Source organism: Mirounga leonina, unplaced genomic scaffold (assembly GCF_011800145.1).
Source record: "Mirounga leonina isolate KUSES-001 unplaced genomic scaffold, KU_Mleo_1.0 Mir_93, whole genome shotgun sequence".
Taxonomy (NCBI): domain Eukaryota; kingdom Metazoa; phylum Chordata; class Mammalia; order Carnivora; family Phocidae; genus Mirounga; species Mirounga leonina.
The window spans coordinates 32067622-32139710 of NW_023270854.1; the positions used below are offsets into that span (position 1 = coordinate 32067622).

Consider the following 72089-nt stretch of genomic DNA (forward strand, 5'->3'; position numbering starts at 1 on the left):
AAACAAAATAGTCTTTCCTTTTCTATGGCTTATTTTTGTTTAACTGTTTGCAGAGCGTGCATAGTGTACAACACACACATTTTTCTCAGCTTGGTCCCTTCGTTCAGGGCTTCTTCCAGCTGTACTCAAAACTGTCCTCTGTATATGTAAACCAATCCACAGCTCAGATTCGACAAATATTCATATATTGAAGAAAATAGAAAGTAAACCAGGATAATCCTCAAGTTGAGGATTATTGGAATAGGTTGTCCACAGTGATTCCTTCATGGTAGGTTTAGGTCTGTTGGATAAGGCGCACAGAGGGTGGTGAAGCTCATAATGTGAATGCTTTTATCCTCATGTCTCATAGATCCATTCCCCTTTCATTGTTTTTTGCACATACCTGGTGAGAACGCCAAGTCTACCACTGAAGATTGGTGAGTCTTTGGACAAGTCAACTACTCACTCGGAGTCTCTGTTTCTTCATTTTGAGAATCACAGGACTGCTTCCTAGTTCTTGGACATATGACTACAACTTGGTAGTAGGCAAAATCTGTTATTTTACACATGAGGAAACTGACTTTTAAAGAGGGTATGTGACAAAGTCCTAGAATAATAATTCTCAATGGGGGGCACTTTTACCCTGAGGGGACATTTGGCAATGTCTAGAGACATTTGGGGTTTTCTCAGGTAAGTAGTGGGAAGAGGGGCTGGTTTAGCATCTGGTGGGTAGAGGCCAAGGACGCTATTTAGACATCTTAAAATGATGAGAAGGCCAACAAAGCATCAACCAGCCCAAAATGTCAGTAGTTCTGAAAGTGAGTAGCTGTGACCTAGAACCACAGAATCCAGGATTAGAAACTAGGTCTACTCAATTCGAGTCTGAAGTCAAGCATTATACTAATTTGCTTATCAAAGATAATAGTTTAATTCCTCCAGGAACCTCTGAAAGAGTGAAATGCACCATGAAAGACAAATATGAGGGGATATTAGTTGTCTGACATGTATTTGAGAGCACATTTTAACTTATCTAGGTAAGTGATAGAGAGTTTCACCTATTTGCAATGGCAGTTGTATAATTAGCAATGTAGTTTACCCTTTGAATATGAAAGATCATTTTTATGTTTGCCAGAGAATCCATGCCTATCTTTGAGGGTTGCTTTCAAATCACTCCACATCCTCTGTCTTTCTGTCTATATCTATCTCCATTCTTTGATCTTGAATGATACTTGTCAGCCTGCACTCTCTAATGTAATTTTCCAGAAATCTGCAGGTGAATTAAATCTAAACCGGACACCCGTAAGACAGAAGATCTGAAAGAAGAAGCCTTATATCCCCCAAAGGTCTCATTTGATATTGACTAAATCTTAAAGTCTGGATTCCAGAGCCTCAATAATATAAGTGGGCCGGCCCCAAACAAGCCAAACTGTCAGAGCAAAGTGTCTGTGTTGTATTTGTTATCCAGGGTTTGTAATTGCTGAAGAAGTTAATGGAATTATCAGACCATTGATAAAAGTGGCTCCTGAAGAACAAGAGGCAGATTTAATGAGCAGCTCACCTCTGTCCTCCCAGTGCAATATGCTTGTTAAACCAGGCCTGACACCCCTTTGTTCCAACCTTTTCTAACATGTCTGACTCACCAAAGAGAAAGTGGTCAGTTTTCCCTATAATTGCTTTCAAACTTCGGTCTCTGAGAAGTGCCTTCATTTAGCTTGTTCTACAAATCACCCCTTTAAGGCTCATTCTAAATATGCTTCTTGGAGTACGTACAGTGATTAGATTGAATATGCTGCTCTAGGTGAGGTCTAACAAAACACACTGCATTTTTTTTTAAATAATAATGGAGCTGAATAATCTTTAATATAGGTTTTTATTAAAATAACTCATATCTCTCTTCAGGTCAATATGCTGTAGTACCATCCCATTAAGGAGATATTATGTCCTTTTATTACATTCTACGAGACTCATTATTCTGCATTTATCTGCATTGAATTTTCTGTCTATTAGCCCAGGTATTTAAGTGAGCTAATTCTTTTCCTACCTGAGGATTGTTTTTCAGGGATGACCTTTCCTCCCAATTTAGCATCATCTGCAAACCAGAACACTGGAGTGTAAGTAATGTGCTTGCAGTCAGTTATTTAAGATCCGTAATAGCGGGCTATCCAATATCATTTTTGGACCAAGGTAGCTCTGCCATGAGTAGCTTAGCTGTGATTATATCCTTTATTTCCTATTTCATAACATAAGAAGGCTTGATTGTAATAAAAGCAAGAAAAAATACCTTGACTAAAACAAAACCTCAGTTTAAGTAGAAGTTCCTTCTGCTTGATTTCTTTGTAATGCAGTGTCCTCCAGGATGAATCTGCAGAGCACCTCTAACATCCTGGCAGGTAACTATTCACTTTAAAACCCTGGGTCACCCAGGTAGACATCACTTAGACCCGGAAAATCGGTGCAATTTATTCCAGGCCTCTACTTAAGAAGTCCCTGAACTGGTAACTGTGGGTAAGTGACGCAAGGGGGGGTGGGGTGGGGAAAAGAATGGAACAAAACTCAGCTACTTATCTGCAAGGATTTCCTAAATTAAAACAGGGGGATGCTCCTGCTTGTCCACACACCACGTAGGGAGAAACCATCCATTTGTGAAATATTTTTACCTTCAAGTCTGCATTTAATATCAGCCGATTTTCTCTGAATCAAATGGTAGAGACAACCTGGGTCTTTCAGAATGAATCCTTCCTGCTCTGAAAGCTAACTGTGACCCACACACTCCTGAATGAGAAGGCTGATCTTGGATCATACAATTTTGGAGTGAGAAGAGTTAGCAAACATATGAGTAAATAGATGTATATTATCCATGTAGACAGCATGGTTGTTGCTCCAAAGCATAAAGGTAATGATTGCACTCTACTTTATTAGAGGACTGAGTCGTCCTCTAGTAAATTATCATGTATTTGAAGGCTTAAAACAATGTAGATTTATTATTTTGCAATCCCATAGGTCAAAAATCCACTCACCAGGTTAAAACTGAGTCAATGGCAGTCCTTTGTTCCTTTTTGAAGGCTCTAGAGGCAAATCCATTTCCTTCTCATTCAGGTTGTTGGAAGAATTCGATTACTTGCAATTTTGGACTGAGGTTCCCCAGCTTTGCTAGGTGCTAGTTTAGCAACATTCCCAGCTTCTAGAGACCTCCACATTCCCTGGCTTGCAGTTTCCTTCATCCATCTTCAGTACCAACAGTGGTATGTCAAGTCCCTCCCACGCTTGGAATCTCTCCTGCCTCTTCCTTCATCACCCCTTTAAGGGGTGACTTCAACAGGGAAAAGTTGTCTACTTTTAAGAGCTCATGTGATTAGATTGAGTATACTGGATAATCCAGGATGACCTCCTCATCTCAAAACCTATAACCTTTAATTACATCTGCAAAGTCCCTTTTGCCATATAATGTAATGTTTTCCAGGTCTTAAGAATTGGGACAAAGATATCTTTGGGGGAGGCATTACTCAGTCTTCTACGGGACTTTAATTTTTGGACTAAAATGTAAAGAGTTTTAACCTTATCATTGTCTCATGAGTTAGTCTTTGCTGATTAGTTCATTTTCTTGACCATGTTTGACCTCCCAGCAAGCTGGATTTCTAATTATAGCCACAAATGGCTCTTACAGGTTCCTACTATCTGGACTCCGAATGTTTGTTGCTGTTTTAGGAACATTATCCTTGTATATACAGGATAATGACTTGCTCATTGATTAATTTATATACATTCATCGATTTCCTACTTTATACCATAGATGCCATTATTAGCATCATTGCCAGTCCATCTACCTTGAGTCATCTTGATCAAATTTCCTGTTATGTTTTATGTTTGAGATATACACCCTTTTTACATGCACAGCCCTGGGACAGAGAGCTAGACATTCAATTCCTGTGGTTAGTGTATGTGTTATAGATTGAGAGATGAGTCTAGGAGTCGGAAATCCTAATCTTCCTAGGAATGTTTTAGGAAAGTTTTGGATTAGAGTAATCCTTCTTCCTCATCAGTCTGTCTATCCTGTCTTCAGAGTGAACAATGATTAGAGGTAATAAAGTATTTCTCCAGAATCTCAGTGTCATTGAGTATAAGGTCATCTCAAGGCCATTTTCAGGTTTCTGTGATACCCCTGGGCAAAACTGTGCTAATTCTGCTAAGTCCATTTTCAGAGACCAGTTTCCTCTCTGAGTTGTTTCTGGAGAGACTAGAGGTTTTCCTTATCTGGATGTTTTGGGTATGAGTTATGTGGAAGACAGACTAACGGCCCATCTCCCAAATATCAACATCCTAAGCCCTATATCCTGTGAATATGTTATGTTACATGGCGAAAGGAAATTATGGTTGTAGATGGAATTACTAATCAGTTGAGCTTTAGATTGGGAGATTATCCTGGATTATCCAGGTTGGGTCCTCATAAGTGAAAGAGGGAGATGGGGGTTTCAGTGGCAAAGTGATGAGATGGGAGAAAGATTCAAGTAGCCATTGCTGGCTTTGAAAATGGAAGGTGTTTACTAGCCAAGGAATGTAGGTGGCCTCTAAAAGGTGAAAAGAGAGAAGGAAATGGATTCTACCCTAGAGCCTTGAAGAACATAGCTCTGCCAACGCCTTGATTTTAGCCCGGTGAGACTCATGTCAAACTTCTGATCCCTAGAATTGTGTCAGTGGCCCTCAGGCACACCCTCAGCTTTCTGTATTTCAGACCCCAAGCGAGAGGGTTCAAGGTTCTTCTGCGGAAAGTGGGATATGTGCAACCACATCTCCTTTGTCAGCTGGGGTGGATATGCTGGCCCTGGGGAATGCACAGATTGCAAGGAGCTGCATCTTGTGTACGCTTTCTCTCCTCTTGCTGTAAGTAAACTCAGTACCACTGGAGCCTAGTGTGCATGTTGTCTCTTCTCAGTGACCTTCCCTGCGTGACAGTTAACCACCTTTTAACGTTGGCTATATAGCTTGGCCACTCAGTGAGCAGTGAAACAGAAAGGTTAATTAATAATAAAAATATAGGGGGATGCCTGGGTGGCTCAGTTGGTTGAACATCCAACTCTTGGTTTCAGCTCAGATCATGATCTCAGGGTTGTGAGATGGAGCCGCTCGTGGGACTTTGCACTCATCGGGGAGTTTGCTTCTCTCCCTCTCCCTCTGCCCCTTCCCCTGCTCATGCTGTCTCTTTCTCTCTCAAATAAATAAATAAATCCTTAAAAAAAAATAATATAAAATGTAGATACATTTACTGTTACATTATTCTGTGTGCCTCCGTTTCCTTCCTCACTTATAAAGTTGAGAGGACCAAATTATTTGCTCTCTGGAGTTCCGTCGAGCTAATCAAGAGTCTACAGTTCCATGACAATGCAGCCTTGCTAAAATACAGCTCATTTCTCCTCCCCCACACACCACAATTTATTGCATATTTTCTGTAATAACTATTTCTAAGTATTTCAGTATTCTTCAACTTCTTTGTTAGAGTACTGTGTTCATCTTAGTGATGGGTTTAACATCAGTTAAAATATACCATGTCCTAAAAGTAGTTCCTAAACCTTCCACACAGAGATAAATACCTATGGCTGACGTGAGCTACATCTTTTTCCCCTCTGCACCGTTTGCAATTAGGTCGTACATACAGCCTAGAGGATGGGCTATGGATTCTGAAGTCAGGCTGCCTTCACTGGAGTCCTTTCTCTATAACTCACCAGAAAAGATTTAATATAATTGACTAAATATTCCCCAATTGTAGGGTTGGTGTATGAACTAAATAAAATAAAGCAAGCAAAGCATTTGGAACAGTTCCTGGAACATCATAAGTATGCAATCAGCTTCTTAAACTTTGCAGTGTTTCTGGGCAGTGCATTTTTTAGTGACACATTTAGTACTTTGTCATTATCACTCTTACTATATACAGAGGTCTTTCAGGTGGATTATATCATTATAAAGTAGCTAATTAATACATGAAAATAAAACCACAGGCTCATCTTTTCCCTGTAGACCATGTTAAATTGTTGGGGGTACTATACAAACTGAAAACTAAAACCACTTTCCTCAGTTTATGGTGGCATGCTGAATTCTTCACAACAGCAAGAAGCTTATATATTTATTGGCTTCTCAACTCTGCATTTTTTCAACAGAACACAAAAATTATTGTAATTCTCAGTTGGCCTGAGATTTCTGTGAAGGATTGTTTCCACATTCTTCACCCTCCCCGGGCATCCATGTCTCAAAAATGAGAATATTATTCTTCTATCACGACACTAACACTGGGACTAAGTGAGACCACTGGTTGCTCTTTATTCCATGCCTGGGAAGCAATGGAATGAAAATAGAATGAAAATGTATACAATTCTACGTAAGCCTCCCAGCAACCCTCAAAGAAGCATCCAGTTTACCCTATTTTATAAATGAGAAGACCAGGGCCCAAGGGAGATTGAAATACCTAGTGAGGTCACTCAAATAGAAGGGAGAGCTGGGGTTGGGATCCAAGGATCTCCCTAATAGACACCCAGCTCTCTAGTATCGGGTACATGTTAGGGAGTTGAATATTGGTGACTCTATTCTTTTCAGGCCTGATTCTGAGACCATGTAGAATTTCAAGAATTTCTAACATATTATTATTACATGAGATATTTTTATGAGAGCACTCAGATAATCTGTTTCTTCTCTTATAAAATGAGAATGCTTTTCTATTAACAGAGGATAAGCAGCAGATAAATACCATGTGAAACTTGATATAGGGGTTTTTTTTTAAGACTTTAGCTTATGCAGTTCATTTAGCATCCTTAAATTTATAAAGATTCTTGTGGCTTCTTAACTTCCTTATTAAGTATGGATTCATTCTCCTACTGGTAGCATTCTCTGGAACAACTGTTTTTATAGAGTTTGTGGCTTCCTAAGAAGATGCCACTTTGTTGGTGACTGAAACACCTCTAAATTAATTACAGCCTGAATATATTGACCAGAAAATCAATAGATATGCCATGAATTAGACTTTAGGTACTAGTGTGATGTGTGCAATGTAAGGTTGGCTTTTTGCTAAGTGTTACCATGGCTTACTCTGAGTTTCTTCTGCCTCATTAAGGAAGGACAGCACACAGCTAGTCCCATTCTCAGAAGCACTCACTGTCATTGTCTTTATGTCAGCATGAAGGAATGGGACATCTGTTTGGTCCATACAATTTAGCATCTATGAGGACCTGCTTCAGAGGTATCAGTCCTTCCACAGCGAACAAGCTAAAACTCTGTTTCTTTGGGCACATGCAGCCCATTATAAAGACTTCACCACTACACCTCATTGTTGTCAGTCTGGTTTGATTGCCAAGAAAATGTCATGCTTAACTCTGCTCTTTTGGGAAGGATCCTCCCCTTTCTTCTCCTCTGGGTCTTAGGAGGATGGGAGATGGCACTTAAACTTCCTTGTGTTTTGCTGTTCACATTGTGATTCTGTATCTTTGTCAAAAGCTCACCCATCTTGAAGATGAAGAACTTGTTTCCCTATCTTCCACTGAAACCATGTTGTTAGCCTTTACAAAGATTAACACAGCTCCATGGGGGTTCGATGGTTTCGATCTCTCCTGTGTCATAGACAAATGACCACCCTCACATCTAAGGAGCTACAAAAATCAAAAACTTGCTTACTAGACATAAAAACAACCATTTTTTCCTACTGATGCTGAAACTAGAGTTCTCTTTGCTCACTAACTTTATATGGGGTGCTCTTTGTGCTTCCTCACACTTTGAACTTTTTTCTACTTTTAACTACTGTAGTCTCTCTCTTTTTAGAGAATCATCCAACTTTAAAATTTGGACAAGTTGCGGCAATCCTTATTTCACTCTTCTAAAAAAGTTTTTAATAATGCCCAATCCCCCAAAAGCCATATCCATCTTCGGGGATGTCTAGGGGGGAAAAAGCCACAACCCAGCGTTATTTGGCATTGCAAAGATGAAGTAAATTGAAAACAGAAAGACTGTCTACAATTCACTTGACTTTGTGATATCCACTTATAATATGTCATCCTGACATTTATAACTAGATGAACTGCGGCAAAACAAATAAATAAAAAAGCAATACAATAATGCAGAATAACCTTAGTTACCTGGATCTAATGTTGAAGATTGAAAGTAAGATGGCAGGGAAAAAAAGAATAAGAGGAAGAAAAAAATAATTTGCAGATGGTTCTTCTCTAAAAGCAGAATGAATAAAATCTCTTTTTAGGGTCTTAAATAATTGAAATTCTGCATATATCCCCCTGTAACAGGTTCACACAATTTTCACAACACTGTACATTGTTACTTTTTTTGGCTTTTGCTTTTCTGCACTCCCTGAGGATGTTCTCCAATGATTATTTCTCTCTGTCTTTACTTTCTTTCCTTTTTTTTTTTTTTCCAACCCCCTCCTGTTCCCTGAGGAAGTAGCAGCCATAATACTGAAGCGCTGCTAAATGCAATAAGGCAAAAATCATCACGGCTTGATGGCACCAGAGTGCCCGCGCTTTGGATAAAGAATTATCCCACTAACACAGCATGAACCAGCCGAAAGGAAAAAGAAGAAAACAGTCCACAAACTCATGGCGTATTTATTTTTTATGATCCTAAGAACCTTTACTTAAAAAAGATAAAATGGGAATCATTGGATGAGTATATTTGAAGGCGGGAATCTCAGAGGCAGTTTGGACCAGCTGTGGTTTGTGTGCTGGTCCTTGCCATGGGGTTATTGAGCTAGGAGGCAAATATACACTGTCCACCAACTTCAACCTGAAATAAAATGTATCCTCTTTGATTTGTTCTTTGTAACAAAAGCTATGATTTTATTTTATTTTATTTTTTTAAAGATTTTATTTATTTATTTGACAGAGACAGAGATAGCGAGAGTAGGAACACAAGCAGCGGGAGTGGGAGAGGGAGAAGCAGGCTTCCCCCCAAGGAGGGAGCCCGATGTGGGACTCGATCCCAGGACCCTGGGATCGTGACCCGAGCCGAAGGCAGACGCTCAACGACTGAGCCACCCAGGTGCCCCAAAGCTATGATTTTAAAATAGGTTTCTCTAGTTGGAAATTTTTTTAAAAAATGAGTTGAATGAGTTCTGGGTTTAAAGTATAAGGGAGTAAAAACATGTTTTACTCTTTAAGTCTCAACGTAGGTAATAATAAATATTAAATATTTATGTTATGTGTGCGTGTATATAACACGCTTTCTTTTAGTTAACTTTACACATTAAATAGGAACTTTCCTTGTTCTCCTACTTAGATTACTCTCACCTTCCTCTAAAGCACAAGCATTCGTGCTGGGACTTTGATTAAGTTCTCTTTCTTTCTGTCTTTCTCTCTGCTCAAACTCGGATGTATGATTTAATCATCATGGACTTAGGCTTTCACTATGATGACATGAATAAGTATGCTAGACTGATCCAGTTTAATTTAGCTTGGGCATGATTAAGATTTTCCTTAATTTCATTGTAAAGTAAGTTATCCTGTAGCCAAATCCAAATATTGCTTGTGTTGGTTTTAGGTTGCCAACTAATCTTTATTGGAAATTGTTTTATGTTTGTGTATATAGATGAAGATTTATTGATTTATTTGGAGTTCATCTTCATTCTGTTTTTCCTATTTAATACATTTCTCAACTTTATTTAGATAGCCAGCAAGCAGAATAACGTCTGTTGCAGTAGACAAACAGATCGCCGTTGTTACTTTAGACAATTTTGCAGCAAATTTCAAATTGCAGACCTAATTCCTAGTACTGAGTGCTACATTTCACAACAAATCATGAAGAATTCTGCACATATAAAAGGCCCTGTTCGATTATTTTGCTTCTGAACATTTTGTTTAGCTACTAATAGGATTTTAATGATGATATTACTAACTATGATAGGCAACAAGGCCTGCAAAGCTGCCCTGTTAGGAAATTAACTTTTTTGTTTTATTGCACTGCTCTCTGGATTGCTTCTTCCTGTACTTCTGGTGTTTGATTCCTTTTCTTCTTCTAAAATCCCAGTTAAGGATGGTGCTGTTTGCAAGATGGAATTGCTGAAGAAAAATAAGTAACTTAAACAAAATTTTCTTAAGGGATTTTAAAAATTCAGTGTTTTGTAGTCCTAGATGTCCACAATAGCCAAACTGTGGAAAGAGCCTAGTCCTAGAATTCTTAAACATAAGGGGAGGCTTTGGAGGGCTGTTACTTTGTATGTTATTTTTTCATGACAATGTCATGAGTTAATGGGAGGAAAAGACTAGAAACCAAGTTTGGTTTAGTGTGCTTGCCTATAGACATTCATTTTCTAAGCGGCAAATTCCCAAGCAATGCTTTTTTGGACCATTTTCTATAAATAATTTTGTGACCCGTCGGGTGGCATGGGAATGACATCACTACAGCTCCTTTTAACATACATTTTTGTGGCCTTTGTCCCATGGGTGAGACATCATTCTCTGTTCTCTGAGATTATGGGAGTTCAGAGGAAAGGGGCGTTTTAGAACGGAAGTTTGTAAGGTATGGTGGGGTGTGTGTGTGTGTGTGTGTGTGTGTGTGTGTGTGTTCAAATATATAAATCGACATTCCAGGAAAGGTACTTACTAGTTGTGTCACCTGGAACAAATAATTTTTATTTTACTAAATTTAATTTCCTTTTTTTGTTGTTTGTTAAATTGATGCATTAGGCTAATTGCTATGACAAACGATACCTAAACTCAGTCATTGAAAAAAAAAATATTGCTCACCTACGTTACTTTCTGGTGTGTGTTCTGCTCAGGTGACTTTTTTGGGGTCACTCTTCTCCAAGAACCTATTTAGGACTGAAATTCCAACATCTCACAAGAGCCTTGGAATGCATCACTGTATTCTTCATTTCTATAGCAGATGAAGGTAGAAAGAGAGCCTGGAGTGTCATGAGGGAGGTTTTCTAGAGACCAGGCCTCTAAGTAGCGTAAATCAAATCCACCCATGTTTCTTTGGATAGAATTCAGTCCAGTAGCAGGTGTGGCCCTGCCCAAATATAAGACTAGCTGCAACATTAGGTCAAGTTGGATATCCCGGGAGGAGATTTGAAGAACGCGTAGCCTTATCTCTGCCAAATAGGAAAAATCATAGCAACTATCTCTCAAATCTGTTCTGAGCAAAAAGAGAGATAATACATATACTATCTGGTACTTGATAAACACTTGAATTGTGGGGAAAACAAATAAAACAAAAATAAAAAGTCAAATATTTTATAGGGCTAACATGATAAATGCCAAAGAGAAGTACAGGCAGATTATTAATGGCACAGAGATCGTTGTTCACTGTGAGGATCGATGTGACCATCTTAAATGTGGGATACCCCCCTCTTCTGTCCTCAGTGACTTAACTCTTCACTCCTGTATTTTCCTTTGGTGATCTCTTGTCTCTTCCGATGGCTTCTATTACCATGTATAGAGGACAGTACTGAATCGGCATCTGCCTCTTTGATTCCTCTCTGTATGTATATTTAAATGCTTAATGGAATACTTCAAATTTTATTAGGCTCCAACTGAGTTCATCATGCTTCCTTTTCTGCATTTATTTCAACACTTCCCTTTCCCATAATCCTCTTTGCCCCTTTGTGTTTTTTACACCCTATCATCTCCCTCTCTCTGAACCTTCTTACACAGTCAGCCACTAAGTCTTGACCAGCTTACCCCCCAAATACTGCCCCATTCCTTTCTTCCTATCCCACTTATGCTGCTTGAGGACCAACCATCTCTAATATAGACTACGTGATTTCTCTGCCTTCAGCCTTGCTCTGTCACACTACTGTCTTCACAGCAGCCAAAATGTCCCCTTCCCATGCCCCACCCCCTCACCCTGGGAAATATCTAGTCAGTTGACTCCACTTTCACAAGAATTTTGATTCCCTATTTTTATTAAGTGAGCATAGACTCATCGGCATAGCGTAGAACACCCCCAAATCATATCAACTCTCTGCCATTCTAGCTTTTTCTCTTGCCACTTTTTCTCTCTACAGCAGCCATACTGAACATCTGTCCCTTTTGCTCATGCATAATGGACTCTCTCATCTCTGGAACTTGCCACATGCTAGTCCATCTGCCTGACATAGTTTTTCTTCCTAACCACCTGTGAGATTGTGATTTATAGTAAGAAATATATATTTGGTCTTAGTCCCTGGCGCCTGACTCATAGCTCCCAAAACCCTTGGAATTTCCTGAGCTATAAGAGCAGTAGGAACATCTTTTGTCATAATATTTGGTCTCTTGCCCTCAGTTCCTGAAAATTACTTCAGAGCCATAAAAGGTAGAATGGGTGTCTTGCTATTCATAACAAGCCCCTTTCCACCATAGCTGGGTTTATGTTAACGAGGTGACTTTTGGAAAATGCCTAAGCACCTTCTTACCAGAAGAATCAACCATGTGATTAGAGGTTTGAAACTTTCAGTCCTATTTCTCTTACCTCCTGGCATGGAAGAAGGGCTGAGATTGAGTTCAATCACCAATGGTCCATGATTTAACATTCATGCCTATATACTGAAGACTCCATAAAAAAAACAAAAGGACAAGGTTCAGAGAGCTTCTGGGTTGGTGAACACATGGAGATTGAGGGAGAGTGTCATTATGGGAATGCATGGAAGCTCCATACCCTTTCCCCATACCTTGCCCTATATATCTCTTCCATCTGACTGCTCCTAAGTTATATCTTTTTTTTTTTTTAAATAATAAACCAATAACCTAGTGAGAAAATAGGTTTCCTGGGTTCTGTAAGCTCTCAGAAATCAATCAAACCTAAGGAAAGGGTTGTTGGAACCTCCGGTCTACAGCTGATCAGTCAGAAACAGAGGGACAACCTAGGTTTGTAATTGGCATCTGAAGAGGATGGCAGTCTTGTGGGACTGGCCCTTAACCCTGTGGAATATGATGCTGTCTCTGGGTAGATAGTACCAGAATTTAGCTGAATTGTAGGACACCCAGCTGGTGTTGGAGAATTGCTTGCTGGTATGGGGAAACAACCCCTTCCCCCCCCACACACACACACATGCATTGGAACTGGGTGCTCAGAATCCTTACTTCCCATCTCCTCAGACAATGAAAAAAGAAATCTAGCTCACTCTTGCCTGTTTTTCAGAACTATCTTCTCTATAATTTCTTCCAGGAACCACTGTGATTCACCACCACTCTCTGACTCACCAACACTCCCTGACTCTTGTATAAGTATCAAAGTGCTCCATCTTTACCCTTCTGTATCCACTGATCAAACAAGTTTGTGGTTGCTCTACTTTTGAAACTAATCGTTTTCTACCCCCAGCTGATGGTAAGAACCATGAGACTATGTTTGGGTTGTAATATTTTTCATCTTTTTGTCCTCAGCAACTAGCCTGGTAGAATAAGACGTTGGTGGTATTTTCAGTAATCTCAGACGGCTCCAAGAGGTGTCATTTGACCTGAGTCTTGAAAAATGGAAGATTATGAAAACTAAAGCTAAGGGGTAGACAGTGGCATTCTCCCATGAGAGTAAGGCACAGGCAAAGTCCCGGAGGCAGCTGTGCACAAACTGAGTCCAGTGTGGCCACCTGTGGATCCTGATCAAGGTCGTGAAGGGAGGAAATAACAGTTGCTTTCCTACTGTCACAAATGTATTCTCTTACAGAGGAAAGAGGCTCACTCTAGGAGTTACTCTTTCCGACAAAGCAACATCCATATTTCTAGAGATGCAGCTTCATGTTCAGCTTCTAGCGTTTGGGATATGCCCTGAGGAGGCGACACAGGAGCAGTTGGATTCCACCGGGAATCCACCTAGCTGCTACCCTTTCCTCTGTAACCCACTTGCACAGGCTCCTTGCACCGTCTAGCCCCCACCCCGCCACTCTGCACATAGGCTGTCTCCAGCTAGGAAGGAAAGCAAGTGCCTGGCAGCTGCTGCTGCATGGCTCTCAACTTCCTCCGGCAGCTGAGTGTCATCAGCTTTGCAACAGTATATGGAGACCTCTTCTTGGGGTATTTTGTTGTGGCAGCAGCTGGGAACTTACCAGTCTAGAGAAATTATATTGAAAGGAGGGGAATGGTCAACACAGCTCAGGGGGGCAGATATGTTCTTTGTTTTCCCCTTCTCCCTTTTCCAGTATGGAAGTTCAAAGGAAATGCATTTTACATAATTTATTGTTGTAGAGGAAATGTTTTTGTTCCCAAACCACTAATGTTAGTGATTCCTTAAACAAACCACCTCTACCACATCCTTTAAACTTACAGTATCTCCTTTCCAGAGCTTAACTACATCATGGATTCTCCTAATTTCAAAGTTGTAGTAGGAGTAGCAGAACAGGAACAACGAAACATCCTTTGCTCTATACTTACTTACTGAGTCAGTGTCCTGGTTTCAGCTCTGGGCTCTGTCTGTGATAAAGACACCAGGGAACATTTTTTCCTGAGAAACCTGAAAATGCTTTCCATAATAAAAACAATGAAATTGGGGTTTCTTTTGTGATATAAATCACCAGTTGTTCTCCAGATTCCTACTATTTCTTCTTAAGAATTTGTCATTCATATATTTGTTAAAGTTTTTTGATATTATTTGCATTGCAGATTATTCCAAATCATGTGATTTTAATTCTGTGGAATTCTGAAATTGAATGAATAATCTGTATTCTCTTTTATGACCATATTGGCATGAATTATATGCCTTTTAAGAATTCATTGCAATCCTTATAGATCATTCCACTCATTTAATGTATGCTCATACTCTCCATATTTTGGCCATTTGACTAATTTTTTCTGGCATAACCATAGTACTGGACAATGTGATAAGGCCATGACCCTTTTCCTGTAACTGCTCGAGAGAGAGGGAGGGAGATAAAGTTGTTGAAAGCTTAATAAAATTCTGACCCCCTATTTCTCCTGGGTTGTGTGTGTGTGTGTGTGTGTGTGTGTCCACCCTTTTCTCTTACTGAAAACCCTTTTCCAGTGTCGCTGTTTACTTCCACTCTTCCATTCTCCTACCACTAGAATGTGCCAGTTCTGATCATTTTGCATGAAGCCTTGAGCAGAGCCAAGTTTCTGTCTCCACCAGTGCCTTGCTGGTGTCCTTTAACCTAATAATCTCTTGACCTCTCAAATCTTGCTATCTCCACCTGCACAGGAAACCTAATAAGGTTTTCTAATAAGCCATCTAAGTACCATCATGTTTGTATGGAGAATTTGTAAGGGTAGGCTCAGTGTATGCCACTGTTGCATGTAGTTACATTGGCATCCTCATCTCTATATCCCTTCGAGTGGCTAAGCACAGAAGTACATAGAACATGCTCATTGTGGCTTCTGTGTCCTCTGATGAGGTATGTATATACTCTGGTATGTCCTTGTTCCCTCTCCTGGTAGGTTTGTCCAAAAGAGTAATCATTTATTTTTTTGGAGATTGAATCTTGTTACTCCCTCTACCTTTTCATTTCATCCCTTCCCAAATACTAGCTACAGACCAAGGAAGACAAATGGTCTTGCCCATTACCTGGCCCGTAAAATGATTAAGCATTTATTTATTTATTTTTCTTTCTAGGCATTTTAATTTTTTTTAATTTTTTGAAAACTTTTATTTTACTATGCTATGTTAGTCACCATACATTACATCATGAGTTTTTGATGTAGTGTTCCATGATTCATTGTTTGCGTATAACACCCGGTGCTCCATGCAGTACATGCCCTCTTTAATACCCATCACCAGGCTAATCAATCCCCCCCACCCCCCTCCCCTCTAGAACCCCTCAGTTTGTTTCTCAGAGTCCATGGTCTCTCACGGTTCGTCTCCCCCTCCGACATCCCCCCCTTCATTTTTCCCTTCCTACGAATGATTAAGCATTTATAAGACATCACACCATACTCACTCAAGAAATGCTAATCTCAAGTCAGGTTCTACAACAAAAAGGAGCTGGGGGAGGGGCATGTGGTGAGGGAAGGGATTCAAACTTAAAGGATCTAAGTGAAGGGAAAACATTTGTGATTCTGTAACTTGGGATAATGGCTCTTTTTAGTGGGGAGATGAGGTTGTGGTTGGCATGCCTAATGGCATGGACAGGCTTCTAGAGTGGCTGGGGAAACTGTTTCTTGATTTAGATGGTAGTTACAAGGGATTTTTGTACTTCCTGTGTTTTGGATTAAGAAATGACTTAAAAAATAGTAATAATTTTTAAAAAGTAGACTGTCGGGGTGCCTGGGTGTCACAGTCTGACTCTTGGTTTTAGCTCAGGTTGTGATCTCAGCGTTGTGAGGTCAAGCCTCACATCAGGCTCCACAGGAGCATGGAGTCTGCTTGAGATTCTTTCTCCTGCCCCCTCTGCCTTTCCTGCTCAGGTTCTCTCTCTCTCTCTCTCCCCCTCTAAAATAAATAAATAAATAAAAATAGTAGACTGACGAGAGGTGTCTAAAGAGTTTTAAGGACCATTAAAAGAATGAGACATCACAAAAATTAGGGAAAGAATGAATATCAAGAAAGAGGGCTATTTCACCGTGTAAAATGCTACAGACAAGTCCAGCCTAAGGGACTCCTGCCTGTAATGACGACAGAAATCCTGGCTGACACTAGCATCAGTAGTTTCATTGAAGCAGTTGCAAAAAGTTTGTGAAGAGGAAAGAGGGAGATGTTTTCTGTTAACTAATTTAGTAAATCTCTAATTCTACTCTGTATGCTGCAACAATTTGGTAATTTACATAGCTTCCTCAAGTAACTATTAAGTCTCTGTATACCTTCATCCAACCTGTCCAGCAAAATAAGGTTCAGATGTCCTCTGAGAAACTCTGTGTGAACAGTTCAGCATAAAGTAGTCAGGGGAACTCACTGGCTCTATGGAAATGGAATCAGATTCCACTGAAAATACTAGCAATTTAATCTATGACATGGAAGGTATCTCTCATCTCATATATATTTTTTCCTCCTGTTTGATAATGTACTTTGGTCACATCCTTTTCTCACATTGAATCCATGTAAAACATAGACGATGTAAGAAGTAGAAGAATTAGGCAATATGAAAAATAAACTACTCCAGAAAGCAAAGTGTTTTAGAAACTTGACATCTGTTTGGTCTTTATAATTGGCCGATACACAGGAATTTTGTATTTGCTTTTCCATTGATTAGCCTGCCTTAATCATATATTCTTCATATTTGGATTTTCATATACCTCGGTATTTGTCATTATTTCTTTCAGTCTAATATTTCTAAAGTCTATGTCTAGCCTGGACATTTTTTTTGAGCTCCAAACTTGTGTTTTCAATGATTAGGTGGATATCGTCACCTAGATATACTAAAGGAACCATAAATTTTATTCATTTTCTGTGTCTCTCACTGCCCCCAATACTGACAAAGTCACTATGATATTTGCAATAACAATTAATGGAATTACCATGTACCCAGTAACACAGGCCAGGTCTTTTCCAATCACCCTCACCTGTTACTTTTCACTTACCTTTGCATCCAATTATTTACCAATTATTTGCTTCCTAAATAAATATCTCTTACATCTAGCTCTTTTTTCCATCCCAACTCCCACTGTCCTGATTTGAATTTTTTATCCCTGGACCAGTGAGATAGCTTCTCGAGTAGCTTTCTTGACTGTAGTTTCTACTTGCATCCAATTGCGTTAGCTCTCTAGAGTACAAATATATTTATGCACAATACCCTTCCCCACTAGAGAACAGATGGAATCTAAACATTAGGTACCTCAGGATTTGGTCCATATCACTTTCTAGTCTCTCTTCTCTCCAGTCTTGTTCCCTAGTTTTCCTGCACTCTTCCTCACAAAGATTATGTTCTAGTAATACTTAGTGACTATTAATTTTCCAAGTAGATCATTAGTGTTTCATGCCTCTGAGCTGCTATTTGTGCCGTATATTCTACTTGGATTGTCCTTCCCCCCTAGTTTACTTACAACCCCATTATTTTCCATTTGAAGCCCAAGTAATCCCTCTACTCTAAATTTTTTCTTGTTTTTTAAAGGCAGTTTGGAGAGTTTTGTTCTATATTTTAGTTATTTTGCACATATCTCATTTTGATTCCTTAAATTCTATTGCAGTTATTTTTAAAGTCTCTCTCTAGGTCTATCTCTGTCTCTTCTGGGAGACTAAAATTTCACTGTGGGAAGGGCCAAATATGTTCACCATTTTATTCCCAACATTTAGCATAGTGAGTCCACAAAAATGTTTGCTCAATCACCAAATCAAGAAATGTGTTGGAAAACATGAGTGGGCAGTACGTGTGAGTCATTCTGGAAGAGGAGAAACTTTTGAGAAACTTCACAGCAAAATGTAAAGCATTTCAAAAAGTTAATAAGGCCCAATTCATCTAAAGTAGAGGTTCTGCAATATTCTGTAGGGCAACACATCCCCATTAGTAACAAGGCTGGAATCATAAGTTAAAGTGTTCAGGGTCACTGGGGAAACATTAGGTAATTTCCTTCATTCCTCTTGATTATTTAATAGAATATTTTACCTAGGTCCTCTTTGCATAGTGACCACTACCACATGGATTCTGTACAGTGACCACCACCAGGCATTCCCACCTGTACAAGGCCTAATGAAAAGAATAAATGAATAAACGTTTTGTGTGTGACTTGAAGGTATCTTAGTGTCCAATTTAGTCTGTAGCATTACTGAGCCAATCAGCTGAGCCATAAGGCAGCTGCAAATTTGGATAATGCACAAAATGCTCAATTTGTTGGCCATATGTAGACATAGACTTCATGATGAATAAGCAAACACTAAACCAATCCTTTTTTTATATGAAGAATGCCCATGCATGTTGATGAGCCATAAGATGCATCCTCTGCTGAATAAGGAAAGCAGAAAAGGAAGCCCCCCCAAAATCCATCTTTTAAAAAAGGAAACATACAAACTTCCACTAAGTTTCACTTGCCCAGAGGTTTAATTTATTCATACCTGTTAAGGACACAAAAGCCATTCAGTCTATTGACTTCTAGAAGCAGTAAATTTATTACTAAAGATTTGTACATGGAAAATAGTGGTCAATGGAGACAATTCACTATTGCAGAAGGTCAATGGGACACATTAATGGCCAATTTTCTAAAGCATGAAGGATCATTGTAGGGCTAGCATTACTATTTGTAGTTAAATAGACAGGTAAATGTTAAAAGGGCAAACAAATTTCATTCCCCTAGGCATTAGCTAATGGCCAGAGAAACCAGGAAGTCAGCCTGCATTTCCTACTCATCTGTCCCAGGCCCTTTGACTCCCGTTCTGGGGAACTAAAGTTACTAACTGGTGCCCTCTAGCAGTCTTTGGTCTAGGTGGCCTTAATTCTTGACTGGCTCAGCGCATGCCCGGTGTGCTGTGAACAGCTGTGCCCCAGCTGTGCCATGGCCAGGAAGAGAGTCTCCTTTGCAGATTCTAGGCAGAATTTCAAAATGTGAAAAGTACGTCTTTAATGTCCTTTTAACCTTAATTTTCCCTTCATCTTTTCCTGTTCCTGTCAAGTATCCTAGAATTTCATGGTGCCCCTCTCCATTTGTCATTTGACAGAAAGACTCTGTCACTTCACTATTGAATTTCATCTAAGACAATCCTCCCAAAGTAACACTACGGGCAGGTGACTCTTCTTGCCTCTCTGCATCCACTCTACCTTGTCCTTTGAGCTATTGCCTATGGAATTTTCAGTCAGTAATAATCTGACAGAATATATCAGACCAGTCTGTTTAGCAAGGCCTCTGATTATTTTAATCTGAGGAAGAAATATTTGTGGAAATTTTGGTTGGCATGGCAGGATAGAAATATATTTCAGCAAAGGGGACTTTTGGAGACTGCAAATCATACCACTTTTATGACTGGTAGTTTGGGTCTGAAATTTGCCATTACAAGAGAACAAAACAAAACTAAGTGCCATAGATTTTTTTCCTAACATATCTCAATTCTTACTTTCTCTGGAAAGTGTTCCCTGGATATTTCAGCTCACAGTGATCCTGCCCTAGAGATTGTAAAGAGAAGTAAATGGTAAATAACATACCCCTCGTATTGGAGAGGGGCCTTCACTGGACCTGAGGAGTTATGATGCATTTGCTCACTTATGAAGTTTTCCACCCATTGGGCACTCAGAATATTTTTCATATATATAACTCCTCATAGCTAGGAGCCATTTTTTTTTTTTTTTTTTTTTTTTGCCCTGTGCTCCTGCTTTCGATGGGGTCATTTGAAAAAGGTATAGAAACTGCATTCTAAGCTCCCAAAGGCATCTTGGTTTGCAAAAGGCTAGAGACTGGCTCCAGGGCTTGCAAATGCGAGAGAGGGTGTTTCACCTCAGTGTCCCTGAATCCCAGCCAGCTCGGGTTAATAGTGCCCAAAAGTCATTTTCTGGCCTACTCACATGGTTGGAAGGGGATTGCATGATGGCGGCAATTTCAGACATCCACCTCCCAGATGAGCATGGCCATATGGACTCAGAGCTGGAAGGGAAAGTGTGATGAGTTTGGAGGCAGCAAATATGAATGAGTAAGGAAGCAATTTGAGCCAGGATGCCAGGAAGAGCAGGGCACAAATGAGGAAAAATTGTTCAGAGAAACAGCTTATGGCTGTGGATCAGGATACCTGAGTTTTTCCTGGCTTTACCTCTATTCAGCTAAGTGACCTTGGAGAAACTACTTCTTCTATCTAGGAGATTTCTGCGGGTTTTTTTTTTTTTTTTTTTTCCCTGTATGTATGTGTGTGAGAAACAAGATGAATTTCTTCACCCATACAGTTTCTTCTAGCTCCAGAACTCTGAAAGAGGGATTCTTGAACATTTAGTTACCAAATAGTTACATTATACTTTGTAAATCAGCAAACATACCTACATCTCAGTTTTATTTGTTTATATATGAAATAGGAAGTATCCATAACTGCCTTATAGTTTCCTCAAGACAATCTAATTACTAATTCTGTTACAGTTAGTTATATGTGCATTACGCATGCACTTTTATGTTTGTTCTCATTCCATCTTCCCAAAAGTCCTATGAAGTATGATTATCCCCTTTTTAAAGATGTGGGAACTAAAGGTCATGAGTGTAGCATTTCCCAATGACACACAGCAAATGAGAATCCAGGATTTTTTGACACAAAGTCCGAGCTCTTTCACTGTGATGCACTAACAACAAACTGAATTCCATAATAGATATAAAATGTCCAAATGTCTAAATTCCATAGTAGACATAAAAATGACACAGTCTCTTCTTGTTGGGAGTTTACAAATTATCCATGGAATCAAACACACAGAGAAGATACTATAACATCAACAGGAAAGACATTAAGAATAATATAAACAATAAACACAAAAAGGCTCAATAAAATATAATAATAACAAAATCCATTAAATGGAAAGAATTGGGGAGATAAAAATACTTAATGTTATTGAACACCTACTGTACATGTCTGTTTAATAAGTACTTTGTGATTTTCATTTTAGACCTATCGAACTACATGTTAAATAATTTTCTTTTTCCAAATGATAAACAGTTCAGAAAAATAGGATTTAAATTATCCATAAACTACATAGTCCCTGATCTTTTTATCAAGGGCTGGCTCTATTGGAATACCTTCATAAAGGACTTAGAGGCCTTGATGAGGGAGGGAGGGGAAGCTATCCATGTGAAGCAATAGTAGGAGGAAATGTGTGGAAGACTATCTTCGGGAGAAAACCAGAAATCACTTGCCTTTCAAAAGACTTACTATGTAGGGCAAATGTGAATAATAAAAATAAAAGGGTGATCATTCCAAAGAAAATTGAATTAGTTATAAACTTAAAGAAACATAGACAAGATCTGTATGCCAAAAATTACAAAGAGCTGATAAAGGAGAAAAAAGTCCTAAGTAAATAGAGATGTTGAAATCAGAGAATGGAATACTCGGCATAGAAAAGATGGCAATTCTCCCCAAACTGACCTATAGGTTTAATGCACTTTCTATCAAAACTTCAGCAAGATTTTTTTTGTAGATATAGACAAACTGATTCTAGGTTTTGGTGGAAAGACAGAGGCCCTGGGGAAAAATAATTCTTGATAAAGTGGGACTAATCACTCTTCTTATTCTTGATGCTTACTATAAAATTATAGTAGTAAAGGGAGAATAGTGTTGGTGGAGGGATGAGCACATATATCAGTGGTACAGAATAGAGAACCTAGAAGAAGATTCACACAATTGTGCCCAACTGATGATTGACAAAGGTGCAAAAGTGATTTAGTGGAGGAGGAGGGTTAGCCTTTATGACAAATGACAGGGCCAATTAAAGATCAAAAGGGGATAGATAGATAGGACCTTGACCTGTCACCATTTAACACCACTTAAACACCTAACAGCATTTAACATACTCAAAACAGAGGAGAAAATTTTCAGGATCCAGGATAGGGCAAAGAGTTTTCAGACTTAACACCAAAAAGATCCATATAAGGAAATATAGATAAGCTGGACTTCATCAAAATTAAAATCATTTGCTCTATGAAAGATCCTGTCAAGAGGATGAAAGAGCAAGCTATGGAATAGGACAAAATATTTGCAAACCACATATCCGACAAAGGATCAGTGTCTAGAATATATAAAGAACACTCAAAACTCAAACCAAAAAATCAGTTAGAAAATGGGCAGAAGATAGGACATCTCACTAAAGGGGATATACAGTTGACAAAAGAGCATGAAAAGATATTCAGCATCATTAACCATTAAGAAAATGAAAATTAAAACCATAGTGAGATATTACTAATGCCTATCAGAATGGCTTAAAAAATTAGGGACAACATCAAATGCTGGGGAGGATGTGAATAAACTGGATCATTACACTTTCTCAATGATTCATAAATTACTGGTGGATATGTAAAAATAGTCCAGCCACTCTGGGAAATAGCTTGGCATTTTCTTATAAAACTAAATCTGCCATTACAGTATGACCCAACAATTCCACTGTTAGCCATTCATTCCAGAGAAATTGAAATACAAATTCATAAAAGAAAAAAAAGCCTGTATACAAATATATATAGCAGCTTTATTCATAATAGCTCAAAACTGGAAATAACCCAATACCCTTCATTGAAGGGCATGATGTGAATGATGAAACACATTGGTATGTGCATGTCATGGAATACTACACAGAAATATAAAAGAATGTATTATTGACACAACTTGGATGAATCTCAGGGTAGTTACGCTGAATGGAAAAAAAAAAAACCAAAAAACCTAGATCCAAGAGATAACATAGGATTCCATTTCTTTGACATTCTTGAAATGACAAATCATAGCGGAGGAGAACAATTAAGAGTTTCCAGGGGTTAGGGAAGAGAGAAGGGAAGAAGGTGGGTGTAGCTGGAAGGGATAATAGGAATGACGCTTGCATGATGGAAATGTTCTGTGTTTTGACTGTGATGTTAGTACTTGAACTTGCACATGTGATAAAACTGCAAGAGCTAAATACACACACAGGACTGCATGAAAAACTGGTAAAACCTCAAACTAGAAGGAATGTATCCATGTCAGCTTTCTGACTGGGCTATTGTAGTATAAACAATGCAGGATGTCACCAAGGGGGGGGGGGGGGGGCACCGGGTAAAGAGTATACAGGATTTCTCTGCGTTATTTCTTACACCTAACAGTGATTCTACTATAACTTCAAAATATAAGCATAAAACATAAAGGAAGCTTCAAAACATATCAAAGAGTCTTGAAGAAATTCTAAGGTTGGCATGTAAAATTTGGGACCTTTAGGAAGCAAAATAGTTCAGGTGTTCCTGTACAATGGTTTGCTTTTTGCAGAAGGGCAATGCAAGGACCAAAGTCATCTCAGGTTCATCTAGAAGTTTGCGGACAACAGACCCTTGTCTTTGAGTCTCCATACTTTGCACTCAAAGACAAGTTGTTACGCTTGTCGAGTGGGTTGTTCTCCCTTCCAGACTCTGAGCCCACATGTATCAGACTATCCGGATCAACCCTGCTCATCTTGCTGCAGACTGGATTGACAAACTTCATTTTTGTGTTAATCCCCTACATTTTCTAACTACCAGGCATATTAAGTTTTCTGTCCTTTGCTATCCCCAAGCAGGGGTGGGTGGACAAGTTTCCTGCTCTAAAATAGAGCATGTTTTTCCCAACAGAGCTGCTGTTAAGCAGCTCTTTTTCATGTTCCTATATAGACCGGCAACCTCTTATTGCAGAAATGGGGCCTGGGAGATTTGTACATACATCCCAAATGTTACATATTAGAATTTATTACACCAACACAACTATTAAGCTTTAAAAGGCATAATGTTTTAAGCCTGCTCAACTAAAATACTATAGTCTATGCACAATCAAACCTCTCTGAGGGGATTAGGCAGAAACCATTTTAATTTATCCATCCTAGAGTGTGGTACTAACAGCGTTGCAGAGAACCTGCTGCATGAGCACTTGTTTACCCATCAGCAGAAGAATCTCCTTGCTTTGGAAAAGTAACCCCATGCTTCACTCATCCCATCCACTTAAAAAACGGGAGGCCCTCCTCTCCTCGTGCTCCCAATTGACTCTTGCTGACATGTATTTAAGGTTTTACAGAACTTGTGTTTTTGATTCATGTGTCTTCTTCCTTTCTGTATCAGAGCTTCCTTTAGACAAGAGGCCTTCTCCTATAGCTCTTTGTAACCCTAGCACGCTTCTGTGGCATGCCCTAAATCAGCTGATCAAAACTAAGTTACTTCTGGGGTGCCTGGGTGGCTCAGTCGTTAAGCGTCTGCCTTTAGCTCAGGTCATGATCCCAGGGTCCTGGGATCGAGCCCTGCGTCGGACTCCCTGCTCGGCGGGGAGCCTGCTTCTCCCTCTGCCACTCCCCCTGCTTGTGTTCCCTCTCTTGCTGTGACTCTCTCTGTCAAATAAATAAATAAAATCTTTAAAAAAAAAAAATTAAGTTACTTCTGTAAATATGAATACCTGTTTTGTTTTTTTTTTAAAGATTTTATTTATTTGAGAGAGAGAGAATGAGAGACAGAGAGCACGAGAGGGAAGAGGGCAGAGGGAGAAGCAGACCCCTTGCTGAGCAGGGAGCCCGATGCGGGACTCGATCCCGGGACTCCAGGATCATGACCTGAGCTGAAGGCAGTCGCTTAACCAACTGAGCCACCCAGGCGCCCCTGGTTTTGTTTTTGATTGGACATGGAAAACTTTTTGAGTGTGTTGTAAAAAATGACCTATAATTGAATAGGAACCACACTCTGTACATTTTTTTAGTGCCATTGGCAAAAACATATGCTGGAAATGTGGATATGCCTTCTAAATTAATGTTATTCTTCTGGATTCCTGCAGTGATTGAGGCAAAAGTTTGAGAATAGGCAATCAGCTGCCCAAGGACCTTTAAGGAGGATTTGACCTATCACACATAGTCTGCCAATCTTTCTTAAAAGCTACCTCTTACATTGAGGGAAGAGGCGAAGACACTCGAAAAGTAAGGCAAATGATATATGAAAATCTTCAGGATCCATTGCACTGTTAAAATATTTGTAGAGCTATTTAAATGGGATAGGAAAAGTCATTTGTGATATCGGGGTCTTCTAAGGAATATGGCAGAAATTTGAGTCTCAGCACTTGTCTTGTAGTGGGATTCTAGTTAAGTAAGGTGACATTTGACTTGAATATTTACTATTCTCTGTGTCTTTTTGCTCCTTGCTCCTTTTAAGCATTTAACTGTACCCTACCACAGGCATCCTTAGCGCTTGTCTCCATAAAGAAAATCTTATCTCTTACCTGTGGCAGGCAAATTCCTGTCCCTCAATCACCCTGCCCCATTTCTTCTTGGTAGAGTGCAGTTTTTGTTTTCTTGTGTGCCCAGGTATAATCACCCTTTCCAACCCTACAATATTCCTCATGGCTGGCTTACATTATGACCCAGTGCTCTTCAACAGTAATCTATTCCCTGAAATATCTGCAATAATGTTCCTTCTCGGTTAAACATTGTAAGGTTTACATTGTAAGGTCAAACACTAAGTCCCTGCTACTATCCCAGTACAGATGTCATAGAATAGATATTAACAAACCATGGCCAAGCCTGCAATCAGACTTGGAAGTTTTATTGTCACACAGTCACATCCATCTGTTTGTGTATTTTCCATATCTGCTTTTACACGGTAAGGACAGAGTTCAATAGTTGTGACAGACACCGTGTGGCTCACAGGAGTATACTGCCTCACCCTTGGCAGAAAGTTTGCCAGTCCCTGTTACGGAGATTGGTGACTCTCCAAGCTCTCAAGACATCATCGTCAGGTTGAATTAAATGAGCATAACCATTGCTAGTTCAGCTAAGTTCTGCTGAGATGAAAGAAAGATATTTAGTTTAGTTTAGCTTTAAAACTGAAGAGTGGAAAATGAGAAAACTTTGGCATTTCATCTGTTCAGAAGTAGAGTTAGAGGATATCAGGACTGATGAAATACTGTAAGAACTCTGCACTGTTGTTACAGCTCAAAAATATCATTACAGATCTCCCATCTTTCGTTCCATCTGTCTGCTCTGTCATGCTAAGCTTGCAGCCTGGCTCTTATGCCCACCACTCATGAACCTAAGATAGAAGGCCAATCTGAGATAACACATTGTCAGATAGCCAGGTTTTAGGATCATAACAAAGATGTATTTCTCTTCATTCTTTTTTTATGAGAGGATAAACTTTCTTGGAAACCCATCGGTAATCTTGCCCTTAAGTCCCACTGGTTAAGTTTCAACTTCCCTCATTTTCTTCTTCCTTGAACATTAAAAAGAAAGGCCCAACATGAGAGAGATGTGAAGCAATTTCAAATTATAAATAATTTTCTTTATTTTGGGGGGAAAAATAAATGAGAGGAAATGAAAAGATAACAGTGCCTCCAGCGTTGTGTGATGCGTCATGTATGAACTTCCACATTTTCATCTGACAAAGGTCATCACATCACAGAGGGGAGGGATATTCTGACCATGGTTTCTAGAAGTGCAGGCAGGACTGACTTCATAGGTATTCACAGAACTTCTGAACAGGAATCCTAAGGTGGAGTGTTACGGCTAGTTCACTACATCCATGGCTGAAACTATGGTGAATTTTAGAAAAGTGTTTCATAACTGTATATATAATTTTTGCATTCTAAAATGTCCCTCAACTAAACACCAACCGTGGAGTCTCTCACCAAAGGTATCTTGAAGGATACTGATTATTCTATCAGTACAATTTTATATCAGGACTATAGATTCCCAGAAGTATTCACACTAAATGAGATTTTCCACCTTTTTAATGATTCTGAATAGATGTCCAAATCTAGCAGGTGTCTTTGAACAATTATATCTGTCCAGCTAAGCATGTGTAAATGCCATATTCATTTCAGGCTTGTTCTTCACTGGACCTCTACTTGCCAGGGACAACAGGAAAATGTGCTTAATGGTTGTCAAATGACAACAAATAAAGTTGGTCCTTCTTCAAATGGTCATTTACAAATCCTCTAGTACACCTGTATTTTTGAGCTCTAATAATTATTTTAATATTTTAATTGTAGAAGACTATTTGGAGGTCTAAGAACAAATATTCCCTATTTTAAAGACATGGAGAAAAGACTTCTAGAATGAATTTATGCATATTTTAGTTTAGCTTATAATATTTTATATTGGGCTTATGGATCAAAAATAAGGCAAAAGAATATGATCAATTTGATTTTGAAAGTCATTAAAAAAGCTTACTTGATAAAAAGCTGTTGATGACTTTTGCTTTAAATATAACTCAACTAAGCATTGCAGATAATTATACATAACTCATATAGAATGAATTTTCTAAGAGGAAAACATAAATATGGGTGATTATGTATCATACATACATGTACATTTGCATACACACACATGAAAACTTCTTTGGTATGTATTATACTGCTTATTTAAAATGTATAATTTTAATTACTTTTTAAAGAAGGCAATTTTATTTCAGTAAGACCAAGAATTGAGGGGAATTGGCATGTGTAATTTTAAGATTCTTTTTCAAGTTTTGATATTAGTTAGAATTATACTGATCAAATAAAATGAAAGATAATTTCTTTCTCCAAATCCTGAGACAATTTGTGAAAAATAGTAGTATTTCTTCCCTTTATGCTTGGTCAAATTCCCCAATGAGATCATCTGGGTTGGTGTTTTCTTTGAGGGATATTTTAAATTATGGATCTAGTTTCTCTAATAAGTGTGACTTCATATTTTCTATTCTTTCTTCTATTAAATTTGGAAATTTGTGTATCCCAGGGAATTTTCTATTTCATATAAGTTGTTCAGTTTATTGAGATAAAGTTTGTATATGTATCCCTTTGTTGTATTTTTAATGATTCTAGAACCAGTGTCTATGTCCGTTTTTCATGTCTGTTACTGGCACTGTTTCCTTTTTCTCTTTTTCCAGTTTCTTGATGATTATACCTAGAGATTTATCAATTTGTTTAGTCTTTGAAAAGAATCAACTTGGCCTTCATAATTTACTGCTTTTTGTTTTCTACTTTATTATTTTTTATTTCATTATCTGTTTACTTTTATTTGTATCTTTTTCTGATGTCTTTAAGAGGAGACTTAGACCATTTCTTTTAAATGTGGTCTTTTCTCACATACGCATATAAGGCTGTGAATTTCTCTCTGTGCACTACTTTAGCTCCATCCCACATATTTGCTTACAGCTATATTAAAATATAATCAATATAAAATAAACTGAATGCATGTAAAGCATATAACTGAATAGATGTTCACATAGTATACACTCATGAAACCAGCACCACAGTCAAGATAATGAACCTAGCCATCGCTCTCCCCGGTTTCCTGATGCTGCTTTGTAATCAGCCCTCTCAACTCGGGATGCTCCCTGTCACCAGGCAACCACAGATCTGTTTTGCAGCTGTAGTTCAGTTTGCACATTCCAGAATTGCATACATGTGGAATCATACAATGTATACTCTTTCTGACTGGCATATTTTAATCAGTGAACTTACCTTGAGATTCAACCGTGCCAGTGTATGCTTCACTAGTTGATCTGTTTTTATTGCTGAGTAACATTCCATTGTATTGATATGCTACAGTTTATATCCATTCACCTGCTGATGCACATTTAGGTTGTTTCCAGTTTGGGGCTATTATAAATAAACCTGCTGTGAAAATTAGAATACAAGTAGTTTTATGAAAGTATGGCCATAAATATTTCTCTTGGGGAAATACCTAAGAATGAACTGACTACAGTTTTGCTAAACTCACTTGTAAGTTTAGTATTTTTTTGTATAATCTAAGGGTCAACAGTCTTTTACTGTCAGGGGTGCAGATGATAATTCTTTTAAGCTTTGTAGACAATGTAACATCTTTGTCTCTTTCCCCACCCCCTCATTATTGTACTGTTTAGAATCCCTAATACAATACTGAGTACAAGTGGTGACACTGGGCATCCTTGTCTTGTTCTGAGTCTTAGGAACAAAATATTAAGTGTTTTTCATAGTGTCTTTTATCAGATTGAAGATGTTCCTTCTAAAATCAAAGGACAGAATGAATGTAAATGTTACATTTTTTTCCCAATACCTTAATGCATTTAATTGCACAATGCTCTTGATCATTGATTATTGATTAATTTATGATTGATTAATGGCCACTTGATGGAAAAATTACATGACCACAAAAGTCATTTCATGTATATTTGAGAAGTTCAATTTTACAGATAGTAGGTCATCATTTACATGAGAGAAAATATAAATAAGACCATATTTTCCCAGACTAAATTTTATGTATTTTATTCAAAGGCTTGAAATATGACTTTTTATTCACCCCATAAGACTTTTTATTCACCACAACATTCCTTCAGTATCATGAGTTCTGTAACCACAATAAGATAAATAAAATGAATAGGAATGTTGCCACTTTTGCAATGCATACAAATTCTACCCCAATTTAAATGATGTAATTGATAAATGTAGGTATGTTTTATCAAACGTTCTGCCAGATACAGTCAGATCATGTTCCATCCTGGTCAATTAGTGCATTGTGAAAATACATAAGATTTGTATTAATAATTATCATTTGCATAGATTTAATAATGTTTTTTTCCCCTCATTCCACTATACTGAAATGCGAGACACTTTCATGCCTCCTTGCTGTTTCTTTTGCTGATAATATCTTTATTCTCCTTAGTACTCGGGGAAGTCAAACTCATTTTTTTAAGACATAGATCATATAAGATGACCCTAGTGATGTCTACCCATCTGCCCCAGGCACAATAAGTTGCTCCCTTTTCCACATTCCTCGCGTTATCTCAGTTGGGGACTTACTACACTGAATTATGATGTGTTTATATGCCTGCTTGCCTCAGCTAAATCACACTCTTTTTTGCGATGAGGCCTAAAAACAGAGACTTGTGTTCTTCATACCCAGAATAGGGCTTATGATAATCCAATGGTGATTTTTTTTCAGCAGTGACTTTTAAGTGGAAGAATGGATGAGTGGTGAATTTTGTCGTAGGACATGTCAAATTTCTTGACTCTTCAGAGAAATTAGACATCTGAATTTTATAAGAAATCCTCATTGCTCCTTCCCAGCAACTTTAGTCGAAGAAACTCTAAAGAGTAAATAAAATCTATAACAATTCTGCAAAGCTGTCAGTGACCTTGAACAGGATACGTAGATAAGAGATAAGAATCTGAAAATCAGTGGGACTAAACTGAGAATTGACAGAAAGCTAGCAAGAAGGCTTTGGCCTTGGACCAAGAAGAACAGACCAGAGCGCTGAATTAAGGGCTATGGATGAAAGAAGAGTTCACCGCTCAAGTGAGCTTGGAGCAGAAAGAGAAGCTGGGGGTGAGGTGTTTGTGTGGGTGGGAGAGAGGAAAAATGGACATTGTCAGCTTTTTGCATCTGCACTTCACTAACTTAAAGGAGGCATTGTTCACATCAAAGAACTGAACTTTAGAAAACTCGGTCTTAAATTTTTTGAACCCTGTGGCAAGAAGGGGTTGTCTCTTTATTTTATTGTGGTAGTCATATGATGAGGAAGATAAGTTTTCACTGGAAAACAAATTCAGGTGTGAATATCCTGTAACTCAAAAAAAAAAAAAAAAGCCACTTTGGTTTGAAATGAAATAATTCAATCACAAACAGTTCCTGTTCCTTGACAGGTCAATTTGATTTGCCCCTCAGCCTGACAGTAGGGCTGTGACTGAAGAGGACACATCTCCAGCAGAGTACCTGAAGCGCTAAAATATCCTACACTTCATAACACTAAAAGGAAATTTGACCAACAGGGAAAGATGCCCTGTTGGCAACTTTACAAAGTTCTTGGGAGAAAAAGCAAACCTATATGTTTGTTCTTTGAATGCTTTATGCAAATGTGTTGATGTATATGTACATGTTGGTGGGAAAATAAATGCAAAAAGATGGAAGTTCCAACGAATGAATATGTTGAATTGCTAAAAGCAACATATTGCAACTTATGTTCTGAGAGCTCTTTGCTCACCATGAAATTCCCAAGCTGAATGTATTCAGAAGAAATGCAATAAGGTATGGAATAGTTCCAGGTTCAGATGTGAACACAGATACAAACACAGTGAATGCCGGAATGTGTATTTGATGCTGTTGTGCAATGTTGAGAAAATAAATTGGATGTTGTTCATGTTGCTAATGCAAAAACAGAATGAATGCTAAAATGAAGTTATCTGCTGATTTTGGAATCTCATTTATCCCCTGCTGATTCATATCATCTGTTTTGGTTATACACATGATGCAAACATTCGTTTTGCGAAATCCCACTCCTGAGTCTTCAACAACTTTACTCCAGCTTTCGAAAATTAGCACTAGTTCAAATACCAAGAGAATAAAGTAATTGATTTCAAGCTGGTTATAAATGTATTTTCTGGGCTTGATGCTCTGTGGAAATAAAAATTTTTGGTAAAATTTTTTTTAAAAAAGAGAAAGATGCTTCCTACACATAGTAGGCATACCAAAATATTTTTTTAGAGGAAAAAAAAGTCTTTGTTCCTTTCCTAAAGAAGCTTAAAATGAAATTGGAAGAGACAAAGACTGTATCTTTTTTGTACTACTAAACTAACTACAAAACTACACCAAATAATAATCACAACATAAAGCAGTACACATTTAGGTGTCAGGATTGGCAATAACCAATTGCCGTAAGAATTTAAAGAAGGGGAAATGTCATGGATTGGATTTTATGGTGAATGTTCTTGCAGGATTTTTATGGTCAAGCATTGAATGAGAGTATAAGAAGAAAACATGACTAAGCTGTGTACATGAGGAAAGTAATTTCTGTTAGTGGTTTTGTGTTTACTATTTAAATACAGAATTCTAGGCTGTGGAAAAATTCTAGAATACAGATTTAAGTTGGCTGCTTGAGGATATTTACACTCTCCTTTGCCTACTATATCCAATTAGACAGTTGAAATCTAACCAGTTTGTTTTATTCTTGAATTTTACAATAAAATGATCCTTTAATAGAATTAAATGAATCTTTTCTTGTAAAAAATATATTCGCTTTATAATTACGTTGAGAGAATTCATGCTATGATGGTGGGCTTAGATAGACTCCAAATTTATGGTATTTTTGAGTCTGCAAATTTAGTTATTGACAGATTTGTTATTTTTTTAATTGACTCGAATAACTCACTGAGTTTTACAAGTCAAAAAAACTCTCTCTGGTGAGCCAGAGGGTGGTAAATGGAACTTAGTGTGACAAAAAGGTGTCAGAATTGATTGACAGTTTGAAGCAGCCAAATGAAATTTTTTCAGGAAATCACATTTGATTAATTTGTTCCTATTGTTTATACGTCAAGACAAAATATCTGTAAAGATCATCTCTGTGACAATTGAGTGTTGGTTAGGGAATCATCCATGTAATGCTTAACATCCAGGTAATTTTCCAATCTCTGAATATATTCTCACAAATAAACAAAACACCAAGACTTGTCACTATGGCACACTGAACTGATAGAAGAGAACTTCTTTTTCCTACTCCAAACACAAATTCTGAATATGGCAAAGGGATCCCAAGTAGATACAGGGGTCTGAATGAGATTAGAATTGCAACACTAAACCTGACATACATTTATTCATTCATTTATTTTTTTATTAACATATAATGTATTATTTATTTTGGGGGTACAGGTCTGTGATTAATCAGTCTTAAACAATTCACAGTGCTCACCATAGCACATACCCTCCCCAATGTCCATCACCCAGCCACCCCATCCCTTCCACCCACCCTCCACTCCAGCAACCCTCAGTTTGTTTCCTGAGATTAAGAGTCTCTTATGGTTTGTCTCCCTCTCTAGTTCCATCTTGTTTTATTTTTCCCTCCCTTCCCCTATACTCCTCTGTTTTGTTTTTTAAATTCCACATATTGAGTGAAATCATATAATTGTCTTTCTCTGATTGACTTATTTCGCTTAGCATAATACCCTCTAGTTCCATCCATGTTGTCGCAAATGGTAAGATTTCATTTTTTAATGGCTGCATAATGTTCCATTGTATATGTATACCACATCTTCTTTATCCATTCATCTGTTGATGGACATCTTGGCTCTTTCCATAGTTTGGCTACTGTGGACGTTGTTGCTATAAGCTTTGGGGTGCATGTACCACTTCGGATCACCACATTTGTATCTTTGGGATAAATACCCAGTAGTGCAATTGCTAGGTCGTACGGTAGCTCTATTTTCAACTTTTTGAGGAACCTCCATACTGTTTTCCAGAGTGGTTGCATCAGCTTGCATTCCCACCAACGTGTAGGAAGGTTCCCTTTTCTCGCCAACATCTGTCGTTTCCTGACTTGTTCATTTTAGCCATTCTGACTGGTGTGAGGTGGTGTCTCATTGAGGTTTTGATTTGGATTTCCCTGATGCCGAGCGATGTTGAGCACTTTTTCATGTGTCTCTTGGCCATTTGGATGTCTTCTTTGCAGAAATGTCTATTCATGTCTTCTGCCCATTTCTTGATTGGATTATTTGTTCTTTGGGTGTTGAGTTTGATAAATTTCTTTATAGATTTTGGATACTAGCCCTTTATCTGATACGTCATTTGCAAATATCTTCTTCCATTTTGTCGGTTATCTTTTGGTTTTGTTGACTGTTTCTTTTGCTGTGCAAAAGCTTTTTATCTTGAAGTTCCAATAGTTCATTTTTGCCCTTGCTTCTGTTGCCTTTGGTGATGTGTCTAGGAAGAAGTTGCTGCAGCTGAGGTCAAAGAGGTTGCTGCCTGTGTTCTGCTCAAGGATTTTGATGGATTCCTGGCTCATATTTAGGTCTTTCATCCACTTTGAGTCTATCTTTGTGTGTGGTGTAAGGAAACAGTCGTTTTATTCTTCTGCATGTGGCTGTCCAATTTTCCCAACACAGTTTCTTCAACATTTGTTGAAGAGACTGTCTTTATTCCATTGGACATTCTTTCCTACTTTGTCGAAGATTAGTTGACCACAGAGTTGAGGGTCCATTTCTGGGCTCTCTATTCTGTTCCATTGATCTATGTGTCTGTTTTTGTGCCAGTACCATACTGTCTTGATGATGACAGCTTTGTAATAGATCTTGAAGTCCGGAATTGTGATGCCACCAGCTTTGCTTTTCTTTTTCAACATTCCTCTGGCTATTTGGGGTCTTTTCTGGTTCCATACAAATGTTAGGATTATTTGTTCCATTTCTTTGAAAAAAGTTGGTGGTATTTTGATAGGGATGCATTAAATGTGTAGATTGCTCTAGGTAACATTGACATCTTCACAATATTTGTTCTTTCAATCCACGAGCATGGAACATTTTTCCATTTCTTTGTGTCTTCCTCAATTTCTTTCATGAGTATTCTATAGTTTTCTGAGTACAGATTCTTTGTCTCTTTGGTTAGATTTATCCCTAGGTATCTTATGGTTTTGGGTGCAATTGTAAATGGGATTGACTCTTTCATTTCTTTTTTTTCTTTCTTGTTGTTTGTGTATAGAAATGCTACTGATTTCTGTGCATTGATTTTATATCCTGCCATTTTACTGAATTCCTGTATGAGTTCTAGCAGTTTTGGGGTGGAGTTTTTTGGGTTTTCCACAGGCAAAGAATGAGAGTTTTGACTTCTTCTTTGCCAATTCAGATGTCTTTTATTTCTTTTTGTTGTCTGATTGCTGAGGCTAGGACTTCTAGTACTATGTTGAATAGCAGTGGTGGTAGTGGACATCCCTGCTGTGTCCCTGACCTTAGGGGAAGAGCTCTCAGTTTTTCCCCATTGGGAATCATATTTGCTGTAGGTTTGTCATAGAACCTGACATACATTTAAGAAGTGAGATCTTTACACTCCTAAGGGTCCTGAGACAAAGCCTAAGGCCATGAATGGAATGGATAGGAACTGAGTTCCCTAAATCATGGTAGAGACACAAAGGTCTATACCTTTGGTTTGTTTGTTTGTTTGTTTTGTTTTATTCACCCATTAAACAAATAGTGTTTGAGGGTTCACTGTATACTAGGCACTGGTAGGATAGCAGTGAAAAAAAAAAAAGAAAGAAAGCAAAACTCTCTGTCCTTGTGTGGAAGGGAGGGGAGATATAAGGTAAAGCAGTATACATTAGACTGTGATAGATGATGTAGAAAAATAAACAGGTAAGAGATATAAGGAATGTGGTATTTTTGTAAGTCTAAATGAAGTCTTTTGAGAAGTGTTTACTAAAAAAATATCTTGAAGTAAAGAATGGAAGGAGGTGAGTCAAGGCCTTAGAGACATATCCATGTGTACACCCAGGCAGAAGAAACCACAATTACAAAAGCCTGCAGTTAGGAGCCTTGCAGGAAAATTCAAGAACAGTAAGGTGACCATTGTGAAGAAAAAAAAAAAACAAAAACAGAGCAAGAAAATATAAGGAAATTATATTACAAAGTTGAATGTTAATGAGCAGATAGATCACATGGATATGTTTAAGGGAAGTAGGGGTGGAAGTGGGAAGTTTAATTCTTAGGCTATGGTAATCATCCAGGTAAGAGATGATGGTGGATTGGACCAGACTGGTAACAGTAGAGGTTATGAGAATATCCTGGCTATTGTTCTAAGGCAAAGTCCCTAGGGTGTGCTCACAGATTGTGTATATGTAAGATAGTTAGAAAAAAGTCAAAAAATGATACCAAAATTTTTGTTTTGATACTGGAGGGATGAAGTCATTAGCTGAGATGAGGAAGATTGTGGAAAATGCCATTTTGGCAGAAAAACCAGAACTCAGTCAAAAGATATGCTAAGGTTAAGATGGCTTTTAGAAATCTAAGTAGCTGTCAAGTAGACAATTAGATATATGAGTCTAGATTTGATGGGAAATGTCTGGGTTAAAGATGTAAATTGGGAAATCATCAGTGTATAGATAATATTTAAAGCCACCAAATGGGGTGAAATCACCAAGGAAATAAGTATAGATAGATTCATGGTTATTAAATCATGTTCTTGAAAGACTGTATCTCCTGGCCCAGGGTAGGCTGAAAATTGGATGCCCAGGGCTGTGACTAGGAAAAGATTCATGCATTTACAACTAGAAAACCAAACCTGCTACAGGTGAGAGGGTGGGATCTGTATCCATCCTTCTCAACTTAGCACAAAACTTACATTGATAAATTAATAAGAAATCTGGCACACTTTAATGTAATCTGTGAGTCTCCAGGGAGAGAAACAAAGCTCTGCAGCATAAAATGCTTCTTGACTTAGGAGTCTCCATAAAACAACATTCCCACTAAAGATGACCTAGCTATCAGTATTTACAAACCACAATAAGATATCAATAAGTACTTAAAAAAAGGGGGCGGGAAATGTACACACAAAGAGCATGTTATGAAAGTAAATGCCATCTTTGAAAAACTGAAAAAGATGATTAAAAAATGATAGATGTATTAAAGTGGATTACACATACATGAAGCAAGACGTATAGTGCATTAGAAGATAGATTTGGGGAGGCTATCCATAATGCATCTCAGAAAGATAAAAGATAATGAATATATGAGGAAGAAATTAAGAGATGGAGAGAATGGAATTAAAAGGGCCAACTTAAATTTAATGAATACTAAAGGACAGAATGAGGAAAAGGAAGTAATGAAAGGATAATGGCAGGCAATTTTCTAGAACTGAAGAAAGTTGTTAAGTCTTCAACTTGAGGGAGAATCCTAGTGTCTTAAGAAGTATAAATAAAAATAAATCCTCTCTTTTGCTCAGGCCCATGATGCGGGTATGATGGGCAAGTGTCACAGTCTTCGCACTGCCAGGAGGCCCTGTAGCCACTGATGAGATCATGATAAACAGTACATGTGGGCACAGCCCTGAAGGCCAACCCTTTAGAGGTGCTTCCCATGCAGAGGGAATTCTGCAGGAAAAAAGTAGGCGTTGAAGCCAGACAGCCAAATTCTGCCATCAAGGAAGTATGTCAGGGTCCAGCTGATCAAGAATGGCAAAAAAAACCCATAGCCTTTGTACCTAATGATGGTTGTTCGAATTTTATTGAGGAAAGTGATGAAGTTCTAGTTGCTGGATTTGGTCACAAAGGTCATGCTGTTGGTGATGTTCCTGGGGTTTGCTTTAAAGTTGTCAAAGGAACCAATGTCTCTCTTTTGGCCTTATACAAAGACAGGAAGGGAAGACCAAGATCATAGGTTTTGATGGTGAACTATGACAATAATAAATTTTCATATTGCAAAAAAATAAGTAAATCCACACCTAAACTCAACAGCTGGACTGACCTTAGACCTTCTCAAAAGTAACAATACATGTAAGAAGAAAATAATATATTCAAGAAACTGAGAGAAAATCATTGTCAATCTAGAATTATATAGGTAGTTACACTATCATTCAGGAGTGAAAGGGAAATAAACACATTCTCAGGCAAAGACAGAATCAGTTTTGTCATACATAGACCTTCTTTAAGCTATGTATAGAGAATCTATACATCTCTGAAAGAGATTCATTAGATTTTTACATTTCTGTTTTCGTTTTTGGCACAAAGACTTTAAGTCTAAATAGGGATTGCCCTAGTGAGAAGAGAGGGTGTGAGAGAGAAGGAAACAAAACTATTTATATTTTTATGTATTTTGGATGTATTTGGCTTCAAGAAACAAATCTAAAATGGTTTAAATTGTTATAAAAATGACTAATAGAAATCAAGAGGTAAAGTAGGCTCTTGGTTAGTAAATCAGTGGCTAACTGATACTAGCAAGAGCCCAATATTTTGCTGTGACTTCAGTTGCAACCTGAATTTGCCAGCTAACTTTGGAGCCATAAATTAACTGTAGCAGTTCCATAAATGATGCACAGGAATAACCAGTCTCAGAGGAATTCATGGGTCTATTCTGTTCCTGCTTATTAGGGAGAAAAAAACAACAACAACAACAACATAAGATAACACAGTGAGGATAAATTTTCCAAAAGCCCCAGGTAGACTTCCCTCATGATCCATTGGCCAAGGTTAGAGCATACTCCCATTACCGAACCTGGAGGAGAGCAAGGAGCTATTGTAATTTGCATAGACCTATTCACTGGAGGAAGATTTGATGTTGAGGAGTCAATCACAAGGAAGAGAAAGGGATCAGGTAGGAAGTGTAGAAATCTAAGGCCTTATCTCCCTCCAGAGGAGGATGAACAGATTGACATATTTATCTGTATTTTAGATGTAACCAGATAAACAGTAACCCCAGAAAGCTGGTGAATAACACTAAGAACACGAACAACATACAAAAACTCATCAAAAGGAGAGAGTATTACAAGAAAGATAAAATTATCAGGAAGACTTTATAATCACAAACCTTAAAAGTAAAGAATATAGTTTATTATATAAATAATGTAAAAATTATAATTTTCTCAAATATTATATATTATATATTTTTCTCAAGCAAATACAATGATTATACTATTGAATGCTTTTAATCCTCTCTGTTGTGTTGCTGCTGCTGACTTGAGACTTGGTACAAGGGCCAGGGGAGCCAAATATTTGTAAATGTTCAATTTAATAGAAGTGGCTAGTCTTCCTAGTACAAATACTTCCTAAATAGTAATGTTGTCCACAGTATACAAAGTCAGTGGTATATCATGTTTTGTTTTTTTTTCTTCACTTGGTCAGGGCAAATTCTAGGTAGGACAGTCAAAGAAGTTCCATGCCCAGTAGAGAAAAATAATCAAGAGCCAACTTGCTTAAAAATATGCTCCACCTGTCCTTGCTCTGTATAGCCAACTCCTTTTAAGGACCTAGAGTTGGCATGGCAGGGAGGAGGGAGGTGGTTTGTCTAACCAGTAACTAGTAGGCAACCACACCACACAAACTTCTGCAGCAAACATACAACCCTAACAGGCATACATCAAACATAGCCCCTCTTCATGCTCTACTGGATGTAAATTCACTGCTTCTTTATTATTTAATGGTTATATTTTGCATCACAACATCTCTGTATTTGGAAAAGGGACCACCATGACTGGTTTTCCAGGAATTGACCAAAGTTGACTGGTGTATCTACACTACAGGCTAGATTGTTCACTGGCAGTGTTGTCAGTCACTAGGTGAAATCATTTGGGAACTCAAATGGCTTAAGATAAGATCCTTAAATGAAGTGAGAGGGCTGAGGTTTCTAGTAAAATTGAACCAGACTAGAGACTTCGGATTTGTATTTAGATATAAGAGAACTGACAGGTAGATTAGCATGTGAGATCAGGAGTAAAAGATGGAGAGAGAGCCCAGTATGTGAAGAGAACATGAATATTTTTTTTTTTAAGATTTTATTTATTTATTTGACAGAGAGAGACACAGCGAGAGAGGGAACACAAGCAGCGGGAGGGGGAGAGGGAGAAGCAGGCTTCCCGCAGAGCAGGGAGCCCGACGCAGGGCTCAATCCCAGGACCCTGGGACCATGACCTGAGCCGAAGGCAGACGCCCAACGACTCAGCCACCCAGGTGCCCCGAATATGAATATTTGTTGCCTACCAAACCTACCTGGGATGGAATTCTGGCTCTGCCATTTACCAGCTTTTTCACTTTCAGCAAGTTGTATTTAACTGTTTTGAAAACATTTGTTCATCTGTAAAATCAGGGTTTCTGTGAAGAGTAGAAATTTATTTTTTTTAAGATTTTTTAAAATTTATTTGACAGAGAGAGAGACAGCAAGGGAGGGAACACAAAGCAGGGGGAGTGGGAGAGGGAGAAGCAGGCTTCCCGCGGAGCAGGGAGCTGGATGCGGGGCTTGATCACAGGACCCGGGGATCATGACCTGAGCCGAAGGCAGATGCTTAACGACTGAGCCACCCAAGCGTCCCCAAATTATTTTTTTAAAGTATCTTTTAGATATTAATAGTTAACACTTGTTGAGTGCAGTTTTTAATAAACAGATGCCACCTAATATTATATTCTTTTCATATTTCTAGTATCTACTTTTTCAGAATTACAAGCCCATAAGACAACAAGAAAACTTTCAACTGAAATAACCGTGTCAAATCCCTCTTTCCTACCTTCAAGATGTTTAATTAGGTTCTCTGACTTTGTTTTGCCATATATAAAGTGTGTAACTGGAGTAGGTAATTCATAGTATCTCTTTCAATTCTAAATTTATGAGGACTAGTTTTAGGCAGAGATGAAATAGAAGCTCACTCAAATGAGACCAATGATGATCAAAGTGCCAGAAGTTCCTCCATAAAGAAGTCATCTTTGCATTGGCGACAGCCCTATCTTGGCTTCTTTAATATACAAACCTATGTAAGAAATTGGGCACTTTGATCTTTCATCCTAAATTGTGAAAGACTGTCATCTCCTTCTCTCCTGGTAGCCTCAAGTACACAAGAAATACTGCAGGACTAGAGGGAATTGAAGGGACACAGAAGAAGCAGCGGATGTCAAAGGCTCTCTGATGCATTAATATTTTGCTAAGGGCCAGCTTGAATGATAAGATAGAACCCAATCAGGCCTCAGGGGAAACAGATTTGCAAATGGGAATTGAATAGCAACTTGGTGTTACAGCAGCAGAAACCCACCTATTAATTTGTGGATCTCAGATTTCTGTATACACAACAGTTAAATTCATTTCCAACCTTGTTACCAAGACTTTTGCAGAAACAAATAATTGATGTCTCTGACATGTTACAGCATGGAAGCAGGAAGTCTAATTAAATAAACTTGTTCAATAGCAAGTATATCTATTAGTCAGTGATATAAGCATCAGCAGGTTGATGAATGTATAAATTTTTCATAAAGTATTTGAATGTCTCCCTGACAGTCATTTGTCCCTAGATGTACATAGTTATCCATGCTTGGATATGAGATTAAGGCATTTCAAAAAAATCTTTTGTTTTTATTGTGAAATATAACACATACTGAAAGGGCATAAAACATAAAGTTACAGCTTAATAAATTATTATGAAACAAACATAAGTAGGTCAAGAAATGTAAAGTTGCCATCACTCCAGAAGCCCCCACAGTCTTCCCAATAACAAATATTTCTGGGCCGCTCCCTCTTTACTTTAAAGTAAATTTAAAGATGATTTTGATCTTCCTGGTAATTCCTTTCTTGTTTGTCTTAGAGTTCTATATTGTTGGTGTGCACCTCTAAACACTCTAGGTTACTTTTGCCTGGTTTATTAGAGCTGTTTGCGTTGATTTATTTCACTAGAGCTTGTTCACTTTCATTTTATGGTATTCTATTGCATGACTGTACCCCACTCAGTGCATTCAGTCTTCTAATGTGGCCAGTTGAGTCGTTTGGGTTATTTCCAACAGTACTCTTAGGAATATTTTGTACATGAATGCTGGTATCATGTACACACATTTTGGGGGGAATACACATAGGAATGATATGGTCTATTTACTGTTTATCATTGTTATAGACGTGTGTTTAACAGAATAATCCAAAGAGTTTTCCAAAGTGGTTGTAAAACTTAAATTCCCGTGAATAACATATAAGATATATTAAATGTTAGCACTTGCCAACATTTGCTATCTCCGTCTTTTTCTTTTTTTTTCTTTTAAATTCAATTAGCCAACATATAGCACATCATTAGTTTCAGATGTAGTGTTCAATAATTTATCAGTTGCGTATAACACCCAATTCTCATCAGTCTTTTTCATTTTAGTCTTTCTGGTGGATATTGATTTTCATTTTTATGATTACTAGTGAGGTTTAGCACGTTTTCATGTACTTTTTGGTCTTTTGGATATGTTTTTTTTGTGAAGGACTTGTTACCTACCCATTTTTAAGATAGGATTGGATATCTCTTTCTTATTGATTTATAAAAGGTTCTTTCTTTCTCGCTCCTCATTTATCTCTTATCATGTATTTTTCTTATGTATCGTTTCAATATGATATGATCCTTTTGTTGGTGTTTACGTTAGCAGGAGCTTCTCCTACTCTTTAGCCTGCCTTTTATTTTCTCAACAGTGTCCCTTTGATGAAGAGATCTCCTTAATTATTTTTAGTGGCTTTTATAACTTGTTTGGAAATATTTTTCTGTATTACCTTCTGGAAGCATTATTATTGTTTTTTAATTTTGGGCTGTTTATATTGAATTCTACAATCCACTTGGAATTAATTTTTGTTTACCTTGTAAAGTAGAGATTAAATTTCATTGTCTTCCAATAGAAAATCAGTTGTCCCAACATCATTAACTACAATGACTTTTTTTTTTTTATTTTAAAGATTTTATTTATTTATTTGACAGAGAGAGAAACAGCGAGAGCAGGAACACAAGCAGGGGGAATGGGAGAGGGAGAAGCAGGCTTCTTGCTGAGCAGGGAGCCGGATGTGGGACTCGATCCCAGTTCCCTGGGATCATGACCTGAGCCGAAGGCAGACGCTTAATGACTGAGCCACCCAGGCGCCCTAACTACAATGACTTTTATTTCTTTCTCTACTCCCCAGAGTTTCACCTTTGTAACCAGTCAAGTATCCTTGTAGTATGGATTTCTTTCTGGCCAATTGGTATATTAGAATATCCTTGCATTAATCATATTCTTCTAGTTAGTTACCTGCCTATACAATCTGACTTGATTTCAGGGGAATAAGTCCTTCTATTTTATTTCTCATCTTTAAGAGTAAGAGTTTCTTGGCTATTCTTGGTTCTTGCATTTCCATATGGCTATTAATACCAGATTTCATGTTGCATAAAATATAGTTTGGGATTTTGTGTGAAATGCCAATTAATCTGAAGATCAGTTTGAGGGAATTAACATCTTTACAATATTGTGCCTTTTAACTCATCTGTATTGTATATGTTTCAATGTATTTGATCTCTATGTCAATAATTTCTAGTTTTCTGCTTAGATTTCATATATAAACATACATGTATATGAATAAAAATATATATATTCCTATATACGTAGTTATAAATCTTTGAGAAAAAAATGTTCGGTTGTTACTGAATAGAAAAACATTGGATTTTTTATATTGACTATATAAACAACTTTGTTGAACTTTTTAAATTAATTCTAGTAATTTGTAGAGTCTTTTGGAGATTTTGTCCACAACCATATTATTCATGAAAATGAGAGTTCAATTTATACTTTTCCAATGTTCTTTTTAGTTATCTTGTATTACTCAGCTAGGTAGGTCCCTCTAGTATACACAGGAATGTGCCATTTTGAATATCAGGAGGAAAGTTTTTAATATATCACCAGCTAGTATGAAACTTCTTTTTTTATTTCATACCATTTAGCAGTTAAAGAAGTTAGGATAAGACATTTTATAGATAGATGTTGAATTTTATTAAATACATTTCTGTAACTATTGTTATGGTAATAGATATTTTCTCCTTTAATCTGTGAAATGTGGTGAATTTTGATTGAATTTTAAATATTAAACCATCCTTGAATTCATGGACTAAAAATTATTTATTTTTCTTCTTTATTTTTGTAATCAGTCTGTTAATACTTTGTTTAGGATTTTTACCTCTATGTTTATGTGGGAAATTGGCCTATAATTTTCTTTGTTCTTAGTGTCCTTGTCAGGTTTAAGATTGGTGCTTTGATAGGTTCATAAAATAAACTGTAGACTTTTCACTCTTTTCTCTATTTTCGCATAGATTTTGTGAAAGCTAGACATTATTTCTTTCTCAAATATTTAGTGGAATTTGCTGGTAAATCTCTTCTGGTCTATATTTTAAATTATGAAAAATTTTCTATTTATTGATTCAATTTAACTTTCTATGTCTTTTAGATCAGATTTATAAGTCATACTTTCCTAAAAATATGCCCATTCATCTATATCTTCTGATTATTATATTTATGTGTTAGATTTATAATCATGATTGATACCGCTTATTTGTATTGTTGGATCAGATATTTGAGAAGGAGACTAATTTCATCAGTGTTTTCAATCAGTAAATTTTTGACATTATTGATGGATGGACAGATAGTTCTGTTTATTCTTTTATTATTTTCTTCATTCTATCTTGTTAGGTTTATTTTGCTTTTGTTTTTCAACTTTTAGTTTTTCAAACTTTTAGATGCTTGACTTTTGATATTTTAGTTTCTTTCCCATTTTAGTTTCTTTCCCATGTAAACAGTTAACAAAATTTGTTAAGAATAATTGTATAGTCAGTATATAATCATTTTTGTAAACTTCATGGGTGCTACAAAAGATTTATAATGTATTTGTTGAGAGCTCTGTTCTAGGTATGTGACCAATCATATATATCTTATCTTCTACACTTTCATTTCATGATGTTTTGTCTTCTTGATATATATGATTCTGATAAGTATATTCAAATCTCGCACTATGATTGTAGATTTGATTATTTCTGTAATATTTTTATCAGTTTTGTTTGAAATTTTTTTAAGATTTTATTTATTTGACAGAGAGAGAGAGACACAGTGAGAGAGGGAACACAAGCAGGGGGAGTAGGAGAGGGAGAAGCAGGCTCTATACTGAGCAGGGAGCCTGATACGGGGCTCAATCCCAGGACCCTGGGATCCTGACCTGAGCCAAAGGCAGATGCTTAATGACTGAGGTGCCCCAGTTTTGTTTGAATTTTTGAGGCAACGATGTCTGACACAAATTTAGACTCTGTTGAAGTAGTGCTTTCATTGCAATTTCTTTTTCTCTTAAAGTTTATTTTCTCTGATATTAATATAATTGTGCCGTATTTCTTTTATGTGGTGTTTGTATTTATGTTTTTCCCTACACTTTTGATATTGGTATATTTTAGTTGTGTGTCTTATAAACATACAAGGTTTTTTATGACACTATTTGTCTTTTAAGTAGACTAGTTGATTCATTTACATTTAATATGATTGCTGATTAAATCCTGGTTTAAATCTATCATCCTGTTAAAGACAACTGAAAAGAAAAGATGAACAAGTAACTTTTTTCTGAAAATTTCAAAATCCTGAAGACCTAACCAAATAGTAAGAATTTTTCAGGCCAAGATCTCAGGGAATATTGAAATCCAGAAGATTGACATTGGCATTTGAGACTGTTCTGCCTTAAAGCTATTTCTCTAATCTATAGTCTCTCTCTTTAAGGATCACAAATAACTGACAAATTTCATGACAAACTGTTTGTAGCTGAACATCAAGAGAATTGCCCAAATAGTGATTTAAATCTGATTTTGCTAGAATCACAGACTTCATTAAGTTAATCACTGTTCAGAGCACAGTTTAGGATATTATAGAGAAATCAGGTATACTGGACAAGGGAGGAACTACTTTTCCTGACATAGTCATAACCCTAAGCGACAGGGCACCTGGGTGGCTCAGTCGGTTAAGCGACTGCCTTCAGCTCAGGTCATGGTCCCAGGGTCCTGGGATCAAGCCCCATATAAGGCTCCTTGCTCACCAGGGAGCCTGTTTCTCCCTCTTCCTCTGCTGCTCCCCCGCTTGTGCTCTCTCTCTCTCTCTCAAATAAATAAATCTTTAAACAACAACAACAACAACAAAACCCCTAAGAGACAGTGATTTGGGAATAATAAAAAGTCTTATTTTGAAAAAGGCAAAAGTAGGGGCACCTGGGCGGCTCAGTTGTTTGAGCGTCTGCCTTTGGCTCAGGTCATGATCCCAGAGTCCTGGGATCAAGCCCCATGTCATGCTCCCTGCTCAGTGGAGAGTCTGCTTCTCCCTCTCCTTTGCTCCCCCCCACTCATGCTCGCTCGCACTCTCGCTTTCTCTCTCACTTGTGCTCTCTCACTTTATCTCAAATAAATAAATAAATAAAATCTTAAAAAAAAAGACAAAAGTATATAGGATCATAATGTATTTTAATCTTCCATATCCTAAAGTTTGATCTATGAAAAGACAAAGATTTTTAGGAACACAGTTTCATAAATATATCTATGGCATGTCTTCTAGATTTTAGAAAATTCCATACAACTTATGCATGTATGCCTACAAAATGAAACAGTCAAAACTTAACTTGCAGGGTTTTATTTTCCCATACCTTTTTTTCCCTAGGAAAGATGTTGGAAAAATTAACAGAGGATAACAAGGAAAATTGAGAAGGGAACAGGTGACCTGGGAAAGAGTAAAACCAAAGAAAAACAAAGGGAAGCTGAGAGGAGAAAAAGTAAATGAGTAGTATGAAGAGATAAAGAAACCTAAAGGAATAATATCTTCAGCCTTTACCATCAAAATTTATTCATATTCTCAAACCTAAAGGGCAAACATTAAAATTTACCATAATGAAAGCGTGATTATTAGGAGACTTCATGATGCCCCCTGTGAATGTCCCCCACCTCCCAGTTGTGCTGCCCTTACCAAGGTACCTGCCACATGGATGGGCTTGGAATTGAACAAAATCTGCATTAGATGGAGACTGTACTAAACACACCCTAGGATACAAGAACCAGAGGGACTAGTCAAGCAAAAACTCAAAGTAGGAGGTTAAGTTTTAATACTAGAAAGACCAAGCCCAAACACAATTTGCCTGAGCCAAGATTGAGGTTATAGAAGCAGGAGTTTATTCATATATTCATGGGATCAGACAGGAATGGTTTGGGATGGAGGAAGGTGACTCATAAGGTGATTGTTTCAAATATCACTGGGTTTTTGCTGCCTTCATTATTGGTGGCAAAAGTAAAAACCAAAGAGTAGTTAAGGCTTCTGTTGTTAAAGACATTTAATATGATTGCTTCCTTTCTAACATGCTATTTTAGCAGTACTTTAATTGCTAAAATTAGAAGCTTGGCCTTCTAAATGTCAAATTATGTGGAAACATATGGAATGAAATAAGTCTAGAAGGGACAAGAGAATGGAAAAGATATATACAACAACCTTATTCTCCTCTCTAAAACAAATGTTTTTGCTTTATCCTCTTTCTGAAATGCCTGCACATACACCTCTACCTCTACTCCTTGGCCTCAACTCCTCTGTGCTCATAGAAATTTCTTTTATGGATGACAACTTAGGATCAATGAAGTCATATATATCAGTTTCAGGCTGCAACAAATGGCTTTTTTTTTAATGAAATCTTTCATTTTTATTCAAATGAAATCTGTTATATACCACCTTGCATATGTCATCTCTTTACACCAGGTTTCCTCTATGAGTATTATTAATTTCAATATAATTAATTTTAATGTAATTTGTACTAATAGTTTTTTTTTTAAAAGATTTTTTTTTTTTTTTTGACAGAGAGAGACATAGCGAGAGAGGGAACACAAGCAGGGGGAGTGGGAGAGGGAGAAGCAGGTTTCCTGCTGAGCAGGGAGCCCGATGCGGGGCTCGATCCCAGGACCCTGGGATCATGACCTGAGCCGAAGGCAGACGCTTAACGACTGAGCCACCCAGGCGCCCCATGTACTAATAGGTTTTTAATACGTGCTGACTGATATCCTAGCATGACAGTTCTAGCTTTGATGATTCTCTTATGGTGATAAAGACAAAAGCTGAAATGATAACTGCGTAAATGGAGGAAATTTTTGAATGCACAAATCTGAAAGATGCCATTGCAGTTATAATTTTTACTACACAGTGAATCACTAAAGGTCAACTCAAGCTAAAACCAACTGCAAGTTTACCTTCCTCTTACTCCTTTGTGGTCATAATTGATACAGTGGAAGGTCTGTGATATTTAGGAGAAGAGATAAGGATTATATGAAGTCTGTTACAATAAAGTTAGGTTATTTTTTCCTTTGGGTACTACAAAATGTTGTTCTTTTATAGAATTGAAGCTCTCTGGCTTTTCTGTAAGTGTCCTGGGAAGCCTATATTCCCAGAACAGAATCAGTAGTTTCCATATCAATGTGAAAATTTTTTTTTTTTTTACACTCTTGTAATTTTCTTCTCAACCATTCCCACGTGCACCAACACTGTCTCCACGGCTTCCCTTAGGAAATTGTATTCTTTTAGAGAATTGCTCGGCCCATGAATGCATATTATCTCTCATCTTGAAAAATGCCAATAAAAAAGCAAATTATATTTGTTCTCTAAGATGTTTGCTACAAACCATGACTGATTAGTGTTACATGTGACATCCACAAGAACAGTAATCAAGGTTCCATTAGCATTGATTTTTACAGGGGTGAAGTCTCTTTGATGTATTACTGCATCAACACCTGCAATGACAAAATTTGCACATGAAATTAATCCCAATTAATTATACTGTTTGTAGATAGCACTGGCTCTTTTATGTTACAAAATAAATATTAATTTAGTGACTTTTTTTCACCTTGTGAGGCTTATTTAGTTAAGGGAGGGAGCCTTTATTGATTAGTATCCTGAAATATAAAATAAAGGTTAGACCATTGAAGGGGCCTGGAAAACTAATCCAGTCAATTGGGAGCAACTCAGGTCTTAAGGCATTGTAGCACTATTTTATTTTCATTTTTACTACTTTAGCTTTGAATTCAGGTTTCTGAGTTAAAAATATTCAATCCTATATGACCTATATTGAATATTGACTTTTACCCACACATGAATTTATTATACTTCTTCACATACCTATTGGCTTGGCCACTGTGTTTAATGGCCTTCGCCAGCTTTCTCTGTAATGGAAAAAAGAAAAATTCTTGAACCCCATGATGGCAAACAGAACTGAGTAGTGGCATTTGTTGAGGGCCTTTTCTGTGGTTTCTTTAGCCTTTTTCAAAAACTTCTGTGAAAACTGGACCCATGAAGTAGGATAGCTCCTTATGTTCTCACAATGATGGAAGGACTTTTCAAAATCATATTTCTTAAGAAAACAGAAGTTTATTCTTTAATTCTTAATATTTTAAAAATATAAACATCCTTACACTGCAGACATCTCTAATCATCTGTTGGTGGGGGCTGGGGAGCTAGGTCTCATATATGTCATAATTATATGTGTAAACATTATATTGTGCTTTAAAATAGGAGACCATTCTGAAACCATTGTCTATATGCTGAATCGCCTGAGCAATCTTCATCTTTTCCTCACTTTCATTGGCTTCTCAGAGTTCATAGCTCCTATTTACAGATTCTGATGTATTGACTAATTTCACATTCAATTGCCTACTAGAGAAAGGATCTTCCATACTTTATAAAGACTTACTAATTTGCATAGTGACATTTCTGTGCATTCGGAGATACACTGTAACTTTTGGATACGTGGTCAAATTCTAGATGACTGAGTGGATGGGGAGACATCCTTTCTCCAGATTAACTTTAATTTACCATTTTTATAATCTAATAACCATAGCCCCCTAATTTATCTAATTGAAACTTTTAGGTAGATATGATTTGACCTATAACATTGACATTGAAACTGTTAAGCAATGAACTGAGTAATTATAGTAAATTTTGATATTTTTAGTTTATCAATTCCTCTCTCAACAGGCAATAATTTCTATTGTTTTATCTAAGATAATTATAATACTCTGTTGTTAAAAGGATCTCAAAGAAAATACATCTTCACATTTGGGCAATTGTTAAATAGCTGGCTATGATAAGATATCTGTTTAGTGATATAATGTTGTGAAGGAATATGTGGCACAGTATACAGAGATTAGGCTCTGAAATCAGATACTGTATTTATATCCAGCACTTGCATTTACTGATTACATGACCTTTAGTCTAGTTATATATACTAACTACCTTTATATCTCTTTTATGCTTTTAAAATATTCCCCAAAGCAGAACTCCGTAAATAATTTCTGTCATTATACTTACTGCCAGAACTCAAGATGTTAATAGGTTGTCACCAAAGGTTAGATGACATATTTAATTGTCTCTAATCCTCATACTGACCCTGCAAGGTGAACGAATCATACCACCTTCATTGTAAAATAGGCCCCTTGTTTGGAGGCAATTTCATGCAGGGTCTACTCTTGGTAAATCAGTTGTAAAAGACCTCAACAGTAGTGCCAACTAGACATTGCCTACAAGGAAAGCAAATCCACACCCTGAGGAGAGAAAAATTATGGTATAGTAGGAACACACTACTACTGTTTATTCCAGAGGAGTCTGATGTAATCAACTTGTAGGTGGTTTGCTGGTCTTCTCAAGGGGGGGACTACGGCCAGTTCTCAGCCTGACTTTGCTGCTAACAAGAGCACATTCAGTAGCAACAGTAGTCAGATCAGCTTGCTTTGAATGGAGCCCAAGTGTGGGCTCATTTAGAGTCTCCATCTTTGAAGTCATTGCTCGTCTGATAGTATACTGAGCAAACACTGCAGTGGCTGAGAACAGGGCTAACCAACAGCCAGGAGACGTGCCATTATGTTCACCTGGTGTTTAAGAGTCTCCTCCATTGTGGATGCTTTCTGGTGGGCAAGGAAGTGAAGGGACAAGACTGGCATATCATGTACTCAGTCCCATAAATTTATCCACATACCTCTTCCCAAGATCTCATTGTCTCTAGTCTTCCAATTTTACATCTTCCAGACCCTGACTGATAGGCTAAACCATATGCCACTGCCCAGGAGTTTCTGTATATCCTTCCCTCCATTCTGTCTCCCTCCAAATAGAGTGCCCAACCAATTTTAATGTTTGAATATCTGCCCATTGGAAGGATTTCCCTCACCATTGTCCTTGAGGACTGCCACCATGTGTGACAGTGGTGCAATTTGCATCAGCATACCAAACTGACTCATTCCTTATCTAGGCCTGGGTTTTTTTCCTTCTCCAGTTGGTTTTGGGAAAACTCTCAAGAGGTTGTAAGTTTGAGTTGATGGAGAGATGACAAGTGCAACAGAGAGTCTGGACTAAGTGTTTGTGCCCTCTGGAGACATTTTCATCAATATTTGCTGCGAGTCCTGCTCAACCTCATGGTATGGTAGGTACAACAGTACCCAGCTCAGGAGAGAGAGCTCTTGACAAGGCTTTAATGCCAGTCATCAGACACCAGCCTCCACTAAGAACCATTTACATACCTGAAGCTGCTTTTCAATGTCTCAGGGAATTCTGTGCCATAGAAAATAGGAACACTGTGACTTCAGCCAATATTAGAGGTGGATGTGATCCAAGGCTCCAAAAGCATCTGATTCAAGGAACTTCCATTCTTGTTTGGGCAATGAGATAAGGATATTTGTAGTATTTGTAAAACAGTTAGCTATAATCAATTAAAATATTTGCTAAGACAACTACTATACCAAACACTCTCCTAGGTGCTATGAAACACAGAAAGGCATAATCCATAAACTTAAGCAGTTTTGGACAAAAGCAAAGCCAAAATCAAAACAGAGATAAAGGACTCAAGAAAAGCCATATTAGGCAGTACAAATCTGTGTGATACCAGCAGTGAGACAAGAGAGGGGCTGTTTGCTAATTTTACAATTGGCATAATTTAAGAATTAGAATTTAGGTTTCAGGCTAGATACATGGGAAGTAAGGGCACTCTCCATTCGCTGGCTAGGTCAGAGGCAAGTAGCTGCACTTACTGAGTCTACAGCACAGTCAAGTCCATGGTATTGATGGGTCAGAAACTCCAAGTCACTTGGGGGACAGCATTTTGAACTGAAAACACAGACTGGTTCTAGTACCAATGCCGAGCTTCCAGCAAGCTGCAGGGCAGCAGGCAGATGGTTTCACATTTCTGGAGTTATTTTTCCACCTGATTTAGAAGGTCACTGAGCTTCCTTTCCAATCCTAAAGTCTTTCTAGAGTTGGGAAATTAGGATAGTTGACGCAAAATATTCCTAGCTTTTATTTCTTATGTTTTATGGTCATTTATTACCTTCATATAATATTTACCCAAGTTTCTGTGGGCATCAAAATCATTTGGTTAAGATTAAAGTAATTTTTAACATTTATTAAAATATATATTTATAAATATTCTGTAGCATTTGCCACTGCTTCTTTGTTATACATTTTTAGGTATAGCAATTTGTGAATATTTGAAAATGCAGGTAAATATTTATTGAACAGATAATTTTGGACAAGACATTTGATTAGGTATTATGAAGACCAAAAAAGTGAGGCATTGGATACTGTGTACTCCCAGCATTTACAGTCTAAATGAGTACTTCAGCTGTGCCTAATGTGTCCACATGTGCACACCTGCACGCATATACACATTCACTCAAGCTCAATAAAAATTGGGGTTGAAATAAGAAATACTAAAATATAAAAGAAGCAACCAGTAAAATCTCTAACATTGGCTGTGGAGTAGAATAGTAGTGGTGAGGGTTAAAATCAGTGAGGAATGTGGTGTTTGTGAACAGTCAGAGCGCTGAGTGATAGTGCTTGACATGGGGCTTAGAAATAGTAAGACTAGGGGCGTCTGGGTGGCTCAGTCAGTTAAGCATCCAACTCTTGATTTTGGCTCAGGTCATAATCTCAAGGTGGGGAGATCAGCCCCTCGGCATACTGTGCTCTGCACTGGGTATGGAGCCTGCTTAAGATTCTCTTTCTCCCTCTCCTTCTGCCCCTCTTCCTTCTCTCTCTTAAAAAAAAGAAAAAGTAAGTCTATAGTTAGGAAAAGAGAGTGGATAAAATACATAAACATGAGAATAGGGTAAATAGAGATGTGACTTTAGAGGACTGAAGTATATCGATTTGTTGAAGAAAAGGGCTATTTGAACCACAATGATGAGTTAATGCTGGATTATGAAGGGATGTGATTACCAGGATGAGAAGTTAAGATTATATTTATTAGTCAAAAAGGAAAAGGATAGTAGTTTAATGCATTATAATCATGTGTATAGGACCTAGACTGTTTTCACTTTTTGTTTATGATATTGTGTTATGTAGTAAACATATACACATAAATTCTGCTGACCCATAAATAAGGGCTATGAACCTGACTGAAGAAAGAAAGAAAATTGATAACAGGTTTGCCTTTATTCTTTTGTTTCTGATGTCAGTGCAAATAACTTAATACTGCTTGAGAAATCTAATGGATATGCTGTTTGCCGATAGACCTTAGCCACATTGCAAAGTTTAACCACAATTCCTAGGGACCTTCTAAAATTCACAGGTCTTTAGTGCACATCCATATTTACTATGGATGCCTTTTACACACCCGAATATGCCTGTGCCTAATGTAACGCTTCCCTGTTGATATATATTAGTATGTTCAAAGAATCCAGGCCTCTCTATTTGCATGTGAATGTGCAATAATTCTATGAATGTGCGTGTGGGATTTAATTGTTTTTTAAACAATATACTCTTATCTTTCTGGAAGTAATTCAGGCCATCAAAGGGTTGTCAGTGATGAGCTCGCTAATTACTTTCCAATACTTAGCCTTGTATTTCCCTTTATTAATGGTGCTCTGTTCCCTCTAGTTTTACATTACTATCAGAAAGTTCATTCAGAATCCAGTCAATCTTCCAGTGCCAAATTGCACTTCACATTTTTTATTCAACAAGGACACAATGGGAATATTTGTGGCTCCCAAGGAGATACTCATAAACTTTTTCCTGCATTGTCTTTGCAAAATTTCATGGAAGATAACATTCAAAAAAGAACAGATTATAGCTACAGAGTATCTGGAACAAAAATTGTCATTCTGGACTAGAAAGAAAAACAAAACTTAAGTCAGTATATGAAATTTGTATTTTTCAATGACATGGATGCTGGTTCAGTTTTACTTACCTCCTCTTTTGTTTTCTAGGCCTTGGAAGGTAGCCAGTAGATCAAAAGGAATCTAGTAGGATGATTATGAGATCATATCTAGTAGAATCTTTCAGCAGCAACTACAAAACTGATGTGTTTCTGTTTGCTTTTTGGACAGTGCGCTGTTGGAAAGTATATAAAAGCATTATTAGCAAAGCAGCTTATCTGAGAATAGCATTATCCCTTTCAGCAGACTGGAATAATAGTCTTTGGATTTGTTTACATCATGCCAATCATAGATATTTCTAAACATCTGGACTTTGGGCATCAAATCAATAAAACATCTGGATAACTGATTATCACTGTAATTGCTTTTATAATAGTGTAGATGCTACATATATTTAATTCTTCTCCCAAATGACATATAGGTAGAATGTTTGGCAGCAGACTCAGATCCAATGTTTGGGTTTTATGGCTTGCTTCCATGATGAGGCTCTCAGAAAACGTCTTCCCCATGTTTAACTGTGCAACATATCCTTACACACATTTTTATAATTACTGATGAATAAATGTAAAATCTCAGCAAAACTTTTCCAGTAGTGAAAGACTTGGCAGGTAAGGTGGGAACAATTAGGGCAGCCAAAGGCAGATTAAGACTGTGCTGACAGTTCATTTGAAAAATTATTACAGGCAAATGCCAGTAAACCTGTCGGATATTCACAGTTTTGATGAGGGTTCAGGGTTTGTGTGATATTGAAAATGAAACACTCGAACCATGTGTGAGTCCAAGAAAAGAGAATGCCCAGTGAGAAGGAATATAATCACAATCTTATTTTGAGGCATGCATATTAAGTGGTTAAGGTAGAACAATCATCTGGGCTGGTGAGACATGAGACATTCAAAACATATTAGGATTTAAGCCAGAGTGGCTTGGAAAATGTCAGAAATTCTTAAATTGTCGAATTTGAAGATAAAGTCACATGGGCTACATTCACTATATTTGAAATTTAACAGAAGCCATTCCCTCCTACGTGACTATTTCTACATAGTTATTTAGAGCAGGAATTCCTTAAACTGAGATAATTAGAAAGGTTTTCTAACTGTATCAATGTTGTATGGGTCTTCTTCTGTGCAAAATGTCCTTGTGTACTTAGAAGCCAGACAATTAAAGCGGAATGAGAAATTTCTTTGAGCAAATGAACATTTTAAGTACTTGGTTCAAGCAAACTAAAAGGACCACAGTTATAATAACTTAATGTATACCATTACTGAGTGAACCGTATTACAAGATTCTGTATTCTAACTCAGATTCCAGGAAGACAAAATATGTCTTATGATAAATATAGTAGAACTATCCATACCAAAGTATGGGTGAATTGCAGTCATATAAATAAAGGAATCATTTCAAAAGGAAGCCCCCCCCCCCCCCCCAATTCTGTATACATTTGGGCTATTTAGTTAGATGCCCCAGGGCATTATCCAGATGACTTGCTAACCTTGAAAACAGTGTTCAGCTAATCATTCATCTCCATGATATGGGGATAGTTTCCTCCTGAATTATGAGAGCATTGCCTGAGTGAGCCAAGCACAGCTGTGTGCTGACTGAGGTGGGGAGGCAGAGGTGGCTCATAGGTTGAAAGATGAGTTGGGAGGGAAATCTAAAGCAAATAAAGAAGAATCAGCTCAAATTTTTCATCATCCAAATAAATTTTTCCCTATATGTCCAGCGTATAATGAGCTTATGACTTCATGGCAAGTATAGTTTTTGTCACACATGTGGTAGTCCTGTACTGCCTGGTGAAAGATGTTGCATTGTTTTATACCTTTAGATAATTTTATTTTGTATGCAATATAACTATGTAGTGATGAAGATGTCTTCGTGTGCAAATTATTGAGCCCAGTGAATTATTTTCTACAGTCACAACTTAATCAAAGCCAACTGGAAGCCAGGGACTATGTGTTTAAATGTTGGACTCCCATCAGTACATTGTTCAGAATACACATTAGGTGCTTAACACATGAGCTACCATGATGACTGAAGAATTTCTGAAACCTGGTGTTGTGAGAGGTAATATTGAGAAGTCATTAATACTCATTAAAGGTACGTTCTTTCTGGTTATTATAGAATTCTTTTTTCATACAATGTAGAAAAAAGAATATCTTCTATGAAAGAAATAAAGAACTTGTCTTTGGATACTTGCATGGTATGCTAGAAAGAGGAATAGAACACATGCTAGGGCATATTCAGCAAGTCATTGAGCCTCAGTTTCCTTCTGTATAAATTGAAGAAAATAATCTCTGCTCTATCTTCCCTAAAGTTTGTTGTGGGAATAAAAATTAAAAGGATGCAAGAGATTCATAAAGCAATTGTTGGTAAAAATATAAATACTGTTATTTCTGTAAAAAAAACTATTTGACATTTTAGATCTATAGAAGAATGTAAAGTTAGAAGATTAAGTTATTTTCAGGCAAGATGCTCTGATCTGAAATAAATCAATATATGCCAAAGTCGCATGCTTTCCCATGGGGATAGCCCAGCACACATGTAGTAGGTCAAATACAGCATTTGTGAGAGGAGGTCAAAGAAAAAAAAAAGTTTTTAGAAGTTTCAATTATAAGCCCACACAAAAATAAAAATATCTTCAGTTTTCTCATTTATTTTTATTAGTTGGGTAGAAAGAGAAATGTGTAGATCTTCTGACAACTATAACAGTTTATGAACCATAAAGTTAGGTTATAGAAGTTGTTGATTAAAAAATACATGTTTTTTGAAAAGTATTAAAAATAATAAGACACCCTGGTGTTTTAAAGGTTTGGGTGCATAAGTCTCTCGTTTTGACATTTATACCGTCACTGAAACGCCTTGATTAAACATTTAACCATCGTTTGAAGTTTGTTTGTCCTTAAATTTTATCTCACAATTTGATTCCACCTCTTACTTCACTGATTTAATAAAACATACTGTTAACTGTTTGCAAATTATTAAATTGTAGGACTTTATTGTGGATTGTTAATATATCAGATGGGCATAAAATAGTAGTTATGGGAGAAAGGTAATACTCATAAGCTCCTTTTCTCGAGTTGGGTCATTTTGCTATGTTGACATCTACTAAAGGAAAAGGCCACTGATCACTTCCAAAAGCAAGTTCTTGGTTCAAGAAGGGTAGTAGGTATGGGGTCTTTATTCTCATATACACTAGCCCATGGAATGGCAAAGGCACAATCTTAACAATCTAAGTAAATGTATGTGAATGCATTGCTCACAATGAAATGCATACAGAGTGAAAAATCCTATAAATATATCTTAAATTCCAATTGTGAAAGTGTGAGCCTTTTTAAAAGCAGTACTTATTTTTGAAGACCAATATGCATTTTTCATAACAGTGTGCTAATGTGAGGGTGATGTAGGTACATATTGCCTGAGCATGTGGATTTTAAGTCATGTGACCTTGAGTTTTTGTCCCAATCCCAACTCTGCCATTTTCTTAATGACCTAGAATACATTACTTAGATCTGTGTGCCTCAATATCCCTAAACTGGAATAGTATTCTAGTACCTGTTGAAAAAGTTGTCTAGAAGGTATCTGTTGAAGTGTTAGTTACTGATTGTATTAATCATGCTGTGATAAACACCACAGACTAGGTGACCTACACAGAAGTGTATTTCATCAGTTCTAGAGGCTAGAAGTCCAAGATTAAGGGGTCAGAAGGGTTGCTTTTTGGTGAGATTTGTAGATGGCTGCCTTCTGGCTTTGTCCTCATATGGCCTTTCCTATGGGCACATGCATGCACACAAAAGAGGGAGCTCTAATGTCTTCCTCTTCTTATAAGGACACCAGTCCTGTGGAATTTGGGTCCCACCCTTATGACCTCACTTCATCTTACTTACCTCCTTAAAGGCCCTATCTCCAAACAGAGTCACCTTATGGGTTAGGACTTCAACATACACATTTTGGGAGGACACATCTCAATCCAGAACACTGGTCTTACTTTCCATAGCTTTGGCTTGGATAGGCAGGATGCCCTCGGTGTTGAAGCACTGGTTTGTTCTTGCCCTCTTATGTCGTGTCATACTTGACACATGGCTTATGACTCAGTGGGTCTCAGATTTGATTTGCAGCTCATACCTTAATTAGTTTATAGAGATCTCTATATTACTCATTACGTTCATTCCTACTTGATGCTGACCTAGATTAATACCTACTAACCTAATAATCTTATTGGAGGGGAACATGTGAAGAAGTTATGCGGGACCTGTAAGGGAGTCAGAAAATAAATCATAGAGAAGAAAAGGTTAATGCTTCTGATTTGAGGTGCTTTAAAAGGATACCAAGTAGGTCACCAATGTGGATTTTCTGACTGAAAAAGCAGTAGCTCCTTCAATATAGCTTTAGAATTACTAAGACATATATTAACTATGATTTATATTTCCACCAGAGAAGGTAGCATTCAAGGGGCCATGGGCAAGGGACATGGGATATAAGGCTAGTGCTCAATATTCCTTAGGAAGAGTATGAAACACTGTACCTCTGCTTCCAAAAGCTCTTAGTTAGATGCTGATCTAGGCTAAAATGTTTGGGAAGTTAGGTTTTTCTCAGAGCAGTTGGGGTAGACATCCTCACCCCACTGCTTAGTATCAGTGTCCTGCTGTGGAAACTCAGATGCCCCCTCACACCTTCTTCAGGCTCCCACTTCCAACTGTACAGGGAGAAATCAGCACCCAAAGGTCCATCTACCCTTGCATACTTTCCCCATTGTTTTTCCCTGCATTTCATGTCCACAGTTAACTCCCCTCTTCACACACAATTCCTGAAATTTTGAATCTTTCAAAAAGTTTATGTAACAGTCTTCAGTATGCCCTCATACAAAGTTGATTCTAAGACTTTCACTCCCTGCCCTGTCCCACAAAGATACAGAATTTCAGTGACTCAGTTGCCTTTCTGAGGAGTAGAGCAAAAATGAGGCTGAGGGTTGAGAGAATCATCACACCAGACCACAAACCCTGGATATTTCAGTGTGCGTGAAATATAGAATAATCACTTTTTTTTTCTGTTGAATTATATGCCACATTGTACAAAAACAAATGAATCTCAAGGGAATGGGCTGAAGCCCAAGAGACATACAGTCTTTTTTTTTTTTTTTTTCCCTGTGCCAGTTATAACTAGCTGTGTGATTTTGGTTGAGTTATTAATCTCACCAAATCTCAGTTAATTCATCACAGTAATATGAGACTAAGAGTAGGATCTCTTTCATACAGTGGGAACCAATTAATGGAAGATCTAACACAATTTCAGTACTCAGCGAACAGTATTTGTTAATGTAAACAGATATATAACTCCTGCAGCTCCCAGTTTGAGTTTCAGCTCTACATGATTCTTATCTTTCCATTTATCTCTATCCCCACAGCAGGCTAAGCATAACCCTGCTCAATAACTTAGAATCAAAAGGTGAAGTGAAAGGAACTTCTGGAGCCAAATACTGTTCTAGGCCCTGAGCAGTACAGGCATGAGCAGGAGAAAGTCCTTGATTACCTGTAGCTCTTTTTTTTTTTTTTTTTAATGGAGGAAATAGTATATAGATATACAATATAATTTGAAATAGTGGAAAGTTTTTGATGAAAAAATAGATTGAGAGAGAGTGTTCAATGGTAGAAAAATAGGGCTATTTTCGACCAGTCAGGGAAAGACTCTTTATGGAAGTGATATTTGAACAGAGGAAGTTCTCAATAAATTAAGGATTAAACCAAGTGAGGATATGGGCTGCTCAAAACATAGGGAGTATAGCCGGCCCCAGGGTACAGGGTGAAGAAGATATGGAGCCAAAGTCAGAGCCGTACCAGGAGTAAGACTGTGTTGCCTAGACTTTGGTAAGGGCATTAGCTAGTACAGGCTAAGCTGCAGTAATGAGGAAACCCCAAAATAAAGCAGCTCTGACATAGTAGTATATCATGTTCTAAAGGTGAAGAATTTCTAGGATTCTTGGGTGGCCCTGCTCATAGGTTGTCCAGTTTTTGTCACTTGTTGCCCTGCCATTACATGATATCCTAATCCACTGTCTGGATTTTAGCATATGAGAAGAAAACAGAAATGCATATACTGTTGAAGGCTATGACTCCCAAGTTGTATACATTGGTAAACATACAAGCCCACAAAGGAAGCTGGGGAATGTAGCCATTGCCCAGCTAAATTTCCAAAGCCGTATTATTAAAAGAAAGAAGAGAGAAGGAGAGTGGTTGATAGTGGAAGTCAGTCTCTAGTCATGGCCACAGCAAGGAATATAGATTTTATTCTAACTGTGATGGGAAGCCACTGAAAATTATGGAGTGGAACAGTGAGGCTATTTAATTCACACATTTAGAAGGTTGTTTATAGAACATACTTCTAGAATATAAGAGGGCAAAAGAAGGAAAGCAAGAGGTGATTGCAGCAACCCAGGTGAGAGATGAGGGTAATTTGGGTCAAAGTATTGTAGGTAGAAGTTTTAAATTCCAGATATACTAAAGGTAAAGCCAGAAGGTTGCTAATGGTTCGAATGGTAAAAGAGGGGAAAAATGGTAATGAAAGACCCCTCCTAAGATGTTATACTAAGAATTGGGTCTTCTACTATGTTTGAGAATTGTGTTGGGAAACACACATACTTACGTACCCCTTGTAAAATATGCATACTTCATGGGTTTGTGTGTGTGTGTGTCTGTTTAACAGAAAAGATCAATATATGTGCCAAGATTTACGGTAATGCCAGTTTGGTTATTCTGTGATATCAAAATATACTCTTCCCTCTCAGTTCCAGAATATTAGTGAGCACAATGCCTCTTTTCTGAATAGCAGGCAGGAAAAAAAAAAAAAAAAGTGAATAGAGAAAGCCCAGAAAGAGAGTGAGAGCTCCAGGATCTATTTCTAGATTAAATATTGCCTGACCTTGGGCAACTCATTCAACTTTCAAGGACATAAATATCCTCATCTGTAGAGTGGGGATAATGATACTAGTCTTATCTACCTCAGAGGATCATTGTAGATCCCAATGGGCTAAGAGATGTGAAAAGGCTCTGTTTAAAATGTTAACATCATGGTGAATAATTTATACCACATTTTAAATTTCAATCTGATTCCTCCCATGGTACCACTTGGTAAAAGCAACCACTTTCATGCTTGTTCTCTCCAGTTCCCATGGCAATTTGGCTTCTCAAAGCAGGTCAAGCAGACTCCAAAATAAACTTGCAGAGTTAGAATCTATAGTTTTGGGATAATTAAGTTGTTGTTGTTGTTGTTGTTGTTTTAGAACCTAATTCGTTATTTGTAACAAGTAGATTAAGCAACCTTATTATAAAGACTGACAATTACGGTTTTCTGGGTAGCCAGCACCAAATTCATTTTAAATATTATGAACAAGTTATCAGAAATGCTTCACCATGTTCCTTTAATCAATCAGGATGTCTGAATATTTTAATATCTTTTATACGTAAGGCAATTTGTGTGATCCTTTTTAATGTATGAGCATATTTTGGATTTAGGACTAACAAAATAAGCTAGATTTGGTAATGTGCAGGACAATTGGAAATCTGAGATAAATCTTAAAATTCATTTCCTTCCCAGAACTCTCACTGGAGAGCAATGCATGCTTTTTGTTGTACCAACAGGTTTTGACCATCAGCTTTCCTCAAACATACTCTTAGGACTGTAACATTGTGTGCCTAAAGGCAATGCAACTCTATATTAAAAACAGTATTTCTTCCCAGTGCATTGTATTTTACTGACAGATTTCTGGAAAATAGGTTAAATATTTGAAACTTTATGCTTATGTTAAAATAAAAAAATTGTTTATCATGGATTTCAGTGCAAAATTTGATGACTAAGAAAAAGTAAAAGACAAGCATTTAAAGAAATACTGCATTAATGGCCAAGCCCTTGACTTCCAGGGTTTGAATTTACTCTGTTTTCCCGTTAGGGGAATATCAGTAAAAATATCTAAGATGAACAGCTGTAGTGTCCTAATCAGATCTAGATGATTGATAGACACAAATGAGGTATTTCTTGTGCCTTTATCGGAGCCCTAGAATTGTACTCGACAGAGTGGATAGGAAAGACATTTGCAATATGATTTTTTTTCTTTGAAATCCTCTAGAATTATCTCCTAGAAGTAATAGTAAATAAAACATACTAAGAGTGCCAAGTATTGATAGACTGATATACCTAGTATATATAGCTTGATAAGATTAGGTTTGATCCTTATGTTAGACTAGCTTCTTTGGGGGACATTTATTGTATGGCATAATTAGGAAGCACAGGAATGAAACTGACCAGAGGCCTGACAGAATCCAAAGGAAACTAACAATGTTTTGGGGACTCACATTTTTAATCTCTCAGCTTAGCCTTTATGGGTAGTCACACATTTTCACACCATACATGCTTTTTCTACATTTGATCAGGGAAAATGACTACTGGGCATACACAAATCATACAATTTAACTTAGTGACCACCATAGGGAGAAAGTGTTTTTTCTTCCCATTGCCTGTACGTAGTCCAGAGAAGGAATCTGAATGGTCCTACCTAAACCAGTCAGTTTTGCCACAGTACTGTGCTATCTATATTTCCTCAGTTTGCATCATGTGCCCACAATGATAACCAGGAGCAGTGTTTTTAGTAGAACCAGATGGAAGATAAGGTGAGAGCAGACAAATCAGGAGAATTCTATAGATGATTATTACACTGAAGCTTTGGTTGGTTGGTTGTTTAAGTCAGAGGGGCAGCATCGAGTAACTCCGTAGACTCTAAAGCAACCAGAACTAATGCCAAGGGTATTAATCTCTCCTGTACTGATGCCATACTCAACGTCACCACATTACATGACAGGGAATCTCTTTCTTTATGGGCAGCAAGATTCTTTGTTGGATAACTTTTGCCCTTACAAAAATAACGGAAGCCCAAATCTACCTTCTGGTTCTTTGTTCTAGTTTTACTTTTTGGAATGACATGAGCTGGACTTCCTCTTCTCATATCAGCTCTCAAGTTTATTGAATATTTTATATCTTTTCCAAATACTTAATTTTCCACCTGGACACACTCCGTTTGTGTGATCTTCTGTCTCAGGCACTTGCCATTCTGATACATCTCCTATGGACACATCCCTAAGAATGATGCACATGTGACTAAAGGCAAGGAGCAGGGAGAGGAAAGAAAGAGGTGGGAAGAGTGAGTATAGCTACCAGGTGACTGATTTTCCAGTGAGTGTGCTGATTAGGGGGCAGGTGGAAGAGATAGAAACTAATGGATGAACTTACTGTATTTACCCATCAGGGTACATCAGCTTAGGAAGAATACAAAGCAAATTAGACAAAACACCGGTCTTTTCTAATACAAAGAAGCAAGATGGTATTTAAACAAACAGGATTTAGCAGATGGTGTGTTCCAGAAGAAGAAAAATTACCTGTAATTCAGTCATCCCTTAAAACTATTCAAATTTTAAGGTAGCTGCTCATTTAAGCCTAATTGGGCATTATCTTGCTACTCTTTTTCTTGTCAAATGTGTACCTTTCATTCTTTTGTTTTACTTCATAGCCTATATTCCTCTAGAAAATGGGAACATCCAGGCTTATGTGGTCATATTCTTAGTGCCATAAGTGAGATGCTGACTACCTAGCTCTCTGTGCAGCAGATAATAGAGCACCTTAAAAAGCATAGCTACCAAATATAGTAGATTAAGGTGAAAGTAACTGAGAAAGACTTCTAACTGTTCTGTTATCATACCTTCTGGACTGTTTTTTTGTTTGTTTTACTGAATAAAATTGATAATATTGGGTAGGTTTAAAGTATGTGGCATATTACTTTGATACATTTATATATTATAATATGGTTGGTGATGTAGTGATGTTTATCATACTTTGTAATTATAGTACAATATTATTGTCTATATTCATTATACTGTACATGAGATCCCTATGGCTTATTTACTACTCATTACCAGTGTGTACCTTTAAACACTGTTACTCTTATCTGCCACACCACTCCCCTGGTAACCACCATTTTACTCTCTGGTTTTTACTGGTTTAATTTTTTTTTAGATTTCACATATAAGTGATACCATACAATACTTGTCTGTCTTTGTCTGGCTTATCTCAGTGTAAGGTCTACCCATGTTGTCACAAATGGGAGGATGTCTTCCTTCCTTGTGGTTGGGTAATACTCCATTGTGTATATGTACCACATCTTTTTTTTTTTTTTAAACACGGGAACCAGTATTGTCTTCTCCCAAGAAAAATACATATATACTCATACAGAGATCATGAATTCTAGATTTAGATAAGAGGAGACATGGAAATGATTGAAGACTGAAACTATCATATGAACCAATGCATGAAATTGGGAATGCTCAAGATGCATTCAGAAGACAAGTTTATCATCACTTAATTGTACAAAGGAACATAATGCTCTTAGAGATATAAATAGATAATGTAGAGGACTTTATTTTTTTTGCCAAGAAGTTTGTACCTTATTTTATAGGTAGGGGGAAGCCATTGACATTTTCTCTGGGTTGGGGAAGTGGGAGAACAGCACAATAAAACATGATTTGCAAACTTAATACAACAATGTGTAGGATCCGTTCAATAAGAGGACAAAGCAATTTAGTGATAGAGAAGAAAGATAGAAAGGGCTGCTTGTATAAGACCAAGGCTGACTTCAAATGTGGTAAATCCACAGTGTCTTTCCAAATATGATAGATAAACAGACAATTGACAAATGAATATTTCATTGTTTGTCTATGTATTATATTGTGGGGATATATAACCTTGGATTCTAATTCCTACACAAAGTGTTACTCTACTGAACTTATACTTCTATTTAGGTAAAATAAAGCAATTTTAAGAAGTAAACAATTCTAAAACTTCATGTACACTTGGATTTTAAGGCTAAGTATATGTAATGTCAGAAATACTTTAGGGGCACCTGGGTGGCTCAGTCAGTTAGCATCTGCCTTTGGCTCAGGTCATGATCCCAAGGTCCTGGGATCAAGCCCCGCATCTGGCTCCCTGCTCAGTGGGGAGCCTGCTTCTCCTTCTCCCTCTACTGCTCCCCCCCTCCCTCTACTGCTCCCCTGCTTGTGCTCTCTAGCTCTCTCTGTCAAATAAATAAATAAAATATTTTTTAAAAAAAGAAGAAATATTTTAATAAAGAGGTTTGAAACAGGGTTACTGCTATGAGAAGTCCTGAGACTTCCATCAGTGACCTTATGTAAATTATCTATACAATTAGAGTTATATCTCTTCAAATGATAAGCTACAATTTAAAAACATGCTGTAATGGGAATGGAGATGGGGAATTTCATTTGTTACTCTACATTGGGGTGAGCAAATGATGCCCCACATGCCAAACTGTCCTACTCTGTTTTGAAAATATAGTTACTATAAACTGTATAGTTTGGTATATACTATACTATACACAGATGCACTATTTTCCTATTGCCTATGGCTGCTTAATGCTACAATAGTGAAGTTGAGTAGATGTGACTGAGATTGTAGGGCCTGCAAAGCCAAAAACATTTACTATCTGACTCTTTAAATAATAAAGTTTGCCCATCCCCACCTTATATAATGTTCTGTGCTGTTAGCTGTTCATATAAGGTATTTCTTTTCCCCACCAAAGAAAGAAAGAAAGAAAGAAAAATCAGTAGAGAGAGAAAGGGATGATGTTGACGAAGGTCATGATTAATTTAAAAAATCAGTCAAATTATTAATATGACATATCTAGAAAACATCTTTTCATTGAGCTGTGGGGAGGGAGGTAATGATGATAATAACTAGGAAGCTGCTGAAAAAGTTTTCCATATGCAAACATGGCCTGTCAACAGTGTGTGTACTCAATTCTGTGTACTCAACTCATGGTGAGACTAGGGATTCCATACAAACTTGCAGGTTTTAGGACGGGCAACCCAATTGACTCCTGGGCTGTGGAAGTTTCCAACCATACAGCTATTCAATATAGATACAGAACTCAGAGCAGACTGGTCAGTTAGATAAGATTTTATTAATAAAATTAGATAAACAGAGAACACATCCAAATCATAATCAAGAGCTGAAGTAGTGGAGAGAAGAATTGGAAAAAAGGGGTAACTTGGGAAGAAGGATGAGAAAGAATCATGAGAACATTATGTGTAAAGCAGCATATGAAGTAGGAAAAAAATATAACATTGGTATCTGGAATACTTCACAGTAGATGTAATCGGGGAAAGTGTCAAACACTTTTATCAAAAAGTCGGGGCACCTGGGTGGCTCAGTTGTTGGGTGTCTGCCTTCAGCTTGGGTCATGATCCCAGGGTCCTGGGATCGAGCCCCACATTGGGCTCCCTGCTCAGCAGGAAGCCTGCTTCTCCCTCTCCCACTTGCCCTGCTTGTGTTCCCTCTCTTGCTGTCTCTCTCTCTCTCAAATAAATAAAATCTTTTAAAAAGTCAGCAAAACTGTATATTTTGATGTGTGATCTTGGGTAATTTTATTCAATCAACTAGTAAATTACAGGGTTGAAAATTAAACTTACATCTCTAGGATAAAAATACTATATTTTTAACCCATTACAATAAACTATTTTCCAAACTACCTCAAAGCCATTTGGGACATCTTCCAATCTTTCTAACTCACAGGCTTTGATTTCTTTTCCTTTGACAAATCTCTTTCTCCAAACCAATCTCTTCCCAGGAAATGGTCAGGTCTCAGCTATACCGCTGTGAGTATTTTTTAATCTATTATATTGTATTTGGATCTTCAACTTTTTCAATCCCCATATGGGACAGCTGATGTATATTGACTCAGTTCTCAAGTACTGGAAGCAGATGCCTGTGGGATTTCTAGAGGGAGATAGACATTTTCTTGAAATTGGGACACACCAAAATCAACACACTTAGGTCAGACCTCTTTAGCATGCATACCTTCTCTCCTACGATTGGCATGAACTAAAAGGATTCATTCATTTTTTTCATGCAACCGATGCTTATTGAATACCTATGCAAATTTAAGCACTGTTTCAGGTTCTGGGGATTTAGTTAACCACAAAAGAAGGAAGGGCTTTTGCCTCCTTTCATAAAACTTGCACTTAAGAGGAAAATAAATATTATATAGGTCAGTAAATAGATAAAAATCTTATTGTAGATAAGCTAACTCCCAGGGAGATAATGAATTGTTGGTTCTAAGGATTGGAGAGATCTAGTATTGTTAACCTAGGATACTTGGACTTTTAGGACTTCTAAATATGAACTTAGGTTCCATGAACTCCTTGAAATTGCATTAAAAAATGAGTACCTAGTAATGCGCACATTTGTGGGGGGGGAGAGTTTATAGCATGCATCAGTGTCTCAAAAGAGTATGTAACCCGCAAAAGACTTAGAACACTTAGACTGACATGATGGGCCTTTCTGAAGGTGTGATGTTAAAGTTGAGACCTGACTTAAGAACCAAGCTATGAGAATTTGTGGGTCACAAGTACCAAGCAGAATAGAGAGCAAGTTCCTGAGGCAGAAACAAGTTCAGTGAGATGCAGGTGAATAAAGACTAGAAGAACTAGAAGAATGAGTTGGAGAGAAATCGTTCAAATACTCAAAGAAGAAGGCAAGAGATGGCTCTTACACCAAAGAATTTAGATTAAAAAAAATGTGCTGAGAAACCCCATTACAGGGATTTAAGAGGAACTATGAGATAGGATTTTAAAAGATCTCTTGAGAAGAGGTTATAAGTAGGCAAGAAGAATAGTGCAGAGCCCACTTACGAGTGTCTTCTAAGTGTCCAAGGGAAAGATGGTGATGACTTTAGCCAGAGTAATAGTACTCCACATAGATGTATACATAAATGTATACAGATTCCAGGATATATTTGGCAAGCAAAGCTAAGAGGGTTTTCTTTGGAAATTATTCTGTTTTGATAATGATATGTTTGAGATACCTATTTTGTACAGCATGTAGTCAATACACATTTTGGTTGAGAGCCAAATGGTAAAATTTTGAGTATTAAAATCAAAATTAGACCAAAGCCAAATATATCATTCTAGGATATAAAAATATCTCATTGTATAAGAATTGCATCATTATAATTTTTCATTAAATTTTAATTGCTAAATTTTAAAGGTTTGAATTTTTGTTACAAAGAATAATAATTTTTCAGTAATAACAGCCTTTAGATGGCAATTATAAATGCCTGCTCACTTTCAACTGATGCCACTGAAGGAGTAAGATTTTTTGATGTACATTATTTTTAACTTTTTAAATTTTTTTCCTAATTTTCTTTATATTCTGTATGATGACTGGACTGGAAATTATTTATTTTTATAGCTCTTTCACTTTGTTGATATTTTGAGGAAGTGAGATCAAAATTGTGCCTTTCAGTCAGCCTCCATAAGATTTAAAGTATTCCTCAGGCTGGGTTGTTTTGTTTTTTTTTTGACTCATAGCCCAATAAAGTAACTTTAATTTTGGATACATTTTAATGGTCATATTGTTAAATATTATGATTGTGAGTCTGCTAAATATTTGTGTAAACAATAGAATTGTGGTGAAGTATGATTTCAATTATTCTGCTCTATGTTATTTAATTTTTATAGTCATTTCTTGACTCAAAAGATGTCATGCTTTTTTAAAAATTATCTAAGCAAATCACTCCCTTAATGTTCATATTCAATGACTGCCTACTTATTTCAAATTATCTTAATTAGTTTATATAAAATTGAGTTTTTAAATCAACTTTTTTATGAAGGATTTATAGTTTTATTAATAAATATAATTCAACTAATATTTTAAGCACAGATTTCACTAGAATAATTTAAAATATGTATTCAAAAATTGAGAATAAATTCAAATTACACTCAAATTAAACTACAAAGATGTAGTAATCAAAACAGTATGGTGTGGGGTGCCTGGGTGCCTCAGTTGCTAAGCGTCTGCCTTCAGCTCAGGTCATGATCCCAGGGTCCTGGGATCGAGCCCCGCATCGGGTTCCCTGCTTGGCAGGAAGCCTGCTTCTCCCTCTCCCACTCCCCCTGCTTGTGTTCCCTCTCTCGCTGTGTCTCTCTCTGTCAAATAAATAAATAAAATCTTAAAAAAAAAAAAAGTATGGTGCTTGCACAAAAATAGATATATAGATCAATGGAACAGAATAGAAAGCCCAGAAATAAACCCACAATTATATGGTCAGTTAATCTTCAAGAAAGGAGGCAACACTACACAATTGGAAAAAGGCAGGCTCTTTAACAAATTATGTGGGGAAACTGGATGGCTATATACAAAAGAATGAAATGGGACCACCTTGTTACATCATACACAAAAGCTCAAAAATGGTTTAAGGACCTAAGTGTGAGACCTGAAACCACAAAAATCCTACAGGAGGGAACAGGTTGTAATTTCTCTGACATTGGCCATAGCAATAACTTTCTAGATATGTTTCCTGAAGCAAGGGATACAAGAGCAAAAAATAAACTATTGGGACTACATCAAGATAAAAAAGCTTCTGCACAGCAAAGGAAACAAACAAAAAAAACTAAAGACAACCTACTGAATGGGAGAAGATATTTGCAAATGACATACCTGATGAAGGGCTAGTATCCAAAATATATAAAGAACTTAGACAGCTCAACACTAAAAAAACCACAAATAATCCAATTTTAAAAATGGGCAGAAGACACGAACAGACATTTCTCCATTCCAGATGACCAACAAACACAAGAAAAGATGTTCAACATCACTCATCATCAGGGAAGAGCAAATCAAAACCACAATGAGTTATTACCTCACACTTGTCAGAATAGTTAAAATCAAAAACTCAAGAAACCGCAAGTATTGGTGAGAATGTGAAGAAACAGAAACCCTCATGCACTGTTGGTGGGAATCCAAACTGGTGCAGCCACTGTGGAAGACAGTATGGAGATACCTCAAAAAATTAAAAATAGAACTACCCTATGATCCAGTAGTTGCACTACTGGGTTTTTACCCAAAGAATATGAAAACACTAATTCAGAGGGATTTACAAACTCCTATGTTTATTGCAGCATTATTTACAATAGCCAAACTATGGAAGCAGCCCAAGTGTCCATTGATAGATGAATGAATGAACAAGATGTGGTGTGTGTGTGTATGTAATATATATATAATATTATTCAGCCATAAAAAAGAATGAAGTTTTCCCATTTGCAACAACATGGATGGATCTAGAGAGTATAATGCTAAGCGAAATAAAGAAAGAAAAATAATTTCACTCACATGTGCAATTTAAGGAACAAAACAGTGAACAAAAGGGGAGAAAAGGGACAAACCAAAAACTAGACTCTTAACTATAGAGAACAAACTGATGATGCAACATGAATGAAATAGGTAAAGGGGATTAAGAGCATACTTAACCTTCATGAGCACTGAATATTATGGAACTGTTGAGTCACTATATTGTCCACCAGACACTAATGTAACACTGTATGTTTACACTGGAATTTTTCTTTTAAATGGCAGCTAGAGAAGCCCAGAACCCCCTCCCCAAAATTCAAATCACATTCCTTTTTCATTTATTAACAAATAGAGATAGCTACAATTCATACATTATATGAATGATAATTTACACAATCACCTGATTATTTTTTGTACATTTCATTAAATGTGCCAGAAATGAGATGGAAGCATATGGCTATTCAGGCTTTCAAAGTCAAATTTAAACATATGGATACTTTATTATGGATGTGGTTTATGTAAGAAAGAAATAATAAAACTCAGTGGATACCAATCCATGAGCCCAAAGGAAGACAAACTATTCTTAAATATGTATATATATTTTTATATTTAATGAAAATCAGCCTATAAATTAACCAGCCAACTCCTATCCCAAACATTTTAGCTAATGGGATTTCTGTACTTGTCTGGAGCTTATTGGAGAATAAATAAATGGAGCATAGTGATTCTTTCTATTGCTATATACATATTAAAAACCTATCACTATAGTAAAAGGGAAATGCAAGGAAAATGGTACTTAGTTTCTTTTCTATCATCTCTTACCTATCCCCAGCCCCAAGAATATTTGAATGTGTAAGAATATTGATAGTGTGCTTTTCTGAATATGAAATTTGTTTTGCCCTCATGTTCCCATAAGGCCAATATTCCCGGGGAAGGTAATTACAAATGTTGTATAGTTTGTAGTATAAGCTGTATAAGTCAAATACTCCAGTTATTTTTTGCTCATATTATAAGCCTTAGTTGAGAATGTTGCCATGTACTTGGTCAGGTAGGTCTGAGGACTTAAATATTATAGACCCTGTCTGTCATCTTATAAAAAACAGTCAAGTTCATATCACACTGATAGGACCTTGAGATCTGTGAGGTCAAGACAAAGGCTGAAAATGTACCTGACCTCCAATATGACTTTACTAAAGTTTGTGATGACAGGCAGTAAATTGAATGCAGTGTTTCACTGAGTTGATTTGACAGCTCATAGTAAGCTGTAAGAGTTTGTAGAAACTCTAGTTTCTGTTATCTCAAATATATGATTACATTGTAGAAATAGATAAAGCCAAACCATCAAGATATTTATACAAAGATAGTATGTATGCAGAAACACACACATGTACACACACAGAAATAAAACACCTTAATTGTGTGTGTTTACATTGTGCTTTTAAAAAATTCAAATTATTGGGGGAAATTATTGATCAAACAAAATTTTTGCAGAAAGCTTTTACTCAAGCTAGCAGAGAGATGACTAATATTTCTACTTTTTAGCTCATGAATGAAACATTTTAATTATTCATAAAATACATTTTGATCATTTCCTTTTGTAAAAACAACCTTTTTTGAAAAATGAAGATAAAGAATGCCATTTGTTTTCTCTCCTTCCTTTTTTAAGGATCATTTTATATATGTTGTTGAGCTAAATAAAAACACATGAACCTATTTATTCTGAAGCACAGAGGTATGTTGGAAAGGATGTGGCCCAGAGAGACAGAAACTAATGGGGAGTTTCAAGGCTGATAGAAGAGTATTTATGCTGCCTCTCAGTGAATTCACTTGAGTAGGTGACCATCGATGTCAGCTTAGGGCTTGGGGAATTTTCCCAAATCTTCCTATCTTTGCAGACTTCTGTCTGATGGACTCCAGACACTTGGACTATTACTACAAGAGAGTACTCAGCTCATTTATGCAATGACATGTATAAATCATGTTGAGGGGCAAAGGTTATTACTAAGTAATAAAGTTGAAAAAATAATAGAAACATCTTAATAGCCCTCTTATGTCTAGGCACTAATGTCTTCCCATTCTTTATCCCAGAACCCACATGATACATGGGAAGAAA

At 37.2% G+C, this 72089-nt stretch overlaps 1 pseudogene; it reads left to right on the forward strand.

The window, feature by feature from the left end:
* The first annotated feature begins 37117 nt into the window (after positions 1–37117).
* On the forward strand, positions 37118–37603 carry LOC118004586 (annotated as a pseudogene).
* The last annotated feature ends 34486 nt before the right edge of the window (positions 37604–72089 follow it).